We start from the raw sequence: 72089 nt of genomic DNA on the forward strand, positions 1-72089 counted from the left end.
AGTCAAGATTTATTAAGCCTAAGATCTGATTCTGAATTAACAACATTGATGGTATCGCATGGTTGAAGGAGACACTCAAAAACTAAGATGGATACCTTGACATATTTAGATTTTATTTTGTACCTTAATTGGAGGATTGAAGACCCTTTAAAACAAGGTTGGGACTCCTCTGAGGCCCTACCTTTTGAAATGTTATTATAGGTGTAAGTGTTAGTGTGCATTATGTGCAAATGTATGCAATGGAATGGTCTTCCAACATGCAAATGAGGCACCTGCTTGTCTATTGGAGTTGTCAAGGTTGCTCCATATATGGTCTAAATGAAAGCCGTAAGTTGTTGGTTCTTTGAAGTCCATCATGTTTTGTACATTTGTTGATTGTGGTGTTCTTTCAGAGGTATCTATGCTACTAAGTACCCATTTAGAGAAAATATAAAATAGCTCGAATAAATATTAAAATAAAAATTAACTTATAAAGGGAAACAAAAGGTGTAAATTGAAAGGAAATAGAAAGAGAAAATAACAAGTGAAGTTGAATAAATATGGGAAAAGGTCGATGAGTGAAGAGAGAGGAGAGAAAAGAGATGAAAGAGGAGATGGACCATTAAATATGAGACGAGACTTAGCCAATTTGACAAGAGATCGTCGTTTAAATAATATCGCATGCTCTTAGTAAAGGTGGCATCATAAGCTAAATGACAAAATAATTCACTACCTCATGTAAGGCCAAAAAACGTAATCCACACAAAGTGACAAAGTCAATTAGGATCTCCACAAAAGAGACCAAAACCTAAACCTAAACTCATTACAATTATCTAAGCTATCACTAATCCTAACACTAAACACCCGTAACATGCGGTTAGCTTGACTAAATGAACTACATTCTAAACTATGAGCCAAATAAACATAGCACCATCCCTTAAGACCCTTGCAAGGCCAAAAAGGAACTTCGAGAGCATAATAAAGTTTGACCAAAGAGAAGCAAGAGTTTGAACCAATGCATTCATCCTCATGAGACACTACACAAGATCCAATATCCGCTACAAACCTTGGAGTGATATGTTTATACATAAACTACATGTAGGCCAAAATATTGGGTGTTGTTATCAGTTGAAATCCAAGAAATACATCACAATAAGGCATCTACTAAATTTGAATTGATCCGTGAATTGAAAATTGCCTTTTGAAGCACATGTTGATCACTTTCAATCTCCAATTGTTCTCTCGCGCTCAAGTGCGTCAATCAAAAAAATAAGACGAGTTAGTATCATACATAAATAAACATGAGCATGCAATATATATTTTGTGCACACCTATGCATACAATTTTTCAAAAAATGAAATGAATGTAAATCAATTTTACAATAATATAATTATTATTGAATTTTATGTATAAAAGTACATACATACATACATACTTAGATATATGAAGACATACATGCTTACCTACATGTGTGTGTGTGTGTGAGTGAACCAATTGATTGATCAATCGTGGAGACTTCTTAAATCTCAATTGTTACTGGCAGAGTAAGCCTATATACGTTCCAGAACCTGGAGGGCAACTTACACATGGAGGGAGTAGACAGGCACCACACAGGTTTGTTGCTCTATACTATTCTTGAAAAATGAATCCTACATAATGATAGTGATATGTTTCTCTTGCGGAATACCCTTTCTTTGCCATATGGCATCTTAACCACCCTTTGCAAGCATAACAAGACAAATGCAAACAAACTCCATAAATAGTAAGTCCTGAATCCTATCAAACCGCTAGCTGAACTGTTTTGTTGGGTCAATCGATGCATAATTGATAGCCAACGTCTGTGCAGCTTTGTTCCCCTCTATGGCCCAAGATCTGGTGTTATCATCTGCACAGAGTCACTGGACATAAGAACCCCTTCTTATTTCCTTGACAGCTCTGCTATATTAGACTATAAGCCTCTTACGACGCACCTCAAGGCCAACCCCAATCTTCCAAGAATTTTGAAGCATTAAAGACTGGTTTGTACAAGAATTTAGAAGCATTAAAAACTGGTTTGTTCCAGATATGCTATCCCTTAATTCCTTGACAGCTCTGCTACATTAGACATTATGCCTCTTATGATGCACCTCAAGGCCCACCCCAATCTTCCAAGAAATTTCAAAGCATTGAAAACTCATTAGTTCAAGATATGCTAGCTGCCTGCAATACATGCACCAGGCAGTTCAATCATGACAGTTCAAAAAATGTTCAAAAAATCTGTCTGTTCAGAGGACCACAACTTGATATGTACTCAAGCACCATGTTCAAGCACTTCCTGTTAAGGTATAGCAGACAGATTCTTCTACTCCCCCACTTTTGTGTTCTGAGAACAATCATTTGTGTTCGCTCAGGCAACTCCGAATAAACTTCAGGGAGCAGTGTCATTCTGAACTGACGACATACAAATATCACAGGAAATCAGGTCAAGCTACCACATCCAAACCAATCCCAAAGGGTGGCGGTGAACAGAGGAAAAATGACGAGCCATATATGCATTAAAAATCTCAGTCCAGGCTGTTTGAGATCACACTATACCCGAGAAATCAGCCTGGTTGTTGCCAGCCACTGATGTACACACCAACATCTCTACCAATTTTGGAACCCCATTCCCAAGTCTCTTCCTATTTAAGCTGATCCCCAACTGAATTCAATTTGATCCTTGCTTAGATGCACCATCATTCCCTCAACCTTTCTTGGAAAACTACGTCTGTAAAAGCATACTCAGCTTACCACCCTAAAAATTTCACAAAAAAGCCATACAAGCCTATATACGAGAACCGTTTGTTTTTGCCTGTTGTGGCTACAACCCAAAAGGTATTACCCTCGTTATCCTGCATATATTCAGAACGAAGCATGCTTTAGTAAATGTATCCATTTTCCTGCACAGAGGAAATGGTGTACTCCCTGGGGATGATACACCTGATTCACAGGGATGAAAGCATGGCTCCACACCGTCTAAATTCTTAAACCTTTAAAACCTTGAGAACTAGCTTCTTAAAAACCCATAAATGAACAAGCACCCCAACCATATACCACTTGAATCAATCACCTTCAGCAGAGCTGTCCTGCATGAGTTGGGCTACTACAACAGCTGCAACATTATCTGGTTTGGCCAAACGTATGAACAACCTTCAGATCTGGAACAGCAGAAAACCCAGAAATAACACTGGACTCAACTTGAAATAAAGATACATCAATAACAAGTTAGGCATTGCCCACCTTTTAGGCTAAACGACAGAATGGGCTTACGGCCAGGCAGAGTAGTCAAACCCATGAAATCCATTTCAAAAACGGGGTACAGATGACAGAAGACATCCCATGCCACCTTGAAGAAACTTTTTACAAATTTCTATAGCATCAAGTGTGGGCAGAAGGAGCTTGTCGGTGCTATGAACAGATCAACCAAATAGTTTAGCATCATACAGTTCTGGGAACTCTTACAAGGCCGTCTATTTTGGAATAAGGGATTCCCATTTTGAAAGCGGGGCTTTCGAGGGTTGGATCTGTAGAGAAACAATAGACTCAGAGATCTTCAGAGGGGGGATGTCTCAGCCGCTCGCTCTTGATATGAAAATCAGTCTGAGTCGCTATCCATGCTCTCCATTGCCTTCAAACCCCTCGGTTTCTGCACGCATCACAACTGAGGCTTAGATTTTTTTTAACGGTTACAAATCTGGTTGAATTTTGGAGTAAAAAAGGTTCCTAAGATTCAAGAACCTTGACCATTACGGCAAAAGAAAATCTAGAAAGGGCTACGAAGCAGCAATTACCTTCTTTACAGATTTCTTCTCCCTCACGTCATACCGGCCACGTGTCAGATCACTTAGCCAGGTCCCAGGGCTACAGTACTGCCAAGAGAGAATACCACAACCGGAGTTTAGTCGTCGTCCCAGCCCATGTCTTCAAGAAGAGCGCACAGAACAAAAGAAACGTGGAGCAGAAAAGCAAATGCAGATCTAGCTGAACAAACATACATGGAGGGCCTTCTCCACCACTTTGGGGCGACGCTTGGGTCGTTGAGGGAGTTTGGTGCCTTTGATGGAGAGGAAGTCGTCTTCCTTTTCCTTGCGGGACAAGGACAAGAGGATTCGGGGCCACTCGAAGAGGTCGAGGTCGAGTTTGGGGAGGGGGGAGGCGTCGCTACCGTTTTGGGCGGGGGTGAAAGAGCAAGGAAGGGCAGGGGAGGGATTTGGCTGGGGGTCAGCAGGAGAGGAGGTAAGGGGGAGAGCAGCAGGGAGGGAGTGGAGCTTGTGATCTGGGGAGCAAGGACGGAGCTCGAGAGCATTGCTGCGAAACAAAGACGACAGAAAATGAGCGATCGATCATGTTTTCTATCAATCTTCTCGCATTCCGATCTCTCTCTCTGTCTCTCAAATCGATCGATCGATCATCTTCTTCTTCTTCTTCTTACTCACCGCTTTGCCGATTCCGTTGTTGCCGCCTCCCTCACCCCGCTCGCTCGATAAGACTTCAGCGACGATTGCCCCCCCTTCGTCGTCACCCCTATCGCTTGCACCGCCCCTGATTCCTCCCTCTCCGCCTTCACCATCCGCCTTTCTGCCCTCACGGCGCTCTTCGATAGCACTGACGATTCGTCCGTTGCGTGCTTCGCTTCCACTCGGTTGCCGCGCGGCCTCTTCTTATGCCCCCACTGTAGCAACACCACACTCTCGTCCGCAGCCTTGCGCTTCGTGCGCTCGCTCTCGGTCTCGCTCTTCAAGTCTTCCTTCATCTTCTCCTTCGCCGGTTCTGGGACATGGTTGTCCACCTCTTGATCTCGGCTAGTAAGAATCGAACTACCTCCCCTGAGCCTTTCGCCGGGCATGTGGACTATAGGCTTCAGATAACCAAGATAACCACCGCCCAGCCGTCTCCTGCTGTTATCGTTGATTTCGTCTCTTCGAGAGAGATTGATGCTCGTTTTCTTCCTCTCTATGGAAGGCGAGAATACTGGAGTTGCTACCTGTTCTCTGCGCAAATCCAAACATCACAACGAACGTCAGGAATGCACTCGGAAGAAGCCTCTACTGCAAACAACAGCGACAGAAACTCGTACACGGTAGAGTCGAATCGTTCCAACCACGAATTAAAAACAGGAAAAACTGGGAGCACGAAACGATTTGAAGGAAAAGACGACTCATGGATGTACTATCTAATCAGAACGCAAATCTGCAGACAAACCTAACGTTTGTTGCAATCTAAGGTGCCAGTGTCACTTCCGCACAACCATCCATCCCCCCACTACTACAACAGAAACTCTACCCAGGAATGTTCGCTGTGGAAGATAGCCTCGCACCCCCTGAAATTCTCAACAGAGGTTACGGTGGATAAGAGCACGGCGGGGAGAGCCGTGTCGGCTGGCGTGCAGACTCCGGTAACTGCAATCGCAGGTCGAAAAACAGACATCGGACTATCAGAGGGCTCGGATTTGCGTAGTCCTCGTCTGCATTCCGCAGAAAGCTAAGGTTAATTCGCAGACTCCAAAACGTGGTCGTCTGCAGAATAAGGCGCTCGGGCTGCTTCACCTTCTCTACAAAGCAAAGGCCTAGCCTCCTACGAAGCTTGATTCACCTTCTTGCCAGACGGGTTCCATGTTCCAACCTCGGCCAAAAGGCACGAGCTTTTCAACCAGCCAACGCACGCCGCCGGATTCAGCAGATCCATTTCCGTCCAAATCTGCGGGGCAGAGCGGGGCGGGCGGGCGCACGCGCGGGAGCCCCGAGTCTAAGATGGAATTGGGAAGCATCCTCCAGAGCGGGGCGAGGGGGGGAAAGGTGGACGAGAATTCGAAAGAGGAAGAAGAAGAAGAGAAGAGGAAGAGAGGAGAAAAGGGGAGAGCAATGAGGGAGGAGGAGGGAAGGAGAGGACCTCATGGCAAGGTGTTGGAGCTAAGGGGAAGGCATGGGGGGGAAGCTATGGCGATGGCGATGAAGAATTTCGGTGCAGAAGGACGAATAGGCTGCTGAAGAAGAAAGCAAAACAACTGAGAAAACGTGAAGTTGATGAACTTGAACAAGATGATGATGAAGAAGAAGAAGAAGAAGAAGAGAGGTATCATTATCCTTAATCATTTCTCATTATCCTTAATCCTTCCTTAATCCCCCTCCTTAATCCTTTATTTAAGTATCCTTTTGCTCCCCTTTAACCTCCTCTTTTTTATCCCTTCACCCTTGATTAACATTGAACCCCCTCCCCCCCCCCCAAGTTGGCCATCTAGCTCACGTCGGCGAACACCCAACCGCCTCAACGTGTTTACAGACTATGTCCGCCCATGCTTACCCAATGGCGCATTGAATGCATCTGGGTCGTCGCCACACAACCTTGCTCGCCCGTGATCCTTGGGCATGCCCACAGTGGGCTACGTCTATAGCCACCCTAAGTTGCTTGTGTTGGCAACTAGCGGAGGAGGTCTCCACCTCCCTTATTACAAAACGTACCTTAATCGCCTCTTATCCCGTCATGCTTGACAACACCCCAACCACCTAAGCCGCCGCTACTACACTTAATCTCCTCTTATCCCTTCAACCTAGATTAAAACCCTCCCTTAATCTCCTCTTAAAGAACCTAATAATTTCTTTTAATAAAAAATATACAAGACTAGTACCTAACCCTTAAAATCACCTTAACCTTAAAACTCCTTCCCTAACCCTTAAAATCCCCTTAACCTTTCCTTCGCCCCTTCCACCCCTCATCATCATCCTTCATGCCTTTCCCCTTCCGTGCACCACAACACACCTCACATGGATTTGAAACTCAAAATCACATGCATCACCGCCGCCATAGAAGAAAAGCATCCAAAACCTAACCCTCTCTTCCCCAACACCACAACCTTAGACTAGCCCTCCCCCTTCTAATAGTACCATCTGCAAACTCTCTCCTTTTCCATTTCGCACATGGTACCCCACCTTTCTTAATACCCATGCCTTAGTGAGCCCATTCCCCTCCCCTCCCCCAATAACCTACCTTACCCATTCTTGTGCCCTTTCCAACCTCGGCATATACCATACCATAACCTCCCCATTAAAAAAGTGCCCTTTAGTACCATAGCATATGCATCTTCCACACCTTATCACCTCCCATGCTTGTTCACAAGAGGTACATCATGAAGATTCTTCACGAAATGAAGCTTCTCAAAGGGCGTTTTTCAAAACTTCTCCATTTAAGGTGCTCTCTCTCTCTCTCTCTCTCTCTCTCTCTCTCTCTCTCTTTACAAATAAAAATTATACATACAAATGTACATACGTAAGTATGTAGTGCGATGTATGTGTGTGTGCTGGTGTGTATACATACATACATACATACATACACACATACATGCATCCATGCATGCATACATAGATACACACACACACATGCATGCACGCACGCATACGTACATAGATACACACATGCATGCATGCATGCATACATACATACATACATACATATTATATATATAGATAGAGAGAGAGAGAGAGAGAGAGAGAGAGAGAGAGAGAGAGAGAGAGAGAGAGAGACACACACACACACATACACACACACACACATTGTGTTGTGTGTGTGTGTGTGTGTAAGGTGGGCCACCATTATGTTCACAATAGCTAGAAGAGGCAACATATTACAACTAGGGGATTTTCAAAATCTTACCTCTCTCTCTCTCTCTCTCTCTCTTTGCTTTTTAGTTTTATCTTTATTCTTATAAAGCATAGGGTGGGCTAAGCTAAGAATGCTTTCGCATACTAGTGTCAAAGTATCATTACGACACAAAAAGTTTGTTGGCCTCACCCACTCTCTCCCCCATGTGTGTCTATGCATGCGTGCACGTGTGTGTGTGTGTGCACATGCATGCGTCCATGCGTGCATGTGTGTGTGTGTGTGTGTGAACATACATACATGTATGTACGTGCATTCTCTCTCTCTCTCTCTCTCTCTCTCTCTAAAGAAACTGTGAGGGAGTGCCCATAATATTCGTGCTCTCTTCTTAAAATTAACAAAACAATTTTTCTTATATCCTTATTTTAAGAAATTTAGATCATTTTACTAAACATCACAAATCTACTCTGGAAGTGCGTGCTGGTTGAAATTTGGAAGAAGCTGAAATTTGTGATTTGTCAATCAGGACTAATGTCCAGATTCAGGATTGGCTTTTAATGTACCCTACCTATCTTAGGTGATACGTATAGGACCCTTGCTCTGCGAGATGGAGCTATCTGAGAGCTATAGTGGTCCTTGTGTTTGGGAGCTGAGGAACAATAATGCTTCTCGCCACCAAATACACTTAGGCTTCAAAGTCCCGGCAAATCGTCGCCTTGCTTAGGGTGTATCTGTGTGACTTTGGTAAGGTTTTGGGAAAATAGTGATCATGTGGTTAGTCATGCTTTGTTGTTTAGTAGAGGCTAACCTACCCATAGGGAAGGGTTTGGCATGTTGCTCGCAACATAGGCCAAGGGTGTGGAACCTTGGTAAGGCCATGTTTTGTATATGGTCCAATTTTTTGAAGGGTTGACCAGCCCTTCTACATTTTTGAAGAATAAAATAAAATTTCTTCATTACATTATTAGAACTCTTGGGTTTTAGATGATTTTTGGGACATTTTATATTTGGACCATAAGGGACCCTCATGATTTGGAGCTTAGCGAATTGTAGGCACCTCATACCTATACCTAAATCTAGCCAATGATGTATGAACTTATGAGTGTGCATGCATGCTAGATGCAATTGTATGAGAGAAGAATTTGCAATCTCATCAAGATTCACCCATGAGACATATTATGACTACTTATAAATTCCTCATGTGCATGCTACATAATCAAGGTGTGGTCGTTCATTGTCCCAGCATTAACTAGCATATGGTGGCGTTAAATTCAAATGAATAGTATCTTTATGGCTTGCCAACTATGATCATTTGTATTATAGTAGTCTAATACTATTTGTGACCTCCCATAAATTCTAAATGATGACATGGGTATCTTGAACTTGTTTATCTATACTATATTGCTTGCCTTGCAACTTAACTGTCCTAAAATCACAATAGCTTTGCACCAAAAACAAGTTTTTAGCACACCATACGGTTGCCTTCGATCATGATCGCTAAGTTCTCTTCAAATTAGAATAGCTTTTCATTCAATGTTTTGTAAATGTATGAAGGCATGTTATGATTGCATTTCAATTGTCCCCTTATGTACTCCCATGTGCATATTTGTGTGAAATCTAATTCATATAAAGCTCATTAGATTCAATAGAGATGAGGAAGTCATAGAGTAACAAGATTTTGTTGAGTGTCCATAGCATGATCATCACTTGAGCAAAATTATCATTGCGATAACTCATGAAAATATGTATGTAGAACTTCAAGCATTCCAGATTATCAACATGTTTGAAATGGCCAAGCATTTATTTCATGCATGCCACTTTATTGTGCCCTTGTGAATGGACGTAAACTTTTTACCCTATGTCACTATGCATACATACATAGATACTTATAGAGATAGATATCATAGTGCTATTACACAAGAGAATTTGAAGTACTTTATGCATTTTTGTTGCTTTTTTCTTACAAATATGGTTAGGGAAACCTTGGATATCTCGGTAGATCGTGCAGAATATTAGTGACATCAACTCCCATTGGTGACAAAGCTATACAATAGTCCACATATATCCCATTAGCATGGGTATTCCATAGGTAGAGAGGCAATTAACCATCCACCTACCCACTTAACAAACCAAGAAAGTGGCATTTTCCAACCTCTTGGTTGGACATTTCAAGATATACCCTCAAGGGTGATTGAGGAGAATGGAATACATCACCTATTTGTATAGATGTGTGTGGGCACATATGTGTGTGTGTCTGGGTGTGGGTGGCATGCATGCGTGTGCACATGTGTATGTGTCCACCTTGTCCATGTGTGCATGTGTGGGCATGTGTGCGTGTGCGTGTGTGTGTGCGCGCATGTGTGCATGTAACCACCCATGTGCATGCATGAATTTGTGGGTCGATGGGTGGGTGGAAGCATGCACATGTGCATGTGTGCATGCATGCATGCCTACGTGCATGTGCACACTCACGTGCATATGCATGCACATGCATTTGTGTGTATGTATAAGTGCATGCATGCACACGCGCGCATGTGTGGTTTCACCCCAAAAAATTTATGTGCATGTGCACTTGTGCATGCACACGTGTGTGTGTGTGTGTGTGTGTGTGTGTGTAAGAGAGAGAGAGAGAGAGAGAGAGAGAGAGAGAGAGAGATGTGTGCATGTATGTGCACACACCCACACACCATATATGTATGTATATATCTGTAGAGGAGCTTTTGCAATATTGGCATTCTATTAATTTAGCTCGCTCTCTCAAACATCCTTTTTCCACTGTACATCTGTTGAGCTTGGGTGATTATTATTTTAAATCCACTCAAAACCTTTTTATGCTTGCAAATTTTAGGTTTAGGGTGGCACAAATTTTTATGCTTAGCGTGGCACGATGTTTTCCCCCTTAATGTTCTCAAAAATATATTTTGACTCTTTATGATTTAAAGTTGAATGCTTTAAACTATGTATAATAACAAATTGAATATAATCAAATCTATGTGTATAAATCAAGTAACTTCTACACGCAATTTCAAGGCTCAACCTAGCCATTGGTCACAAGCAATGTGGAAATCTTCATCCCTCATCCTTCCCTTTCTATATCCAATATATAGAATAAAATAATAGCTTGATAATGGAACCGTGCATCATATCATGTCTAACATCATCCAAAAAGGAATTGATGTACTCATTTCCAAATATAGAAGGATTTTATTTTTTTGAACAATAGTGGTTTTCTTTTCAAAACCATAACAATTGTACAAAATGAACAAGATTTTAAATCAAATTCAATATAAGAGGAAGCAAACTTTGCTTTTCTCATGGTCCAATTCGAGCTTTTTAAGAAACAATAAAGCTAGTAGGTCTAAATATGGGTGATTGCAAGAAATTTTCCCTTCTAGTGCAACTTAGGAGAAAATTCCATACTTTTAAGTGGTATGCCAAATAGGGGGGCTATGAAAGAAAAAATTCCATTAGCATATGGGGAGGGGGGGGAGGGAGTGGGGGGGTGAGTGGTCTTTGGTGAGGTGCCACACATGTGACATGTGGCCATGCTATGGTGGCCATGCAGTATGCCATGTGTCACATGCATGGGATAGTTGCATGTGATAAAATTGGGGGCAGCCGCGTGCCAAGGAGCATATTATGAGATGAGGTTGTAAAATCTGTAGAGCAATGGAGAAGTGAAGGCTTGGCATCATGTCAATGAGTGGTCGCGATGGGGCGTAGCTTCATATACCTCATGCTATGGTGGTTTGCTTGCGTGAACGCGAAGAGGAAACTTGGTGATATGAAGGGAAAAAGAGTTGCTAGAGCACGTGGAGAACTTTGCAATGTGCAAAGGTGTAATGCGGGATGACATGCAAGCTGGAATGGAGTTGTATATCCGATACGGGGCGGACGAGCTGAAGAACCGAGTATGTTTGACAAGTGCAAACGTCTTTGATCGTGCCTTCATGTTTGGAAATTCAAAATGACGTACAGATATGCTACAACAGTAAGTGTCTCTTGAAAATGCTTCAATCTGGAACATGTTACCCTTCAGTGTCTTGGGTAATTCCCTATCAAGGGAAAGGGATGGATGTGCATAGGGCAGAGTGTCTGTGGAAGGCTATGGTGTCGTCCTGCTCCTCTATTACTCCTCAGGACATAACTATTATTTTCTTTTGTGCTAGTGCTACAGTCGGCTGACCAAATGGTGACAAGATTATGAAAGGATTGATCAATGGTGGATGCTCTCGCTGTTTTAGCTCCGCCTTTATGCTTCATGGAAAGGAAAAAGAGAGTGATGATCTTATGTGCAGTGAGAGTCCAATAGCTATTAGTCGTGAGAGCAGTCGATCGGTCCAGAAGAATGCCTCAGACAAGGAAAATATTCCTCTGAGTTTTCAGAACTATGGTGGGATTGCACTAACTGTTGAGAGTACGCCACCTGCAATGAAACACAGACCTGGCAAGGAGTCGGCTGCAAACCCAGATGAGTCACGATCTAGTAGTTCTAATGTGCCGCATCCACCTCCATATATACCGCTTGTATTAGCAGGCAGGAATGGGATACATATCGATTGAGTTTTTAATTTATGTTGCTGTACTTTTTTGAGCCTCAGGCTAATGGCTTTCATAGCTGTGTTGGTTATGTAATCTGCTATGGCTTATAGTAATGCAAAGTTATGTTTTGTATTGTAATGAATTTTGCAAATTTCTTTTTCTTTGTATCAGTAAACTGTAATCTTTTGCTCGTAAACAATTAGAGTGCAATTTTTCATTTGCAATGCAAAAAATGACAGTTGATCCGATCAGTGTTATGGAAGTCAACAAAAAGTTGATGCTCTAATTTTTAAAACACGTTAAATCGATTAATATACTACAAGAGTGCGAATGTATGGGAGAGAACATCATATTGCATGAAACCCTTGTGGAGAAATACGATGCCAACATTTTATTTATTAAAGTGAGCAAGGGACACAAGGGAGGGGGTGGGGTCTTGGTGCCGGCAGGGGTGCATTAATGTACACAACAAAAAGTTGAGTTTTAAAGTGAAATAAGGAAAAAAAGTATGCCTTACATGGTACTTTTGTTTTACAAACATAATCTCAAGTTATACAAGCACTAATAAAAGGGGCTATGCTAGATGAGCACATACCAAAGCTTTAATTGAATCTATTGTAGCGACACCACCTCCTTATTTCATGTATTTTATATGAAACCTAGATAGCCTATGCAATATACATGTTTGACAACACCTTTTGCTAAAAGACTTTAAACTAAAATTACTTAATGCTAAAGTGAATCATGCTAACGTAATAGATGAAAATGTTCTAAAGACATTCATGTCAATGATAAATCATCCCCCAAAAAAGACACTATTGTCACTTTACTTTGATGGTGAATGCCAAAGTTGCGCTTATAACCATGCACATTCATACACTTCAAAACAAACCTAGAAGGATACCATCTAAATTCTACAAGAACATTAAAGCATTACAAATTTTAAAAATTATAGTTCAATTCTCACCAATCAAGTACTCTACAAAGTGACGCTTTAATATATTCCAAGTGCATATAATGTATAAAACATAATTTTCCTATTGATAGTTTATTCTTCATCAATAAGTTACAACTATGCTGGAAAATCCTTATAGATGAAAATATTAAATAATATAACAAATATTTTTTTTTAATTAAGGAAATTCAAGACTTGGTACATATCCAGGAAGAGTTTGGCATGTCATGGGTGCCTTGAGACCAATGTAGATGAGATACTTACCTTCTTGCAAATCCAACTGCTTTAACGAATGTGATGAATAAATGATTCCTTTTCCTATAAAAGACTGTACTTGTACCAGTACTCTAAATGCACCATATGTTGTGAAATCTAACAGAGTGTTACCACGATGTAAGTCTATATGAATCCTAGTGATCAGGATTGCCGAGGTTCTAGATCCGCTCCTCCTCCTCAGCTGCTACCTGGCTAACATCTGCCATCGCGTCATCATGAACTCCTAAGGCTCATTGTTGATGCAAGGGTGGATGCGGATGCTAAACCTCCATCATGGGAGGAACATCTGGCTGGGCGGTGGCCCCTTCCATGCATGTGACACATGGCATACTGCATGGCCACCACAGCACATGTGTGGCACCTCACCAAAGACCATTCACCCCCCCCTCCCTCCCCATATGCTAATGGAATTTTTTCTTTCATAGCCCCCCTATTGTGCTACTACCACTTGCAACCTCATTCGCCATAATGAATTCTATGAAAGTTTGGAAAGAAAAACTTTTAAGCAATAAAGTTTCTATTCCTTGTAAGTAATACAATCTTGCAGTGAAACAATAACCTCTATTATTAGGATTGGAGACAAGGCCTCATCATTGCTAAAAGTATAAATTAACAAGCCTCGCGTAAGTAGTTATATCTTGAAATGAAACAAATTGGAGAAAAGGCCTCATAAAAATAACCAGTATATCTTGCAATGAAATAAACTCCACTAGTATTAGAATTGGCGAATAGTCATCATAGTTGAAAAATATAAATTTTATAACATCATCCTTAAATTGTTTGAATGGCACCTCGTGTATCTTGGTGCCCCTCCACATTTGATTATGGCACTTTGCTTCTCATGTGTTTCATTGATCTTATCTTTTGTGAAGGGGATGCCAATACGTAAAACCATCCCATGATGCATCTTGAATGGATGGAAATGTCTCTAGGATTGAAGAAAACATCTTGATTTTATGGCATCATAGGTTAATATCTACTTTCATTTCTATCCTTAGTCCCAATCCCATCCCTCTATGCTTTGGTAGGTGGATTAGTTTCTTGTTAGGTTTCGCTTTTGGATACTAACTTGTAATGTAAAAGCAATTCAACTAACTAGACACACTTTTGGATACTATCTTTTTTAGATGAAATAGATCAACTTTTCTTCAAAACAAAAAGGAAGGAAAAAACAACTCATATCTACGTGCAACCTTGTAGTTTCATTTTTCCTAGCCATAAAATAAATTGTTTAAATGTTATCAAGTATTAAATGCTATATAATTGCATTATTCATAAATGCATTCCAAAATATAACTTGAGTGCACAATATTCTACTAGCAACTACACGTTGCACATTAGAACGAGGTACCATAGCATATGTAAGTGGAGTGCCATTATGTTTTGGCTTGCTACCTTTACAAAAATTTGCCATGATGCAAAAAAGAAAGCTTTATAGCACTTAGGTAGCGTAAATAGATAGAGTCTAAAATGGTGGGAAAATGCATTACTATGCCATATGAATGGAGTTCTAATTAGCATCTTTAAATCACAAAGCATATTAAATTACAACGATCAGATCCATGTAACTCTCCTGTCTGACCACTTACAGGGTATGTAATATTTCATATATGGAGTGATAACATAGGTGCTTGTGGAGGGTATGTAATGTACTATATGGTTATGTGCATAGCTATCCTTGTGCTACCTTAAGTGGATGTCACAAAATGTTGCTTGAACATGATTTTGTGCTATACGTAGCCCATTATTTGTGCACATTTGAATATTGTTGCGTTGCTTATGCTGTGTAAGAGCTTGTAGTTTAGTTTTGGTTTTTGATAAGAAAGATCTAACATTGATACATCATCAAAAGTGTGATGTCTATTTCCTCTATAGCAAAACCTACTCAAAGTAGCATGTCTACGCATGCATGTGTGTGTGTCCACACATACACATAGGTGCATGCATGGCTATATTTTAGCAGAAGGCCAAATAAATCCTAAAGCGTGTGAAGGCATCCTAAGACAAGACAATCCAGCCAAAGACAATCAATTTTAACATTTCCCACTTTACTAATCCAAGCAACTTAGCTCCCATGGATAGCAAGAGATATTCATGGAAAGAGTAGCATGGCTTTTGCCAATACCAAGTGAACCGACTATGCATATCGAAATATTTTTGGCTTTAATAATTGAATTCTATACCTTCGAGTTTTTGAGCCAAATATCAACACAATATAATTTTGTGTTTGACCATAAGAATAATGGCCTAGCAAACCTAGAGCAATGACACACAAAAAACACCATAAGACCACGTCACATTTAGTGAACACTACAACCTAGTGAAAAGCAACACTTCTAGCACCCCCCCAAAACAGGCTCAAACAAATATCCATATAGAAACCCAATTGAGGTGCAAAAACCCAAACATGCAAGCCCTAGACAACAAACCATGTACATGCATCACTCATAACATAGAATTTACCATCACTAAATAAATGTTGACATAATAGTGGATATCAACACATACATCGACATTTATATTGACACTATCACAAGAAAAATCCAAAATGTTTTTTGACGCTTATATTGACAATGGCATCCCATTAATTTTTTTAAAGGGTGGATTGGGAGTTAAGCTACCCCAATCTATGTGGGGTGCTTAAAGGCCGTCATTCCAAAATAATATTCAAGGATGATCTAGCATAGCATAGTAGCTACATACAACCCAACCCCAAGAATGTTCTACCCAATAACATGCCATCCTTGCTACTCATGATTAGAGCCACTATCTTCTCCTCCTTCATGTTATTTCTCAAGCATCATATGGGCCTTGTCCTCATGTTGAACATAGGAAGGATCTTCGTTTGATTCATCCTCATTGTCACAAGCACTTCCCCATGGAGGGCTACTCTCCATCCCCACCAACCATTTTTTGCATATGTGAAGATCAGCCTCCTATCTGCACATTGAAGACACAAAAGGTATGTATATAGAAGTTGTCCTATAATGTAAATGCTTGCATAAAATGAAAGTTTGAGTTTCTCAAATTTTTACAACATCAAGAGAAAATGTACTCTTTTTAGATGTAGAATAAATAAGACACCAATAAAAGTAAGTTCAAAGACATATACCTTGCATTCTTGTTGGTGTAGAAGTCGTTCCAATTACGCTAAACAAATAAGAGGAGAGTTGGGTACATCATGTTCTCCCTAAATCTGCAAGACTCTACCATCTTTTTCAAAAATCATGAAGTTATTTAAATAACTCCAATGTAAGCTATGCCCAAAATAAACAATTATTCTTGACCAAGAACAACATCTATTTTGTCAGAATGCATAATTTGAAATCCAAAGCATCTTGATTAAATAGCCTTGAATCTCTACACCATGTATCATGGAGTCCCAAACCTTTTTTACACTACCCTTTGTAGAGAGACCACATCTTCATGGGTACTTGGACTCTTGGGAAACTTCAATTTCTTAGCTAATGAATAGTTTAAGAAATTATGTATGGCACTTTCATTGACCATAATGCATACTTTTCCCCCTTAATTATTTTGTTCATTCTCATTAAATCATGAGGACCAAAAGTGGGCTACCATAGGCAATGCATGTGGGTGGTATCCTCATGATAAACCTCTACCTCGATGTACTTTCTAGCACCTTTAAGCAGGAATATCTGCACCATGTGTATTTGTTTTTATGGACGTATATTTGGAGCTTTAGCTCCTACCTGTTTGCTTGTAGGGGAGTTCCAAGAAGCATGATCTTTGCTTAAACATTTAAAGAAAATATTTATATCCTTAGCTTTTTCATAGTTCTCTTTTTTTAGAAGAGGATATCTTTGTGTTTGAAGCTTCTTGGGCGATGCCTAAGAAACCTCCTTCTTAAATTGCCTCTTTCTTTTTCACTTGGGAAATTTATTAAACTTGGAATAAAACCAGGTTATTTTGAAGTCCTAGCTCTATATTCCCCTATAGTATCATCATATATCTAAGCATACTTGATGGCTTTTTTGGGAGAATTTCTTTTTACCTCAACTTTATAGACGTCATTTAAACCCTACACAAATCCTCTAATCTTTTGAAATTCATCAATTCCCTTCAACTTAAGGAATGCCCTCCCTTGAGTGTCTTCCTCACACGAATACACATGCAGACATCCCTTCCCCCCTTTCTCTTTCTCATGTACACCTCAACACACATACATGCACACATCCTTGTTACAAACTCTCTCTCTCTCTCTCTCTCTCTCTCACACACACACACACACACACACACACACACAAAATCTCTCTTATGACTATTCCCTCATACATCTTTACACACACACACACACACACACACACACACACACACATGCACACGTGCGTGCGCACACACACACACACACATCCCCTTGGGAATGCTTATGATCTTTGGGCTCATTGTAGCAAATGGAAGCCTAGTGGTTGACAGTGTGATTCAAACACCTATCTTGATAGAGATATATATGATAATAAGATTTCTTTTAAGATTACATTTTAAATTTCCCCAAGTTTAGTGTATAGATAAACTTGTGGAACTTAAACACCAAGAGGTATGTGTGATGATATGATTTATCTGGGTTTTATACCCTATCCATTTGACTATTCGAATGCATGAGAAGTGGGAATTGCATACAAAGTGTAGTCTACACAAGTTCATAATGACTAAGTATATTGTATTGAACTACATAGAGATCTTATGGAGATATGGAGGCAGATATTCTGACCGGTAAGCAAAAGATTGTTTTAATATCAAAAAGTTATGAGGATGTACCATGATAGGAAAAGATATACAATTAAACAAATCTACAAGGGTTGTTTGCAGAAGAAACGTGGATGGGTTCCAAATAAAGAGGGCCTAACAAAGGTGAAAGTGAGTAGCATTATTCATTGATGGAAATCGAGGACCCAAAGTTTTAAAAAGAAGCATGGCTACAATGTTGAAAAATGTATAGCAATCCCTTGGCTAGACTTGACCCATCAGGCATCGATGCTCGACACGAGTATTACAAAACCATGAAAATGGAGGTCTTAGGATGCTCGTTTGTCCTTGTCGCTCACTGAAGGCTGGCTCAAGCCGTCACGTGGGCTGTTTGGAAGACTCATTGGGACATGTGTGAACACAAACCCTGCCCAATAAGCCATTTTATATGGCTATTTAATTCATCACGCTTAAGGGAGAGGAGCTCTACTCACAATAATGTCTAGATTTTCAAACCATCTAAAAAATTAATTCCCCACTTACTACAAGCTATAGATTTTAAAACCAACATCTAACAAATCAATCAAAACTTACATCCATTTATTCAAGGCTCTTCCACTATCTTGATCACTGAAGGGATTGAAATGGGAGGACCCTAGATCTAGGCCAGCCCAGATCCATTATTCTACCATCTTGAAGCGGCTGGTAAGCACGGTGAGACACTGCCCCCACTTCACCTATAAAGAAGGCACTTGGTCCCTCCCTCTAACTACCATTGAAGACTTGTAGGATGTATAAAAGGAGGGTTTATCAGGAGCTGTCTGGGCACTTAGATTGTGCTTAAATGCAATACAAGAATTTGTTGACTCTAAACAAGATTCAGATGCATACCATAATGTGTTGTATGCCTTGTTCCAAATAAGTGGTGTATCTATAGACCACCTATATGATGAATTCAACAAACTCTTTCTATATGTTGTCATATTTTCACTATTATATTAGGCTATATTTGCATGGAGGTGACCCATTTTGTTGCAAATTTACACATCATGATATCCTGAGTGAATGTCACCACTTACAAATTTGAGGTATGTATGGAGATGATAACAAAAGGACACCATTGTACTTGTATTCGTCTACCATGTCAATTAAGTCTTCATTGCCGCATTAGTCCCAGGGGGGATTCACACCACCCACCCGAACACGCTCAAAGTTGGGCAAGAAGGTGTGTCCTGATAAGTGCATCAATCAAAAGAAAGGGCCCGGACTTGGATTCCACAAAAAGTTTATCTGGCAGCTTGAGGCCACCCATTGGGTGAGCAACTGTAGTCCACAACCAGCGAAGCGATTTCATGGGGATTGAGCCCGCAACTGAGTTAGAGTGGTGCCTCTTTCCACTCATCCAATCACTCGTAATATATTTTCTTCTAGGTGGCGTGAACACCACACCCGCTCAGACGTCATCCACGAATCTCTCTCTTTTCGGGTAGACGGGTGGTCTGAACCCACCCTCACTCATGTGATCATTGTCTTGCCTCTCTCTCCTCACCATGGATTTCAACATAGTACTAAGTCTTCTGTGACTGAGCTTCCATTCCACCGCCGATTTTTTTCGTTAAGGTTTTTTGTGATTAGTTGTGGGCATGCAATCTTGACCTTTAACTCTTTTTTTGCCCTGCAAGAGTCCTAAGGGATGTCTTGGTAGTGAGTTGCTAATTAGGTCAATAGTTTTGAAGTTGGTTCATTTGGTCAATTTGACCATGAAAATTGTGGTTAGTATCAGGTTTAAGTGTAGTTTAAGGACTTCTAATGTGTTTAGGATTTAAGGATTTTGTTTGCTTGTGAAGGTCCTAAATGTTCTTGTCTTTTATCCTAAATGCTTTTGTCTTTTGTTAGGTATTTCTCCCTAAAGATGGAGGCTCTCTTTGTCTCTTGTATGACGCCACCTTTATGATACTCTTGCCAAAATAGGCACATCCCATCTTTTATTTTATGATCCATCCACCACACACAGATACACACCTCTTTCACCCCTTTTCTCCCCTCTCTTTCACTCGTCTATCTTTTTCCATATTTCTTCATCTTCACTTGCTTTTTCTCTTTTCCTTTCCTTCCAATTTACACCTATCGATTCCCTTTTACAAGTTATTTGGAAATGTTTATTGAGCTACTTTACTCTTAGACTTATAATGATACTCCAAAAGGCAGGGCCTTAGTGAGATCCCCACCTTGTTAGCACTGCCTTCTGGGCAACGCTATCATTACACTTTTCTTAAAAAGGTGTCCCACACCATTTTTCGCCACGTGGCCCCTTTCTATTTTGGTTCTTTCTCTCTCACTCACACACACTTTCTTCTTTTAAGAACTCTCTCTCTCACGGAGTTTGCAAATCATTCGAACTTTCCTATACACGGGCTTCCATCACAAGTTCATCCATCTTGACAATTGTTTTCCTTTGATAGAACCAATTGAAGGCACTGCTCACCGAGTACTTGTACTCACTTGTTTTCTTCTTTTTATTTCAAGGTAGGCAACATGGTTAACATGCAATGTTTTGCTCCTGAGATAATGCGTTATATGCTGCTCAAGAAGACGTTGCAGTTCCTTAAGCTCCACGCCTAAAATCTAGCATTTCATCATGTCCAGCTCTCCTGCACATTTTCCCAGCTGCTCCTGAAATGGAAATGGCTGCCATGCTGCTACATTTTTCCTGTTTAAACAGAGATGCCCGTCATTTAGGTGAAGAATTCACAAGCAAGATATGGCGTGAATACCTTATCTTTCTCCATGCTGCTGGAATAGATACAAGAGAATATCGACGAACTGGTGGTGGCCGAGATTAAAAAAATCGAGTTCTACGAGTGACGATTTTGGAGTGGCAATCCAGCAGTCGCGAAAGGAGTTGCCAAACTGAAGAATCGCCCTTGCTTTCTCTTTGGACATAATCACCTTCTAGGCTCAGATTCACTCACACTGCTGCTATGATTTTTTCAAGATCGCACTCCTGAACTGCCCCGACCTGCCCTCATCTACAACATGCTCTACATCTGCGAAACTGTGACCATTTCTTTTACCTTGGTCGTCAAATACTCAGCCGATTCGTCACCAAAATCTGACTATTGCCTGTGTTGCAGAATGACTTGATCATTTATAGACGTAAGCACCACCCCTTATATTGGACACACCTCCTACAATATCTTCACCATTCTCAGCCATCGAACTGCTGCAATTCCTTGCATTTCTTCCTAAAGTTTTCCCCTTTCCTTTCTTCCTCCGAAAATCGACATTCTGGACAGATTTCATGATAGTGTCCTCCAGCATGTAAAAATTTTCATCTTACTTAATCTGAATTGAAGCCTCCAACATGTAAAAATTTGGGGCTTTTGCAAAATTTGTGAAAAATTCGCACACTGAATACAAAATTGGGTGTCCTTATCCAAAAAAGAAAGAGTATGGTCCTTCCATCCAATCCGAATATCGTGGGTTTTAAACCACTCAATTCCGATTAACAAGTCCACATGCTCCAAGTACATAACATAGCACGTAAGAGCCGCTGTGTATTCTTGAATCCGGATAGGAAGCGCTTCACAATCTTGCGATCCCAAAACTGCTTTCCAACTGGAAGCTGCACCTCATAGGTGTGATCGCTAGGTATCGTGGATAGCCCCATCTTCTGCACAAGTTTGTAATTAACAAAGTTGTGAGCGCTGCCCGGGTCAAAGAGAATGTGAACTCTTTGGTCCCTAACTTCTCCATAAACTCGGAAAAGATCATGAAAACCAAATAATGAAGTATTAAAAGTGCAATTACAAGAAGGTGGGCAGGTAATGACATTTACAGGAATACCTGTCATCGCAACTTGATTAGCTCCCTTGGCTTTGGTACCTGGACCTGCCTGGAGCTTCGGTCCCGACGCTTGCTTCTGGTTCTTACGCTTAGGACAATCATTCTTAGTGTGGCCTCGCTGCTCGCAGAAGAAGCAATGTCCTTCCTTCTTGAGCTTCAAGGTACGAAGGAAACAGGCACGTTCATTCTTCGCCCGAGTCAAATGTTTCTTGGAGGCGTTGTCTATAGACTTCCACTCCCCGGTACCAGTGGTAGACTAGAAGAACTTCCTCTTGTTCTTCCCACCTGTGTCGGCAACTGTGGTTCCCTTTGCACTGGCCATGGTATCATCATAAATACGCACATAATTCATGGCCTCTTGCAACGTGGTACATTTGTTGTTCTTGATTTGTAACTTGTATGAGTCAAGCAAACCATCCACAAAGAAACCTAACAAGGTCACTGGATCCATCTTTGTAGCTCTGGTCTGCAAATCCTGAAACCTCTGAAGATAAACCTCAAAAGTCAAACTCAGCTTGGACATATCGAGGGCTTTGAGCTTACCTACGATATCGTAATCTTTCTCCTTTTTCAAAAACTCTTTCCTGAAGACCCCTTCGAATTCGTTCCATGTTGCAGGCTTGGGTTGGAGTTCCTTTCACCACAATAAAGCCTTTCCTGACATAAACCCGACTGCAAGCCTGTATTTTCTTGTCATCTAGATAAGGGTGAAATTGGAAGTGTACTTGCCACTTGTGCAACCAAGTGTCAACAACCTCCTTGATACGAGACTTCTAATCTCCGGGAAAAGGATTTGGAGTGATGTTCGGACCTAACACTGAAGCCATGGCATCCACATGCGTGAGCGCCTGAACAGTGCTAGTCAAAAGTGTGAGTGTAGTCTGAATCCCTTGGAGTTGCTGTGTCAACCCCGTTTGATTCGTGTTAACTTGCTCAAACTTTCCATCAAGAGCAGTGGTGAATTCACTGAAGGCTTTCTTTGTAATCAGATCATCGTAGAGACCCTGGTCATCCTCCGCATGGTAGTTCAAATCCTGGTCTCCCATCGCAAGCTCAGGGTCTACAGAGTCAGCCATGTCTGAAATCTGATATGAAAAGAAGATAGGCTAGAGAAGAGAAACAAGCACGTGGCCTCAGAGCTAGGAGGTAGAAACGAAGTAGAAGCTGGCCAAGAAGGAGGCAATGGAAGAAGGGAAAGCTGGTCGATGAAGAAGGTAACCTAGCTGAGCTGAGCTGACGATTCAGCTCAGATTCTGTAACCTGCTCCTGGCTGTCTATACGAAGGACTGTAGCAGGCCGTACAAGTATTCTTGCTCCCGGGCGTGAAGGTGTAGAGGGGCTAGAATTCTGCGCAATCTGCAGGCTATGGGAGAAGGCAATTTGGCCGAACTTATAGCGGGAGAGCAGCTTTTAGTAAAGCCTTGCTTTTCCAAAAGCTCACCCTCCAAAAATGGAGGGGTAGCACTTTTTTTTTAAAAAGCAGGCTTTTAGTAAAGCCCTGCTTTTCCAAAAGCTCACCCTCCAAAAACAAAGGGGTAGCGCTTTTTTTAAGCCCCCAAGGCCCCCCGAAGAGCAGCTGGCCCAAATTGCGATCTATCCCTATCCTGTTGCGCACCTTCTACGCTCCCCTTCTACCTGCCATCACAACCCCTGAGCAGCCAACCGGCATGCGGGATCCCTTTGGGTTCGCCCCAACTTTACGCTCTCTCCTGACTCCCTTTTGACGTCTCTACCTGGACCCCACTACTTCCTCCTAACTACACCTCTTCCCCTCTCTCTCAACCTGTCACTTCTTGCAACGAAATCACCCTGCACTCTCTCTCTCTCCTTCCTTCTATCCCAATCTAATACCACTTCCCTTAAGCAATGAACCAGCAGACACTTGCAGCACGAATTTCGAAATTAGGGCATACCTGGAGGAGAAATCGTCCAAAATTCTCGCAACAGAAGTTCCTACCTCAAGAGTTGGCTCTGATACCAACTGACACGTCCCCAGCACTCCTGAAACCTCTGATCTGCAAGCAAACACAAGAACACACACAACATGAGGAAACTGAGCAGGCTGCTCACCACCCAACCATGACATCTACGGGATGCGATCTCGAATCAGGAGATGTCCCCTCCGAGCCATGAGCTGAGCTACTGGCACGAAGCAGCAGATCCCAGGCTTCACAGTGCCACCTGGTGGTATGGGACACCAGGCTGGTTAGGATCTGGTTGGGAGTTGCAGGCGCGCATCCGCAACTCAATCCAGGATCAGACCTAGCACCTGGGAATGAAACTTGCTCCCATCGGCTCTCTGAGAACTAAACCCCTGGGCCCCTTTTATAGACTCGGGCCAACCCCTGGGCCCCTTTTATAGACTCGGGCCCCAAGCGCAAAAAATAGCGAAGACCTCTAACTGGTTCGTACCCTTGCCACTCAACCCGAGAATCAAGCCTGCCTAGCTCTAAGCCTCCCCAGGCTACTTGAGCTAGTCTTGTGTACCTAGTACATGTCGGATACCAATCCGTGCACATGACACCAATGCAAGGACTATCCCCATTAACAAGCCTCAATATCAAAATAATAGGCTTTGAAACCTTAACCAAGAGGCAAACATCATCCCAAAAAATGTCATCCAAGACAATGGACCTGCATCTCTGAGCCCCTACAAAGTCACGTTCACACCATGTATCCCACTGAATGAAAACAAGAAGCTGCCTCAATTGAGCTCTCAGCTTAAAAAGATGCTTCAGCATGATGAAATTATATGTAAAGCGTGTGTCAGAATACTTCAAGAGAGTCTTCTATCAGGATATCTTGCGAAAAAAAGAGTGATGAAAAAGACAACATGATTACCTTGCTTAAAAGTAGGTTCCACCCAATCCAACTTACCAATATCCTTCAAGATTATTCAGCCCATGTGCCATGCAAGGAGTAAAGGTAAGATGGGTACTTCCCTTCAAGAATCCTCCCCGCTGCCCTATTGGAGTTCCCACCCATAAGAAACAAATTGGATGACCTGCTATGCCCCAACATACTCAATGGCCTCCATCCAAATGCTTGCCAACCGTTCCCTGGTAACTATGCTACTCTGTAGCCCCAAACCTGCAAATCATCTCCTTCAATGCCCCTCTGCCTCCAATGCCATAGATGAAGTTAGGGCTAGCCATGGCAGGCTACGTCGTCTAGTTGTTGTGGTACCAAAGTCCCTAACCCTATGAAGATAAGTGACCACCAGGAAGACTACATCAAGTTGTAGAGGGGTGGCCCCATACTCTACCAAGCAAATCAAGCGAGAGAGAAGCAGAAACCTGTAGTCTCTCTATGCGGTCTATCCCCCGAAATGGACTACCATACATCCTTGCCCGGAGGACCAATGAGTCAAAAAGAAGAGACTTGGTTTTGGGAATGTGAATGGAAGCACAGGTGCCTGAGTTTGGCTAGTGCGGCATGTCCCTTGCTCAAATGGGCCTGCATAGCTGGTCGCATCGTGAAAATCGGACCTGGAAAGAGGATACCGAGGTATTTGTAGGATGCAACAATCCCTACTAGAGCTCCGTCGAAGGTAAACTGATCTTTGTGTGCGGCCGCTCGAGATGTGTTGAATATCATAACCTTGGTTTTACCCAAGTGGACCTGCAAATCATGTGTACTGCAGAAAGACTGGATTATAAGCATCGTGAAAGTCAACTGTGATCGGATCAAAATTAACCAAGATATGATCGAAAATACTTGAAATAGTACCTGACAATCGTGCTAGATCAGGCACTAGCAATTACAAACTCCTGCTATAAACGTGAGCACTGGTACCATCCAAGAAAGTGACTAGCAGCAAGCATTGCATTTAGAACATATGATACCCAAAATAGTTTTATTAATCTAGGTCCATGTGCACGTATGCAATACATCCAGGTTGTAAGCAAATACATCAGCTTTGTAGCTAACAGCATCGAAAGGCAACAGTTTGTTTTCAACTGATGTACACTCGTTTTTCTAATCAGTCATCTGGATAATTCGAAAACATAGGAATGCCTCTTTGATTATGTTATGTACCTTCACCATCACATGGCCAATCATGTTTGTCTGGTAGTAGTCTGGATAAATTGGTTCCCTCCCTGTATATGGTACTATGAGTCAGGAGCATATATCAGAGGCATAATTCTGGACATATCGGAAAATGCCTTGTCTCCACCAGTCCTTGCATCAGGCCCGAACTGCTACCACACGGGTCATTGCCAACCAAAGGCAAAACCTAGATTGTCTTAACCACTGTGCCTCAATTATTTCCATATCTCAATCTGATTAGGGGACCAAAGTTTGTCCATAGATTTCTCTGCCCATCACCATTTTGGCCATCTATGCTGCAGTTACTGTATTCGGGACAAAAAAATAAACCAATCATTATACAGACAGTGAAAAAGGGAGTCATGCTAGCTGTACAAGTAGAAGCCCTATTGAACGAGCATACATCATCCACATATCCAGTAGGTGTATGTGACATCAGCAGACAAGATAAGAGAGATACATATCTAGATGAACCCAGGAACGTGCCCAACCTCATCCTCTCAAAGAATCTCATTAACAACACGTATAACATTGATCATCCTAATTAGAGGCCTATGGACACAGCTAGCCAGGGCATCCTTTCGTTCAGTGTGATCCTTCATAAACTAATACACTACTAAAAAAACTTCAAAGCAAATCCCATTCATAGCAATTCAGTACAGCTCCAGCACTGCCACCGATCAGAGACAGAATAACTGGATAAATAAGAGGCTGCTGCATTCTGCCAACCAATTCTTGTTTTGGGTGCGACTATCTGCTATAGAGGGCTCATTGCCAGCAAAATAGACACCCAGATAGTTTTTAGTCTATCCTAACAGCTGCAGATGATGCACAATCACACTTCAACCTGCTTAGGGCTAGGGCTTCAAACCTTCCTCTCGCTTTCTCAATCAAAGCAAAAAAATGATGGTCTCATATCCACTTGTCATTGCCAATGTATTGGGGACAGATGAATAAATTAGTCAGTATATAGACAGCGAAAAACGAGGTTATGCATCTCCCTTGGCAGCAAATCTGTATTATCATGTAGTGAGTGAGACATCTCTCTGATTCAGTAGAACAGAGGAGTTGGGAGAGAGAAACACAAGATAAAGATCCGAGGAGAGGGGACAGTCAACAATCAAATAACTAGTGATAAGGGTTGACCCTAACCTGAGTGGTGGGGCCTCTGCAATCATAAGGGAGGATGATGCAGAAGACAGCCATAGTGGACTAAGTTATGCCTTTATCCCTGCATGCCAACAATATAACCACACCATCAATCAAGCCACCACAATAAGCTAGATGCTTAGCTGAGAAAGCTTACAAAACTCGCTGTACAGATATAGGATAGCAGACTTATCGTCTGCTTATCCCATACCTAAATAGGTCGATGGAGTTCTAGAAAAGTCGAGTTGTACTGTTTGACACTGTGACAGAATCTCTACTGTTTTCAAAAGGACCATCAGAGCAATTCTATGGATGCAGGAAATCGGACCAAACTGCCCATTCTTATTGGGCATCTCTGCAAGGTTATTGCAGGATGAGGACATACAGTCGGCTCCTTGTAAAGCACAGCTCATAATATGTTGACTAGAGGATATCACGGGAAGATATAAGAAAATATTTTATGTTCCTTGCTTTGTGTCTAAGTAGTATTTGGATTTAATATATGAGTGTGCCACTCCCAATCGGCCCATCCTCCATCTGGACAAAAAGGAGAGCCGAGAGTAAGTAGCATTTGGAATCCTTTCCCTCGCAACTTGATACGATTACATTGTCAATTCTCAAATATATGGGTGTGATTGCATACCCGCTTCATAAACCCTCATAAAGCTCATGTTACAACACTATTGATATGGGGCAGGCAACATTACCTCTAGGGAGGTGACTCGGCTAGAAAAATAGGAGGTTAGACAATGGTAATTAGTTAGGAGGTGAAGGGGCTAGTAGTGCCTAGATTAAGATAATGGTATCGTGCTATGGTTAGTACTAACTTAGTTTCTGGAGTGTTCCTAGAGTCCTTGTGGGAGGACACGTTTGGAAGGTAACTACTGGACTTAGGGGTTGCAATGAGGGTACATCCAAAGGAATCTACTAAGCGATCCTTTGATATGTTTGCCATGGTGGGTAGTGAGGCTTCCTCCTCTGATTGTCTCTTATTGAGCAAAATGAGTGACGTAACACATATATTGGCGCGGTTTGCATCTCGACTAAGTGTGGGCTGACTATGAGAGCTGTGCGTAGAGCAAGTGCAGGGGACGACAATTGACAATAATCTGCAAAGCCCTTCATCAATGATCATGTGCGTCAGCACAATGGCCTGCTATACACGATTCTAAGCATCAGTGCAACTAGTTTATCGATAGCATAGTTGTTCACAAGTATTTGTACCTAATTGGTTTCATCAACGCTAAACTTGTTCACAAATATTTGTAGTGCCAGTTGCAGTTCGTCAAGGACACAATGGTCTATGGGAGTTTACACTTGTAGTTCTTCATCAACGGGTTTAATGGCCATTGTTGATTCGCCAAGACCCACTAGCCCATAGTTTTTTTTCCTTTAAAAACTAAGCAAACCTTCCAACTGCAAGCATAAGTGCAACGAGTGATAAATGAAATCATATGCAAGTATTGCTGGTGCATACGGTGAGTGATTTGCACACTTGCAAGCTAAAGCCACTAATACTAGTGTAGATTGCAAATTTGCAGTGTGCCCCCAGTGTGCATACACCAGTAATATTTCAACAGACACTAGTGAACTTGCCATCTATACATTGATCTTATATATATTGTGGCAAAATTTATCACTGTCATGGTTTTAAATTGTATTAGAATATTGTTTGCATAGTTGACCTCCACAACCCCTTGTGGCATTGATTGGTGTGATTTTGTCATGGGGCCCTCTTAGTTAGTCATTGTGCCTTACAACAGGCTGTTTGCCTTGGAGAGCACCAGGGAGGCTAGGAGTCTCTATGAGTGTGGTGCCTGATATTGCACAGGAGTTTGGAGCAGCAGAGGTGGCCACAAATCAGGCAGTTCAGCCTACAGATTATCTTTAGGATGAAGAGCAGTACGCTGCAAAGCTTTGGAGAAACACATATTTACTGTTCCTACTCTCATGTGCATGGTTCATTAGCTATCTACATCCATCTACATTCACTTGTGTACACAAAACAGAAAAGGAGTGAGATTTGAGTTAGCAATGTGTGAATTTTGGCTAACCGTTTACGCAATCTTCTGCTACAGGAGTGTTTGCTACAACAAGCAACCTCCATCTCTATTTTCTGACAATTCTGTCATGACCAATAGTTGTAGTGCATATAAGTAGTCTATTAAACCACACTTTTTCAATGGGAAGGGATAGGACAGAAACACATATAAACTTTATACCATTCTTCAAAAATGGAAAGATGTTTGTGGATTAAAGTCTACCCCACTTTGGACAACAAACCTTACACATGGTGGATAAACTTGCAACATAGTCATCAAGGTCTTAGTACCCAGTTGGACTTTCCGAAAGCCTTTCTCAAAGAATCCATTCCAAAGAATGAGCTACAAAACTTCGAGCATGGGAAAGGCCCCAATGGAACAAGACATTACCATGTATCATAAGGTCCTACAAATGGTTTTAAGGATGAAGTGTGTAGAAATGCTCCTAAATCTTTGGAAGGATCTATTCAATCTATGAGGATTCTGCCACAAAGTTTAAAACTCCTTTAGTATCCTTAATTTTCCATCTTCGTCAATTTGAAGAAAACCCTTCTAAAAGAAAGGGAGATTTTAAACTCACTCATAATTTAAAAGTGTCACATGCACCCCTGCGCTTTGGCTACATCGACAAGTGCTAGTAGATCCCTAATCTCGGTGATCTTGTCGTATGCCGTGACCCCATTGTGAGCCCTAGTCTAGGGACAGTCAGGCACGAGCTATGTAGGTCAGTCTCTCAAGCCTTAGATCAGTCCTTGTTCACTGGTACCCACTGGAGAGCTCAGTAGGTTAGTGTTTCCATCTTAGGGTTTAGCTAGGTCTAGGTCTCAGCCTAGGGTAGGAGCTAGAAGGGCCGCCAAGGGCTGGACTAAGAGAAGAGGACAGGAGCAGCCAAGGTAGAGCCCCAAAAGGGCCCCCTAAGGCAGCTCCACATCGACAGAAAAGGGTTGGGAGACGGTTCCTTTTACAGACTGTCATTTTCCCCTCCCTAGGCAGCCTGGAGGGCTGGCATTTAAGGCCAACCAGCCGACTGACTGTCGGCTGATTTATGCTGGTTGGGCCAGCCAACCAAGCCCTTCCAGCCCCCTATTTAAAGGGGGGCCCTTGCTGCCCTCACTCCTCACTCAGTCCCTCAGCAGTTTAGCCTCCTCTCCAGCCCAAGAGCAGCCTCTAGCCCCTCCAAAAGTCCCTGCAGGACAGCAGCATACTAAGCAGTCCCAATTGTTGTTCCAGGAGGGTGTCCATGCAGCACCATAGCCAGGCTCGGAGTAAAGGTTTGGGGTTCTGACTCAGCATCTTTCCTTTTCGAGTTTTCAGCTCTTTCTTAGCTCTTTTTCAGCTCCACATCTCTCAGCTTTCACATGGTTCTCTCAAGCTCCATATCTCTCAGTTTCTATCCTCCCTTCACCTCTCACTCACGCAGCTCTGTTGCATGCCCGAGGACAGCTCAAGCCTCTTCGATAGCCTTGCACAGTTGTCTACATTACCGTGTGGGCAGCATCAGGCCTTGGTCGTGGTTGGGTTGTTTCTCAAGCATTCGTGGGTACCTCTCCGTCTTCAAAGGGTCATCCCTGGCGTTGCATTCCGCGCTCTCTAAAGGAGTGTCGTTTGTATTTCATAGTTCTCCAAGAATAAAGCAAATTCTTCCCTATTGGGCAAGGGGGCCCTCAATGGGTACAAGTTGTCGTTCGTATTTCACAGTTCTCCAAGTATAAAGCAAATTCTTTCCTATTTGGGAAGGGGGCCCTTAGTCGGTACAGTGGGTACAAGGACCCAATCTGGTGTCGTCTACATTTCTCTAACCCTAAAACTCTCTCTCTCTTCCTCTCTATGGTGCATACACATATGCCTTGCAATAAGGTTTAAAGAAGGTCTCGCTACAATTACTTAATCATTAACCATTGCATGTTACATTGGGATCAGAGCTTCCGTCCGTAATCTAGCTTAACTACCACGAGTGCATGGTTTTGCTGAGATCCGGAAAGGACACATAGACCAACATCATGGAGCGGCAAAGGAGAGATAAAGAACAAGATTTTGACTACCAAGAAGACAAAGAAAATCCGCTTCCGCCCAACACTCAAGAAATGTTAGAGAAGCTCATGGAACAAAATCAAATCTTTCTAGGCGAACTCGAAGAAACTTCATGATAGCTACGTGAAAAAGGCAAGCAGTTGGAGGAGACAGAGAGAAAGCTCGAAGAAAAAAAAAACAGAGCGAGAAAAACCAGAAGAAAGCAAGGTAATCTGGCATTTTGAAAAATTGCTCTTGTTGATGCGTGAGGAGCACAAATAGGAGGCACTTAAATGTGGCAAGATGGCTCAAACCCAAGAAGCTCCATATCTCTCAGTTTCTATCCTCCCTTCACCTCTCTCACTCACGCAGCTTTGTTGCATGCCCGAGGACAGCTCGAGCCTCTTCGATAGCCTTGCACAGTGGTCTACATTACCGTGTGGGCAACATCAGGCCTTGGTCGTGGTTGGGTTGTTTCTCAAGCATTCGTGGGTACCTCTCCGTCTTCAAAGGGTCATCCCTGGCGTTGCATTCCGCGCTCTCTAAAGGAGTGTCATTCGTATTTCACAGTTCTCCAAGAATAAAGCAAATTCTTCCCTGTTGGGGAAGGGGGCCCTCAATGGGTACAAGTTGTTGTTCGTATTTCACAGTTCTCCAAGTATAAAGCAAATTCTTTCCTATTTGGGGAAGGGCCACAGTGGGTACAAGGACCCAATCTGGTGTCGTCTACATTTCTCTAACCCTAAAACTCTCTCTCTCTTCCTCTCTATGGTGCATATACATATGCCTTGCAATAAGGTTTAAAGAAGGTCTCGCTACAATTACTTAATCATTAACCATTGCATGTTACATTGGGATCAGAGCTTCCGTCCGTAATCTAGCTTAACTACCACGAGTGCATGGTTTTGCTGAGATCCGGAAAGGACACATAGACCAACATCATGGAGCGGCAGAGGAGAGATAAAGAACAAGATTTTGACTACCAAGAAGACAAAGAAAATCCGCTTCCGCCCAGCACTCAAGAAATGTTAGAGCAGCTCATGGAACAAAATCGAATCTTTCTAGGCGAGCTCGAAGAAACTTCATGATAGCTGCGTGAAAAAGGCAAGCAATTGGAGGGGACACAGAGAAAGCTCGAAGAAAAAAAAAACAAAGCGAGAAAAACCAGAAGAAAGCAAGGTAATCTAGCATTTTGAAAAATTGCTCTTGTTGATGCGCGAGGAGCACAAATAGGAGGCACTTAAATGTGGCGAGATGGCTCAAACCCAAGAAGCTCCATATCTCTCAGTTTCTATCCTCCCTTCACCTCTCTCACTTACGCAGCTTTGTTGCATGCCCAAGGACACCTCAAGCCTCTTCGATAGCCTTGCACAGTGGTCTACATTACCGTGTGGGCAACATCAGGCCTTGGTCGTGGTTGGGTTGTTTCTCAAGCATTCGTGGGTACCTCTCCGTCTTCAAAGGGTCATCCCCGGCGTTGCATTCCGTGCTCTCTAAAGGAGTGTCGTTCGTATTTCACAGTTCTCCAAGAATAAAGCAAATTCTTCCCTATTGGGGAAGGGGGCCCTCAATGGGTACAAGTTGTCGTTCGTATTTCACAATTCTCCAAGTATAAAGCAAATTCTTCCCTATTTGGGGAAGGGGGCCCTCAGTCGGTACAGTGGGTACAAGGACCCAATCTGGTGTCGTCTACATTTCTCTAACCCTAAAACTCTCTCTCTCTTCCTCTCTATGGTGCATACACATATGCCTTGCAATAAGGTTTAAAGAAGGTCTCGCAACAATTACTTAATCATTAACCATTGCATGTTACATTGGGATCAGAGCTTCCGTCCGTAATCTAGCTTAACTATCACGAGTGCATGGTTTTGCTGAGATCCGGAAAGGACACATAGACCAACATCATGGAGCGGCAAAGGAGAGATAAAGAACAAAATTTTGACTACCAAGAAGACAAAGAAAATCCGCTTCCGCCCAGCACTCAAGAAATGTTAGAGAAGCTCATGGAACAAAATCGAATCTTTCTAGGCGAGCTCGAAGAAACTTCATGATAGCTGCATGAAAAAGGCAAGCAGTTGGAGGAGACACAGAGAAAGCTCGAAGAAGAAAAAAACAGAGCGAGAAAAACCAGAAGAAAGCAAGGTAATCTGGCATTTTAAAAAATTGCTCTTGTTGATGCGCAAGGAGCACAAATAGGAGGCACTTAAATGTGGCGAGATGGCTCAAACCCAAGAAGCAGCACCGACTCGACCGGGAAGCCATGTTGCTCCAGCACAAACAAATGTTGGCCATAATACAAGCTAGCATGAGCACAGTGCTTCCCGCATCCACACTAGCTTCTACATCAGCCAAGGTTACTCCACTCACCTAGTCCACTCTGAACTTCCCGAAATACGACAGTAAGTGCGACGACTCAACTGATGCTTGAAATCAACAAGAAAAATCCTAAGCAAGTCCAGCCAGGAGCCAAAGCCCTACAACAGTAGTCTTCAACCCCAACAGGTAACCCTCAACAAAAGGACAATAGCTTCTAGAAGAAAGACAACCAGTAGTCATCTAGTCAGAAGGAATCAAAGCCAAAAATAACTCCGGATCAAAAAGCTAAAGTGGGCATCACAGGAGGTTACTTACAAACCGACGAATAGAAGCGGTACCACGCTGAGCATCGTTGTTTCCATTGACACCATATAGCAGGCATGGAAAGAAAGACTACCCAAAGTGGTTGGCCGAAAAGGCTGCAAAAGTGCCAGCTTCTGCCGTTGCCTCCCACTGCTTGGCACTCACTCTTGAGGCACCTGTGCATACACTACACAACCACACGTACGGAAATAGCCCATGTCTAGCTTCCAACCAAACCATTTAAAATATGAATTGAGCACATGATGGCTTCCATCCAAAATTTGTGTGGCAACCCTTTTGCTTTTAGCATACATCTCCCCATCTCCGAGAGAGCGATTTTTTCTTTCACCCTTTTCATTCTATTGAGGAGTATACCTCACCGTAAACTGATGTGTAATGCTCTTCTCGGCAAAAAAAATATGCAATGCCTTGGACGTATATTCCCCCCCTCGATCTAAATGGAGGGTATGCAACCGGCATTTAGATTGATTTTCAACCAAGGCAACAAAGTGTTTGACTACATTGCAAACTTTGGACTTCTGCTTAAGAGAAAAGACCCACGTAAAACATGTGAAGTCATCTATGAATGTAATATAATAAAGATGACCTCCAAGAGACGGAGTGCACATGGGTTCACAAACATTAGTATGAATGAGCTATAATTTTCGTGTGGCCCGGCCTGCACCATCCTAGGAAAGGAAAAACGATGCATTTTATCCAAAATACAGCCCTCACATATTTTGTTTAGAGTCGTCTCCAAACAAGGCCCTTATTAAGCTTTTGCAATAACATAAGGTTGCCATAATTTACATGCCCAAACCTGACATGCCATAACTTTGCATCTTGCATGGCAGAGGTAGAAGCCACAAAAGCTGAATATGCTCTTTTCTCATAGGCATCAAGCTGACATAGCCCGTGACATAATCTACCGGTGAAAACCAAGGCAAAATCTCTCTCCCTGTCACGGACCGTACATCTGTCATCCTCAAAGATGACTTGGTAACCTCTTTGAGAGAAAAAAGAGACAAAAGTAAATTCTTCTTAATCCCAAGGACATACAAAACATCTTGGATGCAAAGATCTGAACCATCCACGGTTGTCAGTGAAATTTCCCCAATCCCTGTAACTCGATAAGAAGAATCATTGGCACAAGAAACTGTTTTGCCAATTGATGCACTTATCAAAGAAAGATTTATGTGAGGTGATATGGCGGGAAGCACGGCTATCAAAGTACCATGTCTTAGCGGTCTCATTCACGTTGAAAATACGTGACTCCCAAGAAGCATCATGGCTGCAAGTAAAGAAGGCCCAATCATACTCAACAAAATGAGCAGAAGTATCCTCAAAACCTGCATGATGAGCTGAGCTTGAAACTGCCATCCCAGATTCTTTCTTCTTCTCTTTTGCAAACCTCTTGGGGCATTCACTGATGTGATGACCAAGCTTTTTGCAAAAATGGCACTTGCCTTTCTTGAAAGGCTTTGAGGCGCAGCTTTCGGCAAGAAATTCAAGTCCCTTCTCACCCAACATCCGAGAAGGTATACAAGACCGATCGTATCACAGAGACCTATGAGTAGATCATGGAGTCAATGACCGCATTGCCAAAGCCCAAGAGACCTACCGAACGCAGCCAACAAGCACAAGCATGACATGAGTTACAACGAAGGGCAGTGGGTCTATCTTCAGATCATGAAGAAATGCCTTAATCAAATTTGGAGAAAGTGCCTGAAGCTCTCTCAAAGCTTTGGCCCCTTTCCAATAGTCAAAGTAGTGAAGGATGTGGCCATGAAGTTGCAGTTACCTTCGACATGGACCATGCATTGAGTTTTCCATGTGTCATGGCTCAAGCCGTACCTAGAAATGACCAACCACCTTCCTGCTGCTCCACCGACCTGGCAGTCTGCTGGCCAACCTGATAGTCCACCGACTTGCCACATGGCTGCTGACATCATCTTTTGTGCCTGCTGATGTCATCACAGCTGCTGATATGTTGCCTGCATGGCAGTCTGTGCTTGCGTGGCAGCCCTGTGTGGCTGCTGCGTGGCTGCCTGGGGAGCCTATAAAAGGCAGCCCCCTTGGCCTTCATTCCTCATCTTCTCATGCAGCTCTAGCACATAGCCCAGCAGCAGCACTTGAGTCTGGATCAGGCCAGAGAAGACTGCAGCAGACCAGCAGCCCCTCCAGCCTTCAGTTAGCCTATAGTAGTTCTTCTAGTTCTCTCTTTTGTAGTAAGGGATTCCCCTCCATACAGCTCTTATATATACCTTTGTAAGACTAGAATAAGTCCAATCATATTTTTTGTTGTTCTAAAGACCAAAAATCTACACAGAAAATAAAAGGGAAAATGAAAGAGAAGAAAAAAGAGGTAAACAAAAACTTCTATGAAAAACAAAAGGAAGACATACTTAGCAAAGCAACACTTATGTCGTCATCAGTGCCCAAGCATAAGCAGCTATACTGGGTTTCTAAAGACCAGCTATACAGTTCTTGTCTATTCTACAGTTGTATGCAGCCCTCTAGGCCAGACATTGTTTATTATTCATCTCCCGTTATATTCTCTCCCTCTGATTCTCATACTCAATCCAAAGCATCACTTGTGTTGGAGTGCATGATTATTCAGTTCAGTTAGTATTGAGAAGGAGAGAGAGTGACTCTATCTCCCTGCTACACGCACATCTGTGGCCACCAGATATTCGTTTGAAAGATATATCATAATACTCATTCACAAAGGCTTTAAGAACCTGAGGCATGCCAATCGATAAGTTACTTCGTAACTGGACTTAATATGAGATAGAAGCATGTGATCATAATCACTTACCAGATGGCATATAACTGTATGCAAAGGAAAGCATCTCCACATTTCAGCTGTGAAAACTTCAGGACGATTCACAATGCACATCACCCTTGCATTTTCTGCAAGGCGCAATTTCCTGCCAGAGGGAGTTACAATTAGATAGCATTCACCCCAATAAATAAGTCTTATATAGCAATTCAGACTTACCTCCAAAGAAGACTTGTATGCTGAGTAATTCACATGAAGTTGACCACCACACATAATATTCCCCAGAACATGTGAGCTGGCCGAAAACAGCATAAGCTGCCCGTACTTTTTAACCTGCCAGGTTTATAGTTTGATTTTCCTTCCAGTCCCCATGTGTCGCCTAATTTCCAATGGGGGCAGAATGAGGCAGCATGGAGCCAGTCTCTTATTAACATATATGGCCAGACCGAAAATTGATTGGTTGTGTATGTGAGCCTTCAATCAGATTTGCCAGCTGGGCTCCTGTAAAGATACAGAGCAAGGTTCCCAAAATTTGTCCATTTGTTAACCTGCATTACCAGTAGTCTGCACAGGAACACACCCCATCCTTAAATAGGTGGAAGCGAACAGCATCCCTCAAAAGTATTTCTCGTTGGGCAAGTTTTGAAATGAACTTGATGGCAAAGTGGCAGTCATTGCAAACGCGAAGATTTTTGGTAACACGGAGGGGCGATCCATTAGGTGTGCTAATGATCCCAAAGGCAATGGCCAGCTTCTCACTATGGACAGAGAGCATATATTCCTTCACATCCTCCTCTACATCATGCAGCACCGACTTTGTGTCAGGCACATATCCTCCTCCTTTCATCTGACTAGCCAACCTCTCCAGCTCTGCATAGATCCTTTCTTTTTGTGGGTGCTCCTGATCATTTGCAAAGAATTCATGCACTCTACACCCAACCTCAATGGAGCTGCGGCCTGGTGGCTTCCTCAAACCCTTGTCCGTCAACAGTTTTCTCACTTTTGCTGCATCATCCCACCTCCCAGCAGCAGCATAAATGTTTGACAGCACTACATATGCAGTTGCATTCTCTGGTTCTAGTCCATAAATTTTCTCTGCGGCACGTTGCCCACGCTCTGCATCACAATGCATTCTGCAGGCATTAAGCAGTGTCATCCACAGAGTAGAAGTAGGTTGACATGGAATGCTGTTGATCAAGTCTTCCCCCTCATCTAGCCTACCTGCCCGTCCAAGAAGGTCAATCACACAGTTGTAGTGGTCCACTGTTGGTGCAATACCGTAGACTTGATTCATAGAAAGAAAAGTCTCAAGGCCTTCATTCTCTAGGCCAGAATGGCTACATGCACAAAGAATGCTTACGAGTGTCACATTATTTGGTATCACACCTTTCACTCCCATTTGCTGAAAGAGTCGGAAGGCCTCCTTACCATGGCCATAGTGGGCATAAGCTCCTATGATAGTAGTCCATGAGATCACATCCAAATCCTCCATTTCCTCAAACACTCTACGTGCATCCTCCAAGCTGCCACACTTACCGTACATATGGATAAGTGCATTTCCCACGACATTATCTACCTCAAATCCACTCATCACAATCTTAGCATGTATCCGCTTGCCTTCAATTAGGGCAGCATGGCTTGCACATGCCTCAAGAATGCTGACAAATGTCACCTTGTTTGGCCTCAAACCATGTGATTGCATCTTATGAAAGAGTTCGAGTGAAGCCTTGGAATGTCCATGATGGATATATGTAGCAATAATCGTATTCCATGAGGCCTCATCACGCTGGGGCATTTCATCAAATATCCTCTGAGCATCCTCCAAACTGCCACACTCTGCCATCATGGCATTCCATGTAACCACATCTCGCTCATGCATTCTGTCAAAAACCCGCTTTGCATCCTCAGGACTCCCACACTTTCCATACATATGGATAAGGGCAGTTCCCAAAACACTGTCCAACTCAAATGCACAACCCACAGCACGAGCATGTAGCTGTTTGCCTTCATTTAGGGCCACCAAGCTGGCACATGCTGAAAGCATGCTCACAAAAGTAATTTTGTTTGGCAGCACACCTTCCATTTCCATCTGTGGAAACAGCTTGAGTGCCTCCTTACCTTGCCCACCGTTCGCAAGTGCAGAAATTATAGAAGTCCATGATACCACATCACGAACCAGCATTTTATCAAGCATTCGCCGGGCATCTTCGAGGCTTCCACACTTGCCATACATGTAAATAAGAGCGTTTCCCACCACCACATGTGATTCAAATCCACTGTAGACAATGTGAGCATGTAGCTGCTTGCCTTTAGCCAAGGCTCCCTGGCTGGAGCATGCATAAAGGAGACTAACAAAAGTGATCTTATTTGGCCTGATGCCTTCGATCAGCAATTGTTCATAGAGGTGGAGTGCCTTATCTCCATGTCCATGCTCAACATATGCTGCAATCATAGCTGTCCACGTCACCAAGTTTCGCTCAGGCATTTTGTCGAAGATTTGCCGCCCAAATTCCAAACTATTGGACTTTCCGTACATGGTTAGTAGGGAGGTCCCAATAATAACATCAGACTCAAACCCACAGCCTGCAATGCGTGCATGCATTCGCTTGCCTTCACCCAAATCTTCCTTCGTAACATATACCGTAAGAATGCCGACAAAAGTGAACTTATTGGGCATCACTCCTTCCAACTGCATTTGTTGAAACAGCTGGAGGGCCTCCGTGCCTTGCCCATGTTGTGAACACGCTGCAATCATGGTTGTCCACGAAACTACATTTCTTTCAGGCATTCCCTCAAACGTTGTCCGTGCCTCCTTAAGGCTGCCACATTTACCATACATGTTGACTAAAGCGGTCGCTATGATGACATCCGACTTAAAACCATGGCTTTCGATGCACCTGTGAATCCACCTGCCATCAGCCAAAGCTCCCTGGGTAGTGCAAGCAGAAAGGAGGCTGACGAAAGTGCGTTTGTGAGGAGTGAGACCTTCCAATCGCATTTCTTGTAGCTGTTCCAGGGCCTCCTTGATCTGGCCATTCTGTGCATACGCTCCAATGATGGAAGCCCACGAGGATACGGTCCGCTGGCTCATATTGGCAAACAACTCACGTGCTTCCTCCAGCGCTCCACAGTTTGAGTACATTTGTACGAGAAGCTCTTGTAAAGAAACGTCTCCTTCTTGTCCTCTCTCTTTGATGACTGCATGGATGCGCCGTCCTTCTGAGAGAGACTTCGCAGTGACACATTGCTGCAACAGAGGAGCATAAGCAGGAGCGTCAGCCTGAGCGTCGAGGCGGTCAAGTACTGCTTCCAACTCGTTGCTAGGATGTTCAGAAGTGATTTCAACGTGTCTGGCTGCAAGGTGTTTATGCAGGGACTTGTGCTCCTCCCTCTTCCATGCGAGTGCCGGGCCTGTTGCGAGCGAATCTACCGCACTCTGCCTTCCCTGCAGCGTGTGGCAAACCAATGTGGAATAGCCCAAATCGGCAGCCATGTCATTGGATTTTCGTGGAGCAAGCAAGGTGGATGAGGCTGCTACAACTCGCAGGGGAAGTGGGTCCTGAGGCAGGATGTTGCAACGGGCAGTCATGGCCTCTTTGGAGGCCAACACGCGATTACTGCGGATGAGCAAAGGATTGAAGCTCATGAAATTGAGCTCCACTTATACATAAGACAGCTATAGAGTAGGAAGAAGTAGAAATTGCTTACTAGCTAGTAGGATTTTCACGTGTGCGTTATCCGCCACCGATAGGCTAATGATTGTCTTGTGTGTGTGTATATCTACGTATATACTGGGATACTCAATTCACTACCTCATCCTTAAAAACCTAGTTGGGCTTGGAGTCCATGTATATGTATATGTATATGTATTTGTATATGTATATGCATATGTGCCTTGGTCTCAAGTGTAGTTCGTGACAAGTGTAGTTTCGCGTCCTTGCATCGCCTGACCTCATTTGCTGTAATATTTTGCACATTTCTCGAGCGGTTACACTATCTTGGATAAAGGTGGCTGGCCCCCTCATGATTTTGTTGCTACTGTCTAGGCCATGCGCTTACGTCATGTCCAGCAATCGACCCCCCTTCGGCCCTACTCAACTTTTTGCTACGGAGATTACTCACGTTCAAGTATCCAACTAAGGACAGGGTGACAAAATCGAAGGACATCTCTCCCAGATGCCCTATCTGTCGTGTGGCGATTGAATCACAAATTCACCTCTTCTAGGCTTGCAATTTTACCCGAGCAATATGGAAGCGTATCTTCCATTTGTTGTCCAAAGGTCACATTCATACCTCTTTTCACTGGAAGCTAACGCTACTTGGTGATCAAGGCTGCGTGACAAAACCACAAATTCATCTCTGGAGCATTGTTAGAGCTGTTGTCATTCGATAAGTATGGAGAGCTAGGAATGACCTCGTTTTTTGTGCCATCTTGAGTTCCCACAACAAATACAGCTAAAAATTTTGGCAATTTTGTAGCACTATTTGTGTAGTCTAGACGGTGACTCACGTGCCGTGGGGATCTTGAAGGAATGCCAATGGAGCCTCCACTCCAAGCTACTCCTTATGAGAGCAATGCAAAGCACGAGCCATCCGCAAGTGTCACTCAAGTGGCTCTCAGATTGTTGCAATCTGTTTCCACGGAGCAGAAGGGAAAGGGGAGACGGAAGAAAAGAGGGACGAGGGGAGGAGAAGAGGAGAATGAATGGGGATGGAGTGGCAAACACGAAGGCACCACAAAGGAAACAAGAGAACACCCAAAAACCCTCTTGGAAGAGAAGAGGGAGCTTGTATTCCAAACTTGTGCATCCAACAATAAAGACCAAAGTCAACCACTTGGCCTTTTATACATGTCACCTTTTGAAGGGAGGGCCAACTCTATTCTCTTTAAGCCACTCTCTTTCCTCATTCTATTACAACCATCTTGGGCCTATTTGGATCCAAGGCACAATCCTAGCGCTATGGACTTGCCACCATCCATCAAACGACATCACTAACCAGCGGTGGCATATTGTTAACCAATCGGTTAACGTTATGCATCTAGAGATGATGCCTTAGGACACCTTTTGCAGTGCTACATGCTTCTCTCTAGCACGTGATGTAACTTTCCAGTTTTATTTTCTTTTAATGTAATTTCATTTTTGTGCACACAAAAAAACATGTGATTGTCTTCGGGATCAGTATAGTGTCACGAATCCTGTTGGCCAATCGCATACAAGTGCTGAAATATCGGTTCATGAAGAAGAATAGTGGAAGCTAGTATCAACTTGTTCAATGGTTGATTGGACAACTTTCAAATATTTAAAGGGGCTCAAAACCTTTACTTGGCATAATCATCACACAGATTTTCCCTAGAGAGTAGCTACACTTGATAGAGTCTACTTTACAGAAGGTGCATGGGGGATTGGCCCTCTTCTTAATGGTAAAATCTTCACTGATGTGATCACGTTGGACCATTTTCCTGTCTCAGTTGGATTTGATCTATCTTCTGCTCCAAAAGTGAAGAAATTTCCAATTCCATTTAAGCTTAATGTATCTTTCTTGGGCTACAAACCTTTTGATAGCACAATTAATTATACTACTATAGGACTACCAATAGGATGCATGCTAAACCAGTTGAAAGGTGGGAGGTGTATATCTTTGCTATTACCAAAGTTGCCAAGAGATTCGGTAGGAAAATAGCCCAAAAGGTTCAAATAGAGAAAAAGAGTGCCAGACGGTCTCACGAATGCTTGCTCCTTGCTCTTAGGGATTCTCCTGTTGATTCAACTCTTCCCCTTCTGTTTAGTGCTATTGAGGTTTTTATGAGAGCTATAGAGCATGCAAAACTAGCTTCTGCTAGAGTGCAAGGTAGAAGTAGATGGCTCGATGAGATGACAAGACATCTTCCTTCTCTTTTAGAGATGTCAAAGATAAGAACATGAGAGAATCTATCAATCTGATTCATGATAATTAAGACAAACCAGTGTTTGGAGAGGCAAAGATCGCTAAAATCCTTTTAGAGCATCTAGAAAATGTTGTGGGTACAACCCCACGTATGAGACCTGATTACAAAGATTGTGTTTTTGCCTTTCTTTCTAATATTTAACAAATTGAGATGCCTCATGAAGCCATGCATCTTCAACGCCCCTTTTCTAAAGCTGAAATAAGATACACAGTGATGATCATGGCCAAAGGTAAAGCTCCTAGGCCAAATGGAAACCCGATAGATTTCTTTCAGCACTTTTGGGATGTATATGGATTTGATATAACGGATCTGGTCAAGTGATGTTTCCACAAGCATGCTCTTCCATCAAGTCTTAACACTGGAATAATTAAGTTGATACCAAAGAGTCATAAAAGGTTTCTACTGGGACCTCTTTCTATGCAAGGTCGCAATATTCATGATGCTATACTCAATGTGTTGCTTGTAATATATTATGTTGTGACATAGGACAAGAAATTTGTAATGCTTAACTTAGATTTGGATAAAGCAAATGATAGGATTAGCTACTAGGATTTTATTCTCAGGGTGATGGAGAAGATGGGATTTGGGATAGGATTCTATGATATTACTCGCACTCTATTTTCGAATGCCTATGCTATACTCACTCTGAATGGATATCACCACGACAACTTCGTGTTGCTCTAGCACCCTTCTTATTTGCTATTGTAACAAAACCCTTTCTTTGTCGATTGGATTATCACTTAGTTCAATCAAGGTTCTTTTTATGCATGACGGTGGGCTTGTTTGGCCTGGCACTAGATTTGTACTAATGGAACAGGCATTCCATTGCTTGCAACCATAGGCTTGTTTGGCCCGACAGTAGATCTGTACTAATGGAACATGCATTTTGAATGACTCTAAAGCCCCCTAGTAGGACTTGATACTTTTAGAATTTCAGGTCAAGGTTCCTTAGTGTGAACTTCTTAATAGACGAATTCAAGTATGGAAATCTAGGAACTAGGCCTTGCTATTGGTCAAAAGTCGCTTAAAAGTAAACCAAGGCTTGTCAAAAGTATTTGTAGTAAGGGTATCCAAACCTAGAGAATTTGGGATCCAGGCAACAGTGATTGGATGCCTATTGATACTTTAGTTTTGACTTATCACTTGACAAATGGGGAACGCAAGTTCTTACAACAGATTTTAAGCAATGCAAGAGAGGACTGGCCAACCTCCAAAGTCTTCACTAATGCATGTGACTTTAAGGGTTTTGTAATGGGGAATGGAAAACCAGTTCATAGATGTTCCTTTATTTGTTTAATGATGTGGTTTCTTTCCAAAAGAAATGGCCCCTACATGCACCTCAGGACAGCACATTTGTATGGAGAAATCGAGTTAAAAGAGTTTGGAAATCACTCCTTCTTTCTAACTTAATGGTTTGCTATGGAGGATCATGAGTGGTAAGATGCCGCTTTGAGCAAGAATTTCCAAATGGAACCCAAGAATGTCTCTCTTTTTGTCCGTTATGTAAATTGGTATTTGTTGCATGCTTTGATTTTGCAAAGCATCTAGAAATTTTGAAACAAGATCGCTTTTAACAAGGCACAAGGGTCTACCTCTCTTTACAACAAGGTTGTGTAGAATATAAGGCTAACTTTGAGCTATTTTGGCAGGAAAAGATTGCCTTATCAACAAGCTTAATAGGCAATTTTAAAAAGCTCCCCATACTAAAATTTTGCCTTCTTTTTTGAAGGCTACATCGTTTTTTTTCCCCCTTTGGAATAAATTTGTCTTTTTGCAAAAAAGAAAAGAAAAAGTGAAGTTCCTGGCAAGTTGTGAAGGTTGTATAAAATAAAAAAATAGCCTTACATTATAGTTAATGTGGCAAAGGAGAGTGTCACTATCCTCTTGTTAACCTAGTGGTCAAATTTTGGTGGGTGGCATGTAGCCACATGATAGGTGTGTGCAGCGGCTTGGTCCCTTGAATTGCCATATGGGAGTCATGCCTTCATTCACCTCTCCTCCCACTTGCCAAGCAACTTCAATTTTTGTAAAACCTCTTTTTTGGAAGCTTTTGATATAGAGAGAGACGTCGAGTTTTGGAGAGACCACTATTAATTGGTTCCCCTCCCTCTCAAAAAACCAATCAATTAACCTAGCTTAAAGGGGCCCAAAATGATTAAGACAAACTTTAACTATGATAGAGCAAAGATTTGTAGCCTCTCGCTCCTTAATCTCCTCCCTCTCATCGATCTCAATGCTGACCTCTCTTCCTCGCCTCTCCTCCTTAGCTAATCTCCTTCCTCCATTAGTGCCTCTCCCCTCTCTGGCCTCTCCCCCCTTCCTTGGTGGTGGCGATAGCCCACTCCCTCCTCTCCCTTGGATGGCACCACTACTCTCTTCTCCTCTCCTAGCTGGTAGATCCTCCATCTTATTCCACCTCTCAAATTGCGCACTGCACCTTCTTGATGGGCAAGCACCATGTTCCACCATCTACACCCTGTGTGCTACACTTGGGAGCGTGGGACATCGGATTCTAGAGTAACCACCAAAAGGTAGGTGTGTTTATGTAAGGCTTGGCCTCTAGGCATTTTTTACATTTTTATGTTGGAAGGGATTCGTTGGTTGTATAGTCCTCCACCCTGGTTGTTAGCCGCTTTTTCAAGTTTCCCTAGGTGGTGAGCTGGGTTTGATGGAAATAGGCTAGTTTTCTTTCATGTAGTTTTTCTAATGTTGATTCCCATGGTTAGCACCTTCGGGGTAGTTGACTTGTATGGTTGAATTTTCCAAGCATTAATAAAAGTTTATTTTCTTTGTTAAAAAAAAATAAGAAATCTAGGACATTTCCAATAATAATATTTCATTGAGAAATAAAGTATACAATTGTTGAAGCTTGTGAATGTAATATTGCTCACAACTTGTGGATGTTTCTTAGCAACCACCATATTTGACTATTTTCATTTTTTGGCACGAGTATTGTTTTTTGAAGGATATCTATTAATTAATCATTTTTTAAAGGGTTCCCACAATCTTTTCGCACAAGATAAGGTGATAAAGAACAATGAAGGTCCTAATTGTCACATCATAGCAAATGCTTTATTTCAAAGCTTTTCTTTATGGTCTAGAGAAGTTTTGAGAATTTTAAAATCTCTATATCCGAATCTAGATTTCAGAATATTTCAATATCAGTAATGTTCATAACATCTTTGCATGAAATGGCTTTTTTGTAGAACTCCTTTTCTATATATCTGTACCTAAATAGATTGCATTACTTGATTAATTAGAAATTTGATTGATTCAAAAAAAGAATTTGGTATGTTCTATGAAAATTTAAGAGATATATGAGTTAAGTCCCTATTTGGAATGTTTTATGCAAAAAAGATTTGGTACATTCTACGAAAATTTGAGAGATTTGTGTGTTAACTCCCCATTTTGTAATATCTTGGTATCTCAATTTATAGTTTCCAATTTGTCTTTGCAAGTCGAAAAAAAGTGTAGGAAAATTTAATTCTTCACTTTGTTTGTCTTTAAATAATCCTTTTTCCCTCAAGGAGCCACAAATTTTATTGTTGTTTTGTGATCAATGCCTTGTTTTGCACTAATTACGTTATGTATCAAAGTGTCTATATACAAATTTCATTAGAATCATGTATATGAATTTGTTTTTTTGTTTTTTTTCATCATGAATTTATTCTGAATATAGGAAAGATTGTAAAATACTATTCCAACCTCATGAATTCATACAACATTATTGTTATAGGAGTGGTGTTTGGACAAGTGGATACATTGCTCTCATAAGTGTACTTGGTCAAACTCTACCAATCATCTAGGCTGATTTGTATTGTAATTTCTTTTTTCTACCAACTACTATACATGATAAATCATTTGATAAATTGTGGCAAAACATGTTGCACTTTAGATGTATCAGCTAATACCTAAATGATACTACCTTGCAGTCCTATTGTCTGTCGTACCTTGATTAAGTGAATGCTATTCTAGGAGTGACTAGTTGCTCTACAACATCCTCTAAAATTTTCCAAGTTCTCTGAGTTTTTGTTTTATGGTATTTATTAATATTGACATTGTCGAGAGTTTGTTTTCTAAATGTCTAAAATATGTTTTAAAGATATGTTTGTGTTTATTTCGAGAATGTATTTTAAGAAAACAACATTCCTTTTGTCCAATAGGCTCTCTTTTAAATTACTTTCTAAATTTTGTAGGGCCAAATATACATTTTAGGATAAATATACATTTCCAGATTTTGCAGGGTTAATATACATTTTAGGATATTTATAAGCAATTGCAATGTGTGTGTTGATTTTTTTAATTTTAGAACTTGACATTGAACTTAATTATTTAAATGAGGTATTTTAAATGTTTCAAGTATCATATGCTATAAAAAAAGACCTATTGGAGAAAAATAGTAATCATTACATTCCTATGTTTTGACTATCTAAATAAAGTTTTGTGAACAGTTTAGATCCAAAGAATTTGTGCCCCCATTGTTCTTGTTTTAAGCTTTTTTCAACAAAAAATTTTCTAGATTTTGAAGAAATTATTTTCATCAATGATTCTAGTATAATAGGAAATTCAAGCAACTATAAGGCACATAGATGAATACAGCATGAAATAAATTCAACAAAGTTAAACCTTCTATATTGCAAATTTGCTATTGCCATCAAATTCTAACTAGTAAGAGAATTTTGAGGAGTGAAAAGAATTTCCAATGACCTACTCTTAGAATGTATAAAAACTAAGATATTGAAGTTAACATGTGAATTACATAAATTAACAATTCTATTTGTTATTCCTATAGTAGATGGTTTCCAAAGAACATATTCTACATTATAACTAAATATATTAAATAGGATGAAAAGTTACTATAAATGTTTTTTTAACGGAACTAGAAAAATGTAAATATATTATTTCAATATGTTGAAGAGGAAATTGTCTCTTCATGTCTTCATAAAAAATATCTTATATTTCCAATCTTTTTCTTGAAACATGCACTCTATGAATTTGGAAATTCAAAAATTAATTATATTATAGAATGAAAAACGTACAAACTCAAAATACTTAAACTCAGGTTAACATATTTTATAGTGTTACTGAAAGATGATAATGCATGACAATTTTCTAAGGAAAAATGGAAAACCTTTTTTCTAATACAAATTATCTCAATCATAAATATATCTTTCAAAATATATATGTTTTTGTAGCAATCCTAAGATTTCACAAAATTGAAAACCATATTTTCACAAATATTAGAAACCACAATGTGAAGATTCTTTCCAATGTTTTTCATCAAAAGGTCACTATAGAAAATACGATGACTTTTGAAATATGGAAAGAAAAGTCAGTTTCAAATATGGAGCAGCACTGGAAGTCTTAATCAAAGTCTACCTTAACAAATATAAACATTTTTCTAGCACTTTAAAAAATGAAATTTTTAATGTGTAATGTTTTCATCAGAAATTTAGATTTCAAATTATATACATTTTTTCTAAAACTTGCATATTGGCAATATTCAAAATTGCAATTGCAAGATTTGTATATAATGATGTTAATGAGAAGGCCACTAGTATAATGACTTTTAAAACATGGAAATAAGAATCTATCAGAGTTAGCTCAAATCTCCACCTCTCATGTGTATTACCCATCAATTTTCCGATTGCTCAATGTTGGAAGGCCCCCATATGAGGAGAAGCCATGATGGACATTGAATATTGGGAGGGTGCCCAATCTAGACACTAGAAAGGGTAGACCATATGGTTCTAAGATGGCTCACGTGGACTTGACATGCAGTTGAGTGTGATATAGCCTGGTTTCAGCCTTGAGGGGGGTTTTGGTGGTGTTAACTCCCCCCAAGAAGTAGGGGGTATGAGGGGTGGAAACAACCCCATAGTCGGGTGTTCAGGGTCATCACATGTCCTTGGACCAATGATACCAAACTTGTACAAATATCTCATGATGGAATGAATCCCACACTCTTTGGGGCACTGTGTTGAATTCAACTTTGGTTTTCTATGCAATTGTCTCCAAGTGTCCATGCTCCCTTGCACTATCAGCATCCAATAGCATGTCCTACCCTTGCCTCCTACTCCAACCTTTGCATCTTCCCCTCTTGCTCTCCTTCCCCCTTCTCCTTCTTCCTCTCTCCCAACCCCTTTGCTCTTACACATTTCTTCCCCCCATTCCTACACTTCTCCTAAACCCTTATGCTCCTAGATTAGTTTCTCAACCCTTACCCTCATATGAGGGAGTCGAGTTCTCCACCGTGTACTCTATTCTAAACCCTACATCCTCCTTTTAGCCACCATGAACCTCATTCTAAACCTTAAACTCCCCAATGGATGTGAAAGCCTTCATTCCCCAAACCATGTTGTTGAATTTTTCCTTTATGCAAGCATGCACAACATCTACTTTACACACTTTTTTTTTCCCAAAGAAAAGAACCTTCTATCAATGCTTGAAAACTTAAAACAAAACAGTAGCCCCGAAGGTGCTGAGTTTGAGAAAAATCGAGAAAAGGCTAAAAGTAAAATCGGCCTTATCCAAGGAAACCCAACTCACTGCCTAGGGAATCTCTAGTACTGGAGCTAATAGCCAGGTGGGGGGACTATACAACCAGTGAATCCCTCACAGAGTGAAATTGTAAAAGACACATGCATGCCAAGCCTTGCAGAAATGAGCATGCCTCGCAATAGTCACCCTGGAACCTGGGGTCCCACACTTTTAGGTGGAGCAGGGGGCATAGATGATATCCTACCAGATGGCGACCAAGGTAGCTAAGGGTGGAACCGGATGCTCAGACTACAACGAGCAACCCCGGTAGAGGAGGAGGAACTAGGCTATCAGGAGGGACTGCCTCATGGAGCTCAATCCTCTAAATTCTCTGACCATGTATCCGATAAGCTTGGGGGATCTCATCAATCTGAACATATGTCCTCCCTTAGTCTCAACCAGGACACCATCCCCCAAGTGTAGTCTCTCTGAATACTATGCATATGGGTCATGATCCTGCTAGATCCTCGCTATGCTATGGTAGATCTAGAGGTAGTGCAGGATCGTCTCTAGAAAACTAGCAGAGCAACAATGACACTACCCCTCCACCCTCATCTGCTCCAACCACAGGCCGATAGGCCAGCCTCCATGGGCGGCTAGCTAGAAGAAGCAAGATATCTTCCTCGGTTGGACCATAACCACATCCAAAACCTAGAGCAGACGTCCCAGGGCACTCTCTGAGCTACCCAATGCCTCTCCCTGGAAGGGGTCCACATTGAAGAGTCTATCTGAAGCCTTGTGCCAATCCATGTGGTGTAGGAATCGAAGGGCACCTCATCCACCTGCTCAGCAAGGCCACCCCTGGAGGGCCATAACCACTCTCTCGGATCCACCAGACCTCTCGCAAGGGCCTACCCTCCCAAAGCTAGAGGTGCCATTTGGGGGCATCCTGCTCTGAAATACTAGGAGGGTCAATGTGTCACTCCTTCCCCAAACGTCCCACCACTCTGATCATCTACCAGTGCATCCCATCAAGACTCCCATCTATCTCTAGGTCATAAGCCTCCAGGTCCTACATGAAAAAAACCCGACTGCATGCTGCCTCGCTGCATCATCATCCTCAAGGGAACACTAGTTCGAGAAAACTAGACCAACCATATGCTATCCATCCACACGCTAAGTCCCTCCCTCCAAGACTCAGTGATGGCTAAGTGAATCTCTCTCATCCACTGCCCTGCCCCTCGTAGATGCGCTATGGTGTTAAGCCTTGCCTCTGCCTCCATGGGTAATCTACTCCATCTGCCAAAGGAACCGATCGGTCCACTGTCCCACTATGCCCAACCAATGTGAGTCTGTTGTCCGAGCATACACCCCTCTTGGATCCTGGATCTCAGGGTGCCAAACCTGATGCTTGAACTCCTCTTTGCATCTGGGCTGAGCAAGAAGGGCTGAGCAAGAATGAAGGCCCCTGCTAATCTCTGCCAGACCCTATGGAGGCTCCTCATCAAGGGGGAACCCTTCCCCGTAAGGGGGGCCTATGAGAAGATCCATATGTGTGAAAGCTGCCACTTCCCCCCAATGCGTGGGGTGTTCCTGAGAAGCCCTCACTGTGTAAGAGGAGCTTCCAAGGCTCTCCACCTTGGGTGAGGCCGCAAACAACCAACTTGCCCAAGAGGGCTCTACTTTGCATCTCTGGATTTATGATACCCAATCCTCCGAGTGCCTGCAGCATGATCACCGTCTACCAAGCAACTCAGGCTCAAGTATTCTGTGTGCCGTCCGAACCTACCCATAGAAAGTTTCGAACCAACCGTCAGAGCTGCCCAATGCACCCTCTGTGAAAACACCAGCAGGAGGTGATATACCAAACCGTGGCAAGAAGGACTTGGTTTGTCACTAAGGCACAACTAGGGTGATCTGGTACCTGATGTAATGTCGACATGGCATCCGAGGTATCTCACTGTCTGGCCCCACGGCATCCATCTGAAGCCCAAGTTTCTCCCCCACTCATGGCTCTCTTGAAGAAACCTATGGACTTTGCCCAGTTGATCCATGCACCCGAGGCCTCACAGTCAATAGCCAGGGCTCCCCTAACTCTCTCCAAGCTCGTTGTGCTGGCCTCTACATATACAAGGCCATGTCATATGCAAACTTAGAGTCGAGCAGCTCCTCCTCCTGCTTGATTGGGAGCCTCAACCCTGTGAGGCCTGCCACCTATGATCTCAAGTAGCCCAGAGCCTCTACCACAAATAAGAAGAGGAAGGGAGTGAGGGGGTAGCCCTGGCGGACCGAGCGAGAGAGAGGAAAGGCCTCACCTGTGTGTCCTCCAATAAGCATCTGGCTAGAGCTCCCCACATAAAGCACAAAAACTCCTTTGACCCATTTGTCTGAGAAACCCAATCTCTGCATAGTACCCTCCAAAAAGGACCACCACCGTGTCGTAGGCCTTTTAAAATCCAAGAGGAGAATGGCCAATGGTTGTGGCTCCTCCCTGGACTAATCCACTACCTCCTAAAACGTGAAAATGTTGTCCAAGATGCTGCGCTCCTGGACGAACTCAATTTGTGTGTCATGTGAATGATGTTAGTAAGATGAGGCCGTAACCACAAACTCAAGACCGTGGCGAGGATCTTGTATGCCATATCAAGCGAGGTGATCGGTCTCTACTACTGGATATCTGACCTATCTCCCCCTTTCAGCATCAAACAAATCCACCCCCTGCTAAAGGACTGAGGGAGGGAGCCCGTGTCGAAAATCTCCTAGCAAGCTAGTCGAAAAGGGGTGGAGATGATCTCCTAGAAGTTCCTGAAGAAGGCCAGAGTCAAGCCATCCTTGCCAGGACACTTTTGGGTCAAGAGAGCGTTGAGGGCTTCCCAGAGCTCCTCATCCGTGAAAGGTTCCTCGAGACTGCTGCACAAATCCTGCGAGACTACCGCCGGAACGTGATCCCAAACTACCTCCTGGGCCATAAGACCAGCTGTAGTCATCCTCTCTCTCTGAAAGAGCTAGCTATAAAAACATTTGGTTAGGTCTAAAATCTCTTGTAGGTCAGTGTGCATAATGCCCTGTGGATCTCAGAGACGTAGATGCGTGCCTACTGATTGTGGCCCAGTGGTCTGAAAAAATTGCTTCGTCATCATGTCCTCCTGTTGTAACCATCGGGCCCGGGAAGAGTGATAGGAGAACTCAGGCCGCTAAATCTCCGTGTCTTGAAGCTCAAGGTGAGCGCTCTCACACCTATCCCTAAGCCACTAAGATCCCGAGTCCTTCTCCCTGAGGTGCTCTATGGAGGCAAGGTCTCTCCTCAGTGCCCACTCATGCTCTTGAAGGACCCTCCTTCGCTTAAGGGCATAAGACTGTAGCTCCTCACTGCTCCTCTGGATCACATCGGCCACCCACAAAGCCTAGCCCTCACATGGTGCTATCTCTGGCTATTGTTGCCAAATCCCTGCCATGACTGGTTGGATCTCCTCGTCTTGCAGGAGGTCCTCTAGAATGTGGACCCCCTTTTGTGGGAGACCCCTGTGGGGCTACTCTAAGTGAAGTACTACTAGAGAGTGATCTGACATCGTGGTACCTACGAGAATCCTAGTAGAGTTGCCTCTATGTAGTGCCCAGTCCCCATTGTAGAAGCATTCTAGCCTCTCAACAAGCACTCCATCCTGTCTCCTCTATCCAAAACAGATGAGGAGGTTGCTAGGTATCTTGCTGAAATCCGGCTCACACCATGGGTCTCTATCACACCAATCATGAAAATGAACTGCTCCCAAGTGCTTCGCTCTATTCTGCTAGCATCTCAGAGAAGGAGGCGCTACCTTGCTTGTCCTCTCCAAACTCCAGGTTGTTGAAGTCCCCTCTAATAATCTAGGAATCTACATCCGGAAGACAATTTGAGAGCCTCCAAAAAGCTGAACAGTGATGTCTACACATTCGGGCATACACATTCAGGATCCCAATCTTGGACTCTCCCATCCTAACTCCCATCCAAACTACCCATCTTGGGATAAGGTTGCCCTGATCATAGCCTAAGGGGCCACTATTTGTGAGATCGAGATGTAGACCCATCCGCTCCGTCTGACTGTAGGAGACCACACCTCTGAACCTCTTCCTGGGAGGACATGGTGTAGTCGTCTGATGTATGATGTTGAGAACATATGCTCCTGAATCAAAAGGAAGTCCACTGTTCGCCCTACCACTGCCCTCTATAACTCATGCTAAAGGATCGGGTACTCCGGTTGACTATGAGCACGGTTGTTGAGCCATGCACATTCCAACTCACTATGGTCCAACTCATGAGGACGGGGATGGAGAAAACAAGGCTCTCTTGTGTGTGGGTGCCTGTTCTAGAAAGATTGTCTTATGTGACTTTGCCAGGGGTTTGGAGGGTGAGTAGTCCATGTCTATACGACACCATACTAAAGTGGACACTGACTCAATAACAATCTTCCATGCCCACTTCATCATGAAGGAGACTTTCACGCCAAACCACTCCACACACTTCTGGAGTTTCCAGTAGTATGCCTGATCAACCTTTGCCTCAAGCAAAAATCTGATAACTCCTATCGCCAAACCACACATCGGCTCCTCTCACGTGAAGCTCATCTAAAAACTCACCTCCGCACCATGGGCATGCCAAAGGTCCAGTCCTTGTGGCCCCATCCACTCGTCCATCATGTGTGAAATCTAATCTCCCATAATAGCATCAAACACCATTGGGGACCACTTCTCCAATCCTATGGATGCGAACTAGAAGCTACCAATTGGGTGTGTCTGGGAGCCCACTACGCTGATCGAACCCCCTTTTCAGGGTTGTAAGACAACTAGCGTTACCTCCAGGGGTAGAGGGTAAGAGTTCGGAATCTCCATATAGTTATAGGGTCCCAATCTCTAGAAGTCTTGTGGTGGTAAGGGACACCTAGGCTGAAGATTGGGAGCTATAGACTGGGAGGCCAAGCCCCTTCCCTCTGGCTCCTTCCTAGACTACTTCGAATGCAGTGGCAGTGAGGAAGCGGAAGGGGACTTTGTCTTACCCTTGCCTACTGGTTGGGGTGTCGAGGCAAGGGAGGGGTGGGAGGCTGAAGAACCTACTGAGGAGGTGGAGGGGGGGGCGGAGGGAGAAGGGGGAGAGAGGGAGGTGGAGCGAGGGGGGTGGGTGGTGAGGGTGATCATAGTAGGAGGAGTGAGGGGAGGGGAAGGGGGTGCAGGGAAACCAGGAGGAAGGGGGGGTAGTGGAGAGGGAGCAGGATCTGGAAGGGGAGGAGGGTGGGGGGAGTAGGGGCAGCCACAGGCCCCCCTTACTGATCAAGCTTGTTGGGGCTCTAGACTCGCTCCTTGTCAGCCGCCGTTGAGACGGGGGCTAATGTCCGTAGCTTCTGCCACATCAAGAGCTCGTGGGACTTGTTGCTGCTTTTAATGCAAGGGTAGGTGCAATCGTTGAACCTCCATAGTGGGAGGATCCTCTGGCTGGGCAGTGGCCCCTTCCACTGCAGGAGGTGGAACTCCACATAAGGGCTCCTGCTGCTACTGCTCCTCAGGTACCTCTCGAAAAGCCCTGTCTCTCTCTCTACATCTAGCCCTCTACCTGCGATGCTTGCAGGCCTATTTTCTTGGTTTCTTTTTGTTTTTAACTCGGGTCCAGTCCCCTTCTGCGGGGGTCACCCAGGGGGTCTGAGACTCATGTTGCTCCTCTCTGGGGGGTTGCTGGGTTGCTAACTCTTTCTGCTCTGCGGGGGTGGGGGAGGAGGGGCTCGGCTGCCTTGGCCATGGGGGCAATCTCTAGCTAGGTGACCCATCTATCTTCAACTAAGCCATTGGCCTCGTAACCCAAAAATCTCCACTTGGCGAAGTGTGCCCCCTTCGAGGGTCTCTAAGAGGATCAACTTTGGTAGGGACTCTGGGCTCTCAACCACTAGTCTGATCTTGGGGACCCTATCATCTACTACAATAGAGAAGGCTGACTCTGGTAGAGACTCGAGTACAGTGCCAAATGCCCAACCAATGGAGGGGAGGATGGCTCGATACTCCTTTGGGAGCCCTAGGAAGTAGAGCATAACTGAAAAACGTAGAACATGGTGTGTCATGTCCATGTCCATTTTAAAGCCATGGTACCAAGGAAAGAGGTAACACTAGATGTGAGCCAAGGAGGATGGGGCTCTTCTCCACAAGTGTCGAGGTAGTGTTGGGGGGGCTCAGCTAGATGAGGAATACTCCTCTTCCATAGATGGTGACCTCATGTATGTGGTCACCCTCTAATGCCAAGCTCACCTGGATCCACTCTCGCACATGTCTCCTTGTAGGAGTGAGACCTACAATTCTCCCCATAGTTGCCTTGTCCTTGAGGGACCGAACTGCCTACTGTACCTATTGCTTGTCATCTGAGGAAAGAAGAACCTTAATGACTGTGGGATTTGAGGGTGCTGCCATAGAGCCCCTTTGGCTAGACCAAGGGTCACCACCAAGATTTTCTTTTGCCTTAACAAGCACAAATGCTCCCGCTGCTATAGGAAGGAAGAAGAAAAAAGGGGGGGGGGGTGAGGAAGAAGGATCTCAGAGGGGAGGCAAAGACGAGGCGAGGTGGACAAGAATAGACTAGCTGAAGTAGGAAGAAGACAAGAAAGGAGGTGGAGGAAGGAAGAGGGGAGGTGGGGGGGCAGGGAAGAGAAGGCAAAGAGGTGGGGGAGAGAGATGGAGAGGACGAGAGGGAAGGCAAGGAAGGCGAGGGGGTGATGTTGAGAGATCTCAACAATGGAAGTGGAATGGAAGAAGGTGAGAGAGAGAGAGGGAGAGCCAGAAGAGAGAGTCACACAAGTTTTGGTGGGTGCAAAACACCCTAATCTTCTATGTCATCCATATATATATATATATGTTTAAGTATTGTACATAACTCGGGATAAGGTACAATGGCCTTTAACCCCCACAACCTCGCACTTAAAGGCCAATGTGCCTTTAAGGGAGAACAACTAGTGAGCATACTATCCAATGCCCAATACACGACAATACTCAAACCACTGACTAGGTAGACTCTTCGTCAGCATATTTGTAGGGTTATCATCTGTATGAATCTTGACAAGCTCTATGCGCTTGTCCTCAAGTACCTCTCTGATAAAATGGTACCTGACCTCAATGTGTTTGGTCTTTGCATGAAAGACCGGATTCCATGCTAGTTGAATAGCACTCATGGAATCACTATGCAATGTCAGTACACTTGTTTGAATCCCTAAATCTCCTACTAGTCAATCAAGCCATATAGCCTCCTTGTAACCCTCGATGGCTGCAACATACTCGGCCTCTGTGGTAGATAAAGCAATGCACTTCTGTGCACGAGACATCCATGACATTGCCCACCTACAAAGGTGAACACATAACCAGAAGTGGATCTCCTGCTATCCACATGCCCAAATACATGCATCTCTCCTCTACCAAAGGAGATACACACGTCCTTGGTACCCGTCATGTACCTCATGATGCACTTAACTGCCTCCTAATGCCTCTTTCCTGGATTAGCCATATATCGGTAACAACTCCCACTGCAAATGCAATATCCGATCTAGTAGCTATCATAGCATACATAAGACTCCCAACCGCTAATGCATAAGGAACCTTGGCCATCATGTCCCTCTCCTCATATGATTTGGGAGTATATGCCTAACTTAGTTCACATATGGAGGCAATCGATTACTTACTGCCTTCCCCCCCTCCATATTGAAATGCTCCAACACTTTTGTAACATACTCCTTCTCTGAAAGCCAAAGGAGTTTCCTACTCCAGTCACGTGTGATGCGCGTACCAAGAATATGACTTGCAAGTCCCAAATCCTTCATGTCAAAGGCCTCATGTAACTTGACCTTCAATGCATCAAGCTCATAAGTGTTCTTGCTGGCCAAAACATATCATCCACATAAAGTGCCAGTAGTATCAAGCTATTATCCTTAGCCCTTTTAGTGTAGAGGTAGTGATCAATCTCACTTCTTCTAAAACCCTGGGACCGAATGAAAGCATCAAACTTGTGATACCATTCTCTAGGCACTTGCTTAAGGCCATAGAGACTCTTTTTTAGCTTGCAAACCAAATGCTCTTTGCCCTTTTCTTCAAAGCCTTCTAGGTATACCATGCATCATCACTACTAGAGTCAAAATCAATCATTTCATCCCCAATGTCAACCATTGTTGCAGCATGGACAGCACTGAATGTGTCGTATGTGAAGCTCGATCCTTTTTTTAGAGGTCGTTTTAGCTATGCTTTGGACCCAAGCATGTTTATACCCACTCTATGATAAAGGGTGTAGGGTGGGGCAATGGCCCCCCTACCACTATTGTGGGGGGTTTAAGGGATCCCAGGACCCCCTTGATGGGGGTTTGGGGGCAATACCTCCAAAGACAAAAATAGATGAAAATTGGCAAACACGAGTTGTGTGGTTAAAATTGTAAAATAAGGGTGTGGTCACATAGCATGAGAGTAGTGGATATACGAGTATCTTGTATTTTTTTATCGTCTTCACGGGCTAGATAAGAAAAATATAGGATTGGTTGTTTCTCATGGATGTAGCCCACACTATGTGAACCAAGTATATTCTGTACGCTTTCGGTATTGTGTATTTTATGCATTTATCTTCTCGCATTGTTGCTCCATTATCATATTACTCCTAGTGGAATGTTTCATAACTATTGATCTTTTTTAGGCTTGTAATGAACCAAGCATCATCTACTTGTCATTTTGGGCGAGGCTTGCATTTTGCAATTAGGTGCTTCATTTAGGCCAGATATGTGCAGACTTCTTCTTTGCAGCCTTGTTTAATCTTGCCAAGTTGGAGTGCTAAATAATCTTGAAGATTTTTGGATTTGGAACCGCCTCTTGAATTGGTTAGAGAGGAGGGCCCAGGTGGCTCACTCCTCTACCAAAAGGTTGAGGTCCCATTTAGAGGCTTCAGTTGTCAAGGTCATAGGGAACCAAGTGGATTTGGTTTCGGATTGATCTCCTTCTGCTCTACAAGTGACATCAAAGAGCTAAAAGAATCTCTTTGGATTGCCCCAACCATTGTACTTTGGAAGCTCTAGCTTGCCCAGGGGTCATCTTCCCTGATTGTTGTGTTGTCATTCATTAAAGTTGCAACAATTAAAGAAGTTGTCTCCATCCCCTTCCAAGTCAATCTCACCATCAACACGATGGTGCTCTGCGATACTACAGATTGGAGGAGTAAGATGGATTGGATTGATTATAGGGGGGGAAATTTGGGGAGGAAAATTGTCATAGAGGTCGATCGGATTGTAGTTGCATGCACCTTTGGCAAGAGGGGCATTGCATATGAGGAGTAAAGGCCCCATTAGGCTCATTCCCATCGGATGTCATACGGGAGGCAAGTTGTTGTGTGGTTGGTGTCAAAAAGCATCGATGCATTGGTCGAGGGTGCACGATGCACGAGGTGCTCGACGCCCGAGACTGCTGTGGGAGTGTGTGTGGCAAAGACATATAAGACGAGGTGGGATGAGCAAGTGGTGGTAGAGTATGGAGGGGAGAGAGAGAGAAAGAGAGGGGGGGGGGTAATGGAAGAGGGATGGAGGGGAAATGGAACATATGTGGAGAGAAAGGGAGGGGCAATGTGAGATTTAGAGAATGGAAATGGGATGGAAGGGAGGAATGAATTGATGGAATGCACAGGGGAAAGACAGAATGAGGGAAGTATAATGGAAAAGAAGGGGCGAGAAAAAACAAAAAGAAGGGATGGGATGGAAAAAGGGGAGAAGGAAAGCAGAGGCGAGGTAGAAATGGACGAAAAAATGAGGGTGATAGAAATAAGAATAAATCTTGATGGAAATTTTACAATTACAAAAATCTTGACGGAATTATAAGAGGAAGTCACCTTCAATTGCTTTCTAAAAACTTTTTCGATGTTTTAAGATGCTTTTGGAAGACAATGGATAGTGGGTGGGTGGCTAGGTCATACTATGAGACGGGCTCAATGATAGCTCGATGGATAAGGATGGAGTAAGATGGTGTTTGATGTAGAGGGAGGAGCGACTTGCATGGGCTTGAGAATTTGGAAGAGAAGGGCATGGGGCTTGAGAATTTGGAAGAGGAGGGAGGCTAGATGTGGAAGAAGAGGAATACATGCACCCTACAATTTATCCATGTTTGGTTGGGTTTTAAAATTCCCTTTTTTTTGTGGATGGGGGTTAGGTGTATTTTGCCTTATAACCTTTCATTGCCCATAACTTCTCATGGGTATATCGGATTGCTCTTCTATTAAAAGTAGAAGTGTTCAAAATTTTGATCTCTACACGTTGGTACCTATCTTATGGCTTGCTTCTTTTTCAAGTAGTTGTTTTTTAGAAATAAGAGGATAACAAAAGGTTGCGGCTAGGGATTATTGTTTTTGGCTAGAGTTGGAAATATTTTAGCTCTCCTAGCCCTTGTGTGATATGACAATAATAGTTTTTATGGAATTTTTTCTTTTCATGCATGCTTACGCATATCTACTTTAACTTAAGACACTAGTCTCCCTATTAATGGCACCAAAATGTTGCCACTTCTCTTGAAGGGTTCTGAGGCTTTGTTTCACATAGAGTTGGTGTCATTGTCATTGTAGTATATGTGTAGCTTAGGACCTCGGGTCCTATTTTGGTAAGAGACGTAGGATCAAGTGTGTAAAGTATGAGAGAGTTTCTTCAAGTTTCAAGTTGACAATGAAACTGCGTCCTTCAAAAGTGTAGGAGTTGCTATCGCTGCTCCTTGGCTGCCCCGCTGCCCCACCCCTTCTGCCCCTTCTGCAACCCCATCACCTTCCCTCCACACTCTGCCCCATTTGCCTCCCCCTCCGTTAGTTGTGCCCCTCGCCATCTCACCTCCCCCTCGTCATCTCCGCCCTCCACCTCGTCGGCCCCTTCCGCCTTCTCCTCTGGTCCCTCCTTCTCTCCCTTGTCGGCTTTCCTCCCTTGCCTCCTCTCTGCTCCTTCACCATCTCCACCACTTCCTCCTTCGCTCTTTCTCTCCTCCCTTCTTCTCTCCTCCCTTGCCTCCTCTTTGCTCCTTCACCATCTCCACCACTTCCTCCTCTCTTTCTCTCCTCCCTCCGTCTCTCCTTCACCATCTCCTTCACTCCCTCCATCTCTTCCACCACACCGCCACTTCTTCCACCTCCTTGCCTTCTTGTTCCCTCTCCTCTTCCGCCTTCTGTTGTCCCCTGTGGGGGTTAAAGGCCATTGTACCTTAACCTCGATTATGTACAATACTCAAACACATACATATATGGATGACATAGAAGATTAGGGTGTTCTGCACCCACTAAAACTTGTGTGACTCTCTCTTATGGCTCTCCCTCTCTCTCTCTCACCTTCTTCCATTCCACTTTCATTGTTGAGATCTCTCAATTGGTATCAGAGCGCGGGTGTTATAGCAGAGCCCGAGTGTGAGCCTGGAGCCGAAGTCTACTATTGCAGCTTTGTGGGAGGAAGGAGAAGCTCCATTGGGTAACTTTACTTGCATCCTAGTGTGCAGAGACCTTGTAGAAACCTTTGGAAAGTTCTCTAAGTGGTTTTTTTGTTAGACAACAGGTGGTTTTAGAGGCAAAAAGACAGTCTATTTTAGACCTGAGAGCTTTATGATGGAGATATCTTTCTTAGGAGGCTGAATCTTTGCCTAAGATCTAAAGTAAAGTTGTAGAAGACTTTGAGTACTTCATTTTTGGTTTTTCCATCTCTGTCATCCAAGTTCTCAGTGAAAAGTTACAGCTCCTGCAAAAAGTGACGATTTTCAATTTCCTACATGGATTTCCTGTGTTGGATCTCCATATCGAGGCCACCATTTGCAGTTCAAACACTTCCAATGGATTCAAAGCAATCCAAAACTTCTACCTGTGAAACTATAGTGAAGCTCTGTCTACTCTAACATCTTTATTCTGTCATTTCTTGTGTGAGTGGAAACTCAACATCTGGGCCTCCATTTGCAAAGCTGTCTGCACCGTTGGATCTGAGACTGCCTGAAACATATGTCTACAAAGCTGCGTGCTATTCCATAAAGAACCGAGGGAGTTGTGATTCTCTGTGTTTTTTCGTTCTCTCTTTGAAGGAAATTTCTCAAAGTTTCCAAGACCTTCTCATTGATTGCCATGTGGCATTTTAGCTAATGCTAAGTTTTTTAAGGTTCATTTTTGCAAGTAAAAGCAAGGGTTGACTGGCTCTTACTCCATCCTTGGATGAGATTTTGGATTTCTAGTTGTAGAGAGATATTTGCAGATTGTCTTGCTGAGTTCAATCATGCAGTGGCGCCCCCATGTTTTGAGACATCCCAAGTTCTATTTTCACTAGCAGTTATTGCCGTGGGGTCATGATTTCTTGGATATACCTTATGCAGATCACTCTGGTTATAGTCTGAGCCATGTGCGCTCATTTGTGGTTTGCATTGGGTTGAAGTGGATGCTTTACAGGCCATTTGGATGCATTGTGATCCTTGTTGGATACGCTGATAGGCCCAGATTGCCTTGTGGGATGCTTTATTGATGGAAGTTGAGCACACAGATGCTATTTTATGCTGAGGGACAAGTTTGACATATTGCAGTAAATGCACAAGTTGTGCTATGATCTCTTGGATGAGACATTATTGATGCTTATGCCCATGGATAGTATTTATGCTTGAGGCATTTGGCTCTTATTTGGCATTATATTTGCTAGTGTTTTATCATTGTGGGTTGACATTTTCTTTTGGGCTAGATTTGTTCATATGGATGCATAGTATATGCACATGAGGGGTGCACCTAGTATTTGGTGCCATTCCTCTCTTGCAGGTACTAGCATTTGGAATTTTGTTTCATTTGCATCATGGCATCCTCTTCCATGTTTGAAAAGGAGTTTTTCAACATTAAAAAGTTTGATGGGACAAACTTTTCTTTGTGGAAAGAACAGATAGAGGATGTGCTTATTCAAAAGAAGCAGATTAAACCCTTGGAAGGGATTTTTAAGCTAAGCCTATAGATATGTTTGAAGATGATTGGAATGAGCTAGATGCATTAGCAAAGTCTACTGTAAGACTTCATCTTGCAGAGTGAGTTTATTTCACAATAGTAAATGAGCAGATTCCGAAAAATTTGTGGAAGAAATTATGTGCCACTTATGAGAAGAAAACTGCCTCTAATAAAGTTTACCTCATGAAGAGGTTGTTTGAGCTGTAGACTAAGGAAGGGGTCTCCATTGCTTCTCACTTGAATGAATTCAATATTATTTTCAGCCAGCTTTAGGCTCATAAAGTGAATTTTGATGTGGAGACTAAGGCAATATTCCTCTTATGTTCATTGCCATCCTCATGGGATACCTTCCGTACAGCTATCAATAACTCTACACCTCATGGAGTACTCAAGTTTGATGATGTTGTGGGTATCTTATTGGCCAAGGAGATTAGACAGAAGTCTATGGATGGCAACAAGCAGGATGCAACCTTAAATGTGCAAAGGGGTAGATCACATTTCAAGGGGAAGTCCCAAGAAAGAGGGAAGTCTCATAGCAAATCCGAGGCATGGAACATTGAGTCCTACCACTGTGGCAAGAAGGGCCACATGAAAAAGGATTGCTACAAGCTATAAAGAGAGCAAAAGGATAAGAAAAAGAATGCAAATTAGGGTGCAAATAAGAAGGAAGAGAGTCCAAGGGAGGACAAAGGAAAAATGAAGATTGAGGAGATTAATGCAGTCACTGATGATAGTGACAATGGCATTCTCTTCATGTCTAGTCTACCTGCAAACTTGCTTACCACTTTAGATGATGCATATTCCCAGGATTGGATTTTGGATTCTAGTGCTTCATTCCATGTTACTCCCCATAGGGAATGGTTCTCCACTTGTGACAGTGGAAAGACAGGTTCTGTGCATCTTGGAAATAACTATGCATGTTACATAGTGGGAGCAGGTGACATAAAGTTTTCTTTTGCAAATGGGTCTGCATTTGTTTTGAAAAATGTGAGACATGTGCCTAAGCTGACTAGAGTCTTATTTCAGTGGGTCAGCTAGATGATGCTGGTTTTCAGACCACGTTTGGCTTTCAGAGTTGAAAAATTCAAAAGGGCTCTATGGTTTTGGCCAGGGGTGCCAAATGTGGGACTTTGTATCCCTTACATGTATCAAGAGTATCTGATCATATTGTTGCAATAACTGAGCAACCAAGTACTTCTTTGTGGCATTGTAGGTTGGGGCACATGAGCCAGAATTGAATGAAACTCTTATGCCATTTGGGTTATGTACCGCATTTGAGTTTTTTTGATTTTGAATTTTGTGAGCACTGTCTCTATGGGAAGCAGACTAAATTAGCCCATAAAAGAAGGGGAAAGAAGAGCTTGAAAAGCTTGATCTTTGCATTCAGACATATGTGGTCCCATGCCTACACGTCATTAGGTGGGTCTGAATACTATGTGACATTCATTGATGATGCAACTAGGAAAGTGTGGGCTTATGCTATAGCTCGGAAAAGCGATGTGTTCTAGGTATTTCAAAAATAGTTGGCTTTGGCTAAAAATCAGTAGGGTAGAATGCTTAAATGCCTACGGACTGATAATGGTGGAGAGTATATCTCTCATGACTTTCATCATTTCTGTGATACATGTGGGATCAAGAGGGAGCTCACATCCCCTCATACTCTAGAGCAGAATCTAGTTGCAAAGAACAAATGAACCACTCCATTCAGGAAAGGTTGTAATGTATGTTTTCCAATGCAAGTCTTTCTAGTGGTTTTTGGGCTGAGGCAATGAAGACTACAGTGCATGTGATCAATAGATCACCTAGCAAGAGTTTGGATGGTGGTATTCCTGAAGAGGCATGGAGTGGCAAGAAGCCCTCTTACTCTCATTTATGTATATTTGGTGTGAGGCATATGCACATGTGTCAAAAGAGCTTCGTAGAACCTAAGTCTAGGAAATGCATCTTTTTGGGTTATGGTGAAAATGGAGAGATGGGCTATCATCTCTGGGATCCAGAAGCAAAGAAATTCATACAAAGCCATGATGTGGTCTTCAATGAGAAGAAGATGCATAAGACACCCATGAGGGATGTGGAAATGAGGAGAATCACTTCCACGATGTGAATCCACCCGCATATGTTGATAGATAGCAAGCTGTCCAAGGAGAACAAGCACATGAACACTAAAGTGAATTGAACATTCAACCCCAAAGAGTGGGAGCTTCATTCCACTGAGAGATATTTACACATGTTGGTCTCTACACAATCTGTAGGTGCCTCCAAGGTGGGACCTCTTTTGTAGGAGACCTTTTGCACAACTGTCCCTCCACTTTTTGGGGAGACCTTTTGGGTCTCTACATAAAGTGGGAGGGCCTTTTGAGTCTCTACAAAAAGTGGGGGAACCTCATGAGTCCCTACACAAAGAGGGGGGACCTTTTGAATCTCTACAAAAAGTGGGGGAACCTCATGAGTCCCTACACAAAGTGGGGGGACCTTTTGAGTCCCTCCACAAAGTGGAGAGACCTCAAAAAGTGTAGGCTTTTAGTATTTCTCTCTCTAGTTTTAGTCTTTCTTTCTTTAGATCCTTTTTTTGCAAGTATGAGTGGATGTTTTTTAGAGAGGATTCTAGCTATCCTCATCCTTTAAGATTCATCATACCATCTTTCAGGCTCAAGATATTACAAGCGAGGCTTTGCTGCTACTCTGCACACACAATGATCTCATCTTCATTGCTCTAGACTGTACTTCTATCCCTTGTTGCCACAGAATGAACAAAGTCTCCTGACTATTTCAAAAACTATACAAGCTATTAGGGTCTAGAAAAAATAAGAAAATTGGATCTTGCTTTGAAAGTAGAAGAAGAAAAGCTTGTGTATATTGGTGCACAACCCACATAAGAGGAAGAAAAAGAATTAAAAGCACTACTGATGGAATACAGGGACTGTATGGCTTGGTCCTACAAGAGAATGAAAAGGATTTCCCCCGACGTTGTAGTACATACCACACCTATAGGGAAGGATCTGAGCTTAAGGTATGTGGACCCTACAACACAAATCCAAAATATGGCACCCATATCTACAAAGAACTTGAAAAGCTACTAGATGTAAGTTTCATCTATGAGATCAAGCACACCAACTACATGTCACCCATTTGATTTTTGCGAAGAAGAACAAGAAGCTAATAATATGTGTGAATTTATAACAACATCAATGTAGCTACAATCAAAGATCAATACCTCCTACCATTGACAAAAACAATTTTGGAATGGGTAGCCAGGTCTGAAGTTTATAGCTTCTTGGATGAGTTCAGCAGCAGGTATAACAAAGTACAGATTGCTCCTAAAGATCAATCAAATATAGCATTTGCCATAGAATGGGGAAATTTTGCACATAGAGTCATGCCATTTGGATTATGCAATGCCCTAACCACTTTTCAAAGGGTCATGTACACCGCTTTTCAAAGGGTCCCAACAAATTTCTACCAGTCCTCCTAAATGACTTGTGCATACATTCAGGTAAAAAGCATCGCTTGAAAGGTCTTGAAGATGTACTGAAAAAATGAAGAGAGTATAGCATCTCCTTAAATTCTCTAAAATGCCAATTCTTGGTCATGCATGGTGAGTCTTGGGACATATAGTCTCTAGACATGAGATTGCTACCGACATGGATACAATCATGATCATCATGGAACTTCTCCCTCCGCAAAAAGCTAAGGTGCACAAGTAATCCTAGGCCATGCAAGACACTATAGGAAGGTTTATCCTCAAGTATACCATGATTTCAAGACCCTTGTACAAGCTACTGGCAATTTCTTATGGATAGAATAATGTGAGCAAGCATTTGAAACCCTCACGTGGAGATTGATTGTAGCTCCCATACTAATGGCTCCAAATTGGGACATTTAATTCCATGCACATACTGATGGTTGCACTTATGTAGTAGGGAGTGTCCTGTTCAACCTAGAAAATACAACAAAGGCTACCCAATATACTTTGCATGTAGCCAATTGAATGATGTTGACATGAGTTACACCACCATAGCCCTAGCAATGGTCAATAGTGTGATGAAATTCCAACATTATCTATTGCCATTGGCTTTGTATTCTACACTGATCATCAAGCCTTGTTGTATCTTGTCAATCAACCATGTACCACTAATTAGATAAACTAGGTTGCTTCCACTCATATAAGAATTTAACTTCAAATTAGTGGTGAGAAAAGGATCCCAGCATTACATCATAGATCACATGCCACACCTGTTGACAAGAGGAGAGCCAGATGGAGTAGAAGATGACTTGCCAAATGTAGCACTATTTCAAATTAATACTATGCCTAATTGGTGCATAGATATAAATGGGTATTTAATGATAGGAAGACCACCCCCTAAATTGAAACTAGGGGATGCCAGAAAGTTGATCATAAAAGCTGCCCCCTACCAATTGATAGCAAGTCAACTATATAAATGGGTAGAGATCAAATACTAAGAAGATGTGTTATACCCCATGAAATCATGCCAATAATTAGAGAAGCCCATGAAGGCAAAGTAGGATGTTACTTTTTTGGTGAACCAACACCAAGAAAAATCCTCTTGGCAAGATATTGGTGACCAACACTATGGGCACATGCCTATGACTATGTGAAAAGTTGTGATGTATGTGTAAGAACAATTAAACCACAACACATAGACTTCAACCCCTTGACAATTGTTGTTGAACATAAACCTTTTTAAAAATGGGGGATTGATTTTGTGGGACCTATGCATCCAATAGTAGCAAAGAGAACATAGGAACAATACATCATTATGGCCACTGACACTTCACCAAGAACCTAAAGCCATAAGGAAACCAGATGCCAGAAGCACACTAAAGTTCTTGTATGAGAATATGAGTACAAGGTAAGGATGCCCCATTGAAATTGTGTCAGATAGAGGTGGACATTTCATCAATGAAGTTATCAAAGGAGCTTTTGACTAGCTTTATGGTTATCCATAAAAAAAGCCACAACCTACTATCGCTAACGTAATGGACAAGCGGAGTCCAGCAAAAAAATGTTATGCATTGTCCTCACCAAGATAGTGGATGTTAACCCTGTGGCAACAAGGGCTAGAAGTGCAGTCTAGGACAACAACGATGAGAGCATTGTGTGTGTAGAGTAGCGGCAAAGCTCCGCTTGTAATACCTTGAGCCTAAAAGATGGTATGATTAATCTTAAAGGATGAGGATAGTCAAAATCCTCTCTAGAAAAGATCCAATCATACTTGCAAAATCAAGATCTAGAGAGAGAAATACTAAATCTAGAGAGAGAATGATTAAAAGCCTACACTTTTTGAGGTCCCCCCACTTTGTGTAGAGACCCAAAAGGTCCCCACACTTTGTGTAGAGACTCAAAGGTCCCCCACTTTGTGTATGCAGAACCAGCACTAGCACCTAATGCACAAGCGCCACGTCTTAACCCACTCCTAGTGAGGACACAAGTTCCTCAACTAATGTGGAATCCCAATACTCTGCAATATCCTCGAGCTCCCAATCTTGCTCTAGTATATCCGATGAAACAACTCCAACCTAAAGAGCTAGAACCTAACTATGAAAATGAAACAGAATACCCTATGTACTACATGGATGGTGCCGAGGGACTCATTCCGGTGTATGCTAATCAAGTAAGGCCCACCACATATCAAACACCCATCAAGTGTTTTGGTTGTTGAGAAAACCACTACATCGCAGAATGCCCCCACAAGGGTAATCTCATTACATTTTGTGAACGGCGAAGCTGGAGTAAATAGAATGGGGCCTACCTCCAATGCAGAAGGCCACATTCAAAATCCACCTAGCCAACCACACTAAAAAGAATCCATTGGGTATTATTTTTTATCGACAATGTGTCAACAAAAATTACAGGAGTGAGGTTCAGTCTCCAATTTACTATCTTGGATCTTCCCAAGGGATCCACAGCATACCAGATATTGTTGGGAAGACCATGGCTTCGGGAAGCATCGATACTCGATTGGGGCATTGATAGAATCATAATCCAAACTAGAGAAACCGCTCTCAAGATAAATTTGAGAACAAGGGAAATCAAACCCACTATTCCTAGAAATGTTGAAGATGCTTCCTCCACTACATCCACCAGTCATGCATCCCCTATACCTACTAATGTACTAAAACCCATAGAAGGGGATACACAAAGTGACATCAATAATTGGATACAAGTGTTGGTTACAATACATAAATGTAAAACAACATATCCAATGTTGCCAGATGTGGATGCCCAAATGATCCAATTAGAAGCACCAACCTGGGATGATGAATCAGAAGTGGTGGAAATGCCAGTCTTCATGGCAAGCATCAAGTGGGACAGTGACCCTAAAGAGGCCATAATAGATGGTTACGGTGTAAACATTGATTGGGATATAGAAGTAGAAGCTAATAATGCCACCTTGGAAGGCCAAGTATTCGACAATGACTTGGCAATCTTGTAGGCACTCATGGCCATAGAATACCCCAAGATAGACCCTCCAGTAGTAGCCAATAGCAATCGATCTAGAAAAAAGAAGGAGGGTGTGCAATGCCAAAAGGCAAAGATAGAGCACTTCAATGAATTCAAAAGAATGCAGAGCAGAGTGGTGGAATTGTATTTGACTAAGCCCACAAAAGCACTTGAGTCCCCAAATTTTGAATGGGATCCTAAAGGGCTTAAAGGTGCCTATATGGTTGAAGAACCACTCCTTGGGAGTGAGACTCCTACTGAAAATCTATCACTAGTCTAACAAAGCAAAAAGCTTAGAAAGCTCAAACCCATTGTGAGAATGAAGAGTGAAATGATGAATAGTAACAAGAAAGAAGAACAAGGGAGCATAGTTGAATTGGACCAAATATCTTCCAGTGGAGCTAGCGGCCAAGCAAGCACCTCAAAGTGCCATGAAGGCCTATGGGAAGTTCCCGATTACTTGAAAAACTACACCAGGGAAGAAGCAACAATAGCAATGCCTAGGCATGGATGGAGAGGAAGAAAAGCCTATATACATCGGCAAACATCTCACTCGAGAAGAAGAAAAAGACTTAAAAGCATTGCTGATGGAATATAGAGATTGCATGGCTTGGTCCTACAAAGAAATGGAAGGTATTTCCCTTGAAGTGGTAGTACATATCATACCAATAAGGGAGGGATCTAAACCAAAGGTATGCGGACCCTACACGACAAATCCCAAGTAAGGAACCCATGTCTATGAAGAACTAGAAAAATTATTGTATGCTGGTTTCATTTATGAGATCAAGCATACCGATTGGGTGTCACCAATTGTGATTGTTCCTAAGAAAAATAAGAAGCTCAGATTATGTGTGAATCTCAAGAACGTCAATGCAGCAACAATCAGAGATCACTTTCCCCTACCATTGATTGAAACAGTTTTAGAAAGGATAGCAGGTTTTGAAGTGTATAGCTTCTTGGATGGGTTCAAGGAAAAGGTAGTATTTGCTACAGAATGGGGCATTTTTGCATACAAAGTCATGCCATTCGGCTTATGCAATGGCCCATCCACTTTTCAAAGGGTCATGTAGATCGCCTTCAAGGAATTTCTCAATAAGTTCCTACAAGTCTTGTTTGACGACTGGTGCATAAACTCAGGAAAAAAGGATCACTTGAAATGCCTTGAAGTAGTACTAAAAAAATGCAGGGAATATGGAATCTCTTTGAATCCTCTAAAATGCCAATTCTTGGTCACACACAAAGTAGTCTTGGGACACAGTCTCTCGACATGGGATTGCAATAACTGACATGGACAAAATAAAGATCATCATGGAACTTCCCTCCCCACTAAATGCCAAGGGAGTCCAAGTCTTCATGGGCCATGTCAGATACAATGGAAGGTCCATACTGAGGTATGCCATGATTTCAAGGCCCCTATATAAGCTACTACATCAACATGCAAGCCATCCTCGACATAATCACAAGCACTCACTAGCATATGTATGACTTTGCATGTATAGGTAGTTGTAATCAATTTTGACCTAGGGCTGAGAGGTGATGACTGAGTCCTAGCTGCCCTATGATTCCCTAGCAAATTAAGCATATAGGAGGAATGTCTGACTCACTAGTCATGCATAGCGCACCCACATGTTTTGAGCACCATGAATAAATTACGCAAATAAAATCCCCAAGAGATACTTGCTTTGATCCACACACATGGCATGCTCATCACAAAAAGAGTAAAATGCATGCCACTCAAAAAAGAAACAGGCACTCTTAGCACATGGCTCTATATTGTCACTGTCAAAGTGGGACCTGATTCATATGCCAAGGTGAAGACAGTCCAATAAGATGGGAAAAAGACCTACAATGCCATTGACAAAGCAACACCATGTCAAACAGCCCAAAACTCAACCTCAATAGTCTCCTGAAGTCATCAACCTAAAGAAGGAAAAGATCTACAATCACCAACCCAGAGGTCAACACCAAAACAATCACAGCTAGTGGTTCTGGACAGTGATACTGATGAGCAAATAAATGCAACATGCCACAAGATAGTGTATGTCAAGGAATAGATTAAAATTCCACATGGGCACATGGGAGTCAACTGTATGTCCAATATAAGCAAGGCCATAGCACATTCCCAATCATATAACATCACAGTCACAGTCACAACAATGGTCACAATTATTTGCTACCATGGTGTTAGATGAGAGCAGGAAAGAGAAATGGAAAGGCAGATGCTCCCATCACTCCAAACCAAGTTGCAAAGTGCCAAGACTAAAATTATTAAGCTCAAGGAAAGCATGGCAGAACAAATGCAGCAACCACTCCTTGCACAAAATGCTCTAGCAAAAAGTAGAAAGGATGCCCTATGTCAATGTTTCTCCCAGTGCAGGTTCTGAGGGTGTTGGTCACCTATAGTCATGTCAATGGCTCATTGTAGCATAGGTGCTCATAAGTGTCACAAAGGTCCTTGAGTCGTATTTCAGTGAGAGGTGTAGGCTAAATCATGGAAAATAGATCTCATGCACGCATGGGTGAGAAAGAGGGCTTGATTCATATGATTGATGGAGGCTCTCGCCTCCACGAGAGTTAAAGTGTTTAGAAGGAAATTTCAAGGTGCAAAAAGGAAACATGGTTGAGAGAGCTATCTAGGAGTTCCAATGTTCAAAGGGGGTTGCAGGGTTTAGGAGGAGTCCAAGGTTGAGGATTGGAGAGCTAGTCTTCTTCACAGATTTGAGGGGTAAGGGTTGAAGAGAAGGGACAAGGAAGGAGGAGGAAGAGGGAGGAGGGTGGAGGAGAAGGGTGGAGGAGGGAGGAGGAGGGAGGGTGGAGGAAGAGGGAGGAGGGAGGAGGAAAGGGGAGGAGGAGGGTGGAGGAGGAGGGAGGAGGAGGGAGGAGGAGGAGGGAGTACAAGGGTAGGGAGTGCAAGGGAAAGGACATGCTAGAACACGAGTGTAAAAGAGCATGGATGCAATGGAGATCAATCACATGAACACAATAGTGAGCTTGATCACTGAACCCCAAAGAGTCGGAGCTTCATTCCATTGAGAGATATTTATACATGTTGGTCTCTGCCCAATCCATAGGTACCTTCATGGTGGGACCTATTTTGTAGGAGACCTTTTGGACAAGAGTCCCTCCGCTTTTGGGGGGACCTTTTGGGTCTCTACACAAAGTGGGGGGACCTTTGAGTCTCTACAGAAAGTGGGGGGACCTTTTGGGTCTCTACAAAAAGTGGGGGAACCTTTTGGGTCTCTACAGAAAGTGGAGGGATCTCAAAAAGTGTAGGCTTTTAGTCTTTCTCTCTCTAGATTTAGTATTTCTCTCTCTGGATCCTGATTTTGCAAGTATGATTAGATCTTTTCTAGTGAGGATTTTGGCTATCCTCATCCTTTAAGATTCATGATACCATGTTTCAGGCTCAAGATATTACAAGGGGAGCTTTGCCATGCTACAATCCATGCTACTCTACACACATAATGCTCTCATCATTGTTGTCCTAGACTACACTTCTGGCCTTTTTGCCACAGGGTTAACAACTCCCCTGGACCAATTTGATTACCCGTCCTTGGGTTATGGTTGAGTCTACAAACGATGCTGTGATGTGGTTGTCTTTACCCAATGAGTATGGTAAAGATGGCATCGGTGATAGATGGAGCGAGCTTGTTGTCGATCTTTTCCTTGTAAACGACAA

The 72089-nt window shown here is 42.8% G+C and overlaps 1 protein-coding gene and 1 pseudogene across 7 annotated transcripts; both read right to left on the reverse strand.

Annotated features, from left to right (window-relative positions):
• Positions 1-1453: 1453 nt before the first annotated feature.
• On the reverse strand, positions 1454-6016 carry LOC147900285 (uncharacterized). 5 transcript variants are annotated; one of them, XR_015541314.1, is made up of 7 exons: positions 5887-6016; positions 4434-4988; positions 3993-4305; positions 3789-3866; positions 3238-3643; positions 3068-3121; positions 1454-2849 (listed from the first exon to the last, which is right to left on the reverse strand). XR_015541314.1 is itself a non-coding variant. In XM_087377075.1 (5 exons), exons 1-5 carry the CDS (start codon positions 5889-5891, stop codon positions 3593-3595), a joined length of 1002 nt encoding a protein of 333 aa, XP_087233201.1. In that variant the 5' UTR covers positions 5892-6016; the 3' UTR covers positions 1454-3592. The 5 variants fall into 5 exon arrangements, 2 of the variants coding, with proteins under 2 accessions (XP_087233201.1, XP_087233202.1); XR_015541312.1 differs by having other exon boundaries at positions 1454-3121; XR_015541313.1 differs by having other exon boundaries at positions 3068-3643.
• A 14611-nt stretch (positions 6017-20627) lies between these two features.
• On the reverse strand, positions 20628-40234 carry LOC147900286 (putative pentatricopeptide repeat-containing protein At3g13770, mitochondrial pseudogene; annotated as a pseudogene). Of its 2 annotated transcripts, none has more exons than XR_015541320.1 (3): positions 36788-40234; positions 36605-36716; positions 20628-20780 (listed from the first exon to the last, which is right to left on the reverse strand). The product of XR_015541320.1 is annotated as a putative pentatricopeptide repeat-containing protein At3g13770, mitochondrial pseudogene, transcript variant X2 (transcript). The 2 variants fall into 2 exon arrangements; XR_015541319.1 differs by lacking the exon at positions 20628-20780 and adding an exon at positions 25804-26271.
• Positions 40235-72089: the final 31855 nt, after the last annotated feature.

Source organism: Dipteris shenzhenensis, chromosome 7 (assembly GCF_047967505.1).
Source record: "Dipteris shenzhenensis isolate YYH24624 ecotype China chromosome 7, Dip_SZ_1.0, whole genome shotgun sequence".
In the NCBI taxonomy this organism is placed as follows: Eukaryota; Viridiplantae; Streptophyta; class Polypodiopsida; order Gleicheniales; family Dipteridaceae; genus Dipteris; species Dipteris shenzhenensis.

What these genes read in the sequence shown, in the direction of transcription:
- LOC147900285 (XM_087377075.1), bottom strand. An exon ending in ACAACGGAATCGGCAAAGCG is followed by an intron (nt 4,306 to 4,433) that starts GTGAGTAAGAAG and finishes TTTGTTTCGCAG; the next exon opens with CAATGCTCTCGAGCTCCGTC. An exon ending in AGAAGAAATCTGTAAAGAAG is followed by an intron (nt 3,644 to 3,788) that starts GTAATTGCTGCT and finishes TGATGCGTGCAG; the next exon opens with AAACCGAGGGGTTTGAAGGC.